At 33.0% G+C, this 62,311-nt stretch overlaps 2 protein-coding genes, 2 long non-coding RNA genes and 2 pseudogenes across 5 annotated transcripts; 3 read left to right on the plus strand and 3 right to left on the minus strand.

Moving 5' to 3' along the window:
- Positions 1–12,447: 12,447 nt before the first annotated feature.
- Positions 12,448–17,387, plus strand: LOC146936901 (putative disease resistance RPP13-like protein 1 pseudogene; annotated as a pseudogene). The gene is made up of 2 exons (XR_015030781.1): positions 12,448–16,436; positions 17,041–17,387. The product of XR_015030781.1 is annotated as a putative disease resistance RPP13-like protein 1 pseudogene (transcript).
- A 117-nt stretch (positions 17,388–17,504) lies between these two features.
- LOC146936902 (uncharacterized) lies at positions 17,505–21,167 on the minus strand. Its single transcript, XR_015030782.1, has 3 exons — positions 19,923–21,167; positions 18,094–18,176; positions 17,505–17,943 (listed from the first exon to the last, which is right to left on the minus strand). It is a non-coding gene; the product is annotated as an uncharacterized LOC146936902 (long non-coding RNA).
- Positions 21,168–36,420: 15,253 nt separating this feature from the next.
- Positions 36,421–37,749, plus strand: LOC146936903 (putative disease resistance RPP13-like protein 1 pseudogene; annotated as a pseudogene).
- A 3,796-nt stretch (positions 37,750–41,545) lies between these two features.
- LOC146936904 (putative disease resistance protein At3g14460) lies at positions 41,546–43,744 on the plus strand. Its single transcript, XM_085751462.1, has 2 exons — positions 41,546–42,980; positions 43,381–43,744. Exon 1 carries the CDS (start codon positions 41,546–41,548, stop codon positions 42,953–42,955), a length of 1,410 nt encoding a protein of 469 aa, XP_085607588.1. The 3' UTR covers positions 42,956–42,980; positions 43,381–43,744.
- A 92-nt stretch (positions 43,745–43,836) lies between these two features.
- On the minus strand, positions 43,837–46,408 carry SIG4 (sigma factor 4). Its single transcript, XM_085751463.1, has 5 exons — positions 46,003–46,408; positions 45,353–45,544; positions 45,138–45,278; positions 44,349–44,549; positions 43,837–44,229 (listed from the first exon to the last, which is right to left on the minus strand). Exons 1-5 carry the CDS (start codon positions 46,375–46,377, stop codon positions 43,951–43,953), a joined length of 1,188 nt encoding a protein of 395 aa, XP_085607589.1. The 5' UTR covers positions 46,378–46,408; the 3' UTR covers positions 43,837–43,950.
- A 5,485-nt stretch (positions 46,409–51,893) lies between these two features.
- Positions 51,894–55,315, minus strand: LOC146936906 (uncharacterized). Its single transcript, XR_015030783.1, has 4 exons — positions 54,085–55,315; positions 53,017–53,312; positions 52,821–52,909; positions 51,894–52,267 (listed from the first exon to the last, which is right to left on the minus strand). It is a non-coding gene; the product is annotated as an uncharacterized LOC146936906 (long non-coding RNA).
- Positions 55,316–62,311: the final 6,996 nt, after the last annotated feature.

Below are 62,311 nucleotides of genomic sequence, written 5' to 3' on the forward strand. Positions count from 1 at the left end.
CTTAGACTTTTACAACCTTTGCTCAAACTAACACTTTAGTACCCTAAAGCTAGATGAGACTTTGATTACAATTTGTATGGAGTTTGAATGTTTGAAAACAAACAAGAGGAAAAAGGAGGAAGAAGTTATCTTTAACAAGATAACAGAAAGAATTGATTTACACTACAAGAAGATATAAAAATCCCAGTGATGATCAATTCAAAAATGCTAAAGCTTCAAACACGTTTCAAATGTTTTCTTGTATGCTTTGCAAGGGTGCAAGTAATGTTGAGCCTTTGATCTCTATTAATAGAGTTTTTCGGCTCATATAGCCGTTGTAGGGTGACCAATGGTGTTATGCCATGTGTCCTGGGCTCCACAAACTTTTACTTGAAAATCTGGGTGAACATTTTGACCATTAGAATGTTGTTGTGTTCTTCATCAGAATGTTGATGTTCATCATGACATTCATCTGGGTTCATCATTTATGAATGAATGATGAGTTTGTGGAGTTATCCAATGTGTGCCTTATGAATTTCTGGGCAATACTCATGAGTTATGACTTTTGCACAAACATCATAAAGTTGCTGGATAAAGTTGTTTCCATATTTGCATTGGATTATGTGCAGGAGAGAGGATAATGGATCTCTAAACTTCAGGCCCATGCTTTTGGGAGATATGCAACATATTGTATTGTATCATATCTCATACTTGTCCATCTTTGATTGATTAGGACAAGATCTTCATTTTGCTTTGCCTTTTAACTTTTCACCTACTGTACTATTCACAATATGAAACATGTGCAGAGCTGAACATTCTGATCATCAGAATGTTCCATTTGTTTTCACTTATGATAATTTGTAAGACTTGTACTTGATGTAATCAATCCTAATAGTGAAAACATAACTGAAGTGTAGTGATTGCAACATCTAGAGTGATATTGTTATTGAAATATTCCTAGTACTTCAATGTTCATAGTCTTAATGAACATTGAATATCCTTTTTGACATTAACCTTGTAAATGCCTTCATTGCTTGATTGATCCATGCAAATGTACTTTTCTGGACATTTATTCATGTCACGTGTGTCTTGCATGCTCTTGATAATGTTCTTGAGACTCCTGGCTTGTGTAAAGACAACCTTCTGAACTCTGCTTGAACATTCTGATTAGCTCACTGAGCAACATTCTGAACTAACTTTCTGACCACAGAGTTAGTTCATAAAACCAAATGTCCTTTGATTTCTTGAATCTTGGTATGATTTAAACCTAGTTCTTGTCTTAGCAAAACACTCAATAACAATCAACATGACCGCTTCTTTCAATTATTTGCAGTTAATATCTTTAAATGATCATAATTGATAATTGAAAAAGTTTAGAACATATGTTTTTCTTTTGACAAAAAGTTTAAAACAATATGTACGAATGGCAACATTTTAGTTGGTATATATGTTTATAATTTTAGTTGTAGTCTTAATTTAAAATTTTGAGTTTTTTTGTTAAAAGAGTTATGTTGTAGATCTGAAATGTTATTAACGTATTTTGAGTTTTTTGCATGTTTATGTTATATTTTTTTAAGTTTTTTAAGGTTTATGTATAATATGCACTCCAAGTGTTTGATGAAATATTTGAATGAGTTTTTTATTGATTGTTTAATTTTTTATGGTGTAGATCTAAAACAATGGACAATTCGTTCAAAGCTCAAGTACCTTTCAATGGTGGAAACTCTCATTTGTTCAAGGTCCGGGTCGCTGTCACGCTAAAGGATCTGAAGGATCAACTGAATGAAATCAACCAACAACTCGACCCCGGAGACACAAGGAGGATGGAGGACCTTTAGCATGCACGTCCCAGTTATTTGCAGACCAAAAAGATAATGTTGTCAAACAATGACTGCGTGAGGGGCATGTTCTCCATATATCGTCAGCACCGCATGTTCCCGAGGATTGAGATGGAAGCTACGTTGCTGAGATCGCCTAAAGATATTCTGAAGAATTTGATTTTGCCACAAGATTATGTTTACATAGCATCGTTATTATGTAGTGTCTTTATTTTGTTGGAATTTAAGTTTAATTCTTGTTAGTTTGCGGAAGATGTTGGTATTGAAGTGTCTTATAGTGAATGTAAAGGTTTGCAAGTCTCTTTGAAAAGTCAAAAGAATGGATAAAACATATGTTGTATTCTACCTAATGATTGTACAAATTCTTTCATTAGATTTCCTCGTATAAGATGAGTGGGACATAAGGGAATGCACCTCTAAGATATTGTTTTGTTCTTGATCATGCTCCTCTGTCAATTGAAACTTTTCAGTTGGAAGGGTTGTAGGATTAAGTTCAACAGAATATATTGGAATGCATTCATTTACGCCACTACTCATCTTATATGAGGGAATTTGATGGGAGGATTTGTACAACTCATGAGGCAAAATGCAACATGTGTTATATCCATTCTTTTGAATTTTCAAAGGGCGCTGCAAATCTTTACACTAAGTCTAAGACACTTCCATCCCAACATTTTCCGCAAATTTTCAACAATAAAAATTGAAACCCAACATCATGATGATACCACATATTTAGGAAGAATGTATTGTAACTTAGATGAAATTAAAACTAAATAAAACTGTATTAATAGTATTTTTCTTGTTTAGTTTTCTGTCCTATTAATAAAAAAAATCTTGTTTGATAATGATGGAATATGTTAAAATTGCTGTTAAAATTAAACAAATATGTTCAAAAATACTAAAAAATGAAAGAAAAAAATTGAATAAAGGACGAAACGGTAGATAACTACCGTTGGCACATCAACGGTAGTTAACTACCATTGTGCCCTTGAGATGGTCAATGGCAGTGGCTTTTCCCCACTTTGAACCTGTTTTTATATATCAATTTCAACATATATTCTTTCAATCAATTTCATCCAACTTCACATTCATTGATTCAATAACATATTTAAAACTTGAAAATAATTTTAACATGATAAATTTAAAACGCAAAAATTTATATAAATACGAATATGTCATAATAATACATCATGGTAGTCAAAATGTGCATAAAAAAGACAACTAAAACTAAACCCTACTGCCTACGATGCATGTGTCCCCTACGCTTGTAACACCCCGTTTTCCCAACATAAAAATTTCATATTAAATCAAAGTATTTAAATCATAAACGGAATGTCACATACTACTTTAAAGTCATAAAATAGATATTAATAAATATCCTTCCAGGTTCAACGTCATAAAAGTCTGGAAATACGCAGCGGAAATAGTTCGACATGAACAAAGTCTTGGCACGCAGGCCTTATCAGAAAATCTCATAATTTGGTTCAATACTTATTCATAAAAAGTTCATAAAAGACACGTGAGGAATAGATATGAAAGTAAGTCCCATCCCGTTACGTATCAGAGCACCTAGACACAAGTGAGGAGTCCACTCACGAACACTTCTAGTCTTTATTACCTGCAAGTTACCCATACGAAGGGCAACATTTTCAAGCAGAAGGGGTGAGATTTCTCAAACAATAATATTAAACATATAAATCATATAAAGTACATTCAACAACTTAAACATCATTAACATATCTTATACTCCATTAACTAGCATCATTAATCTCCTACATTAGTTATACACTTCATCTTATATCATCTTAATTATAGACGTAAACATCATCATATAACATCAATTACTAATTCATAAACATTAGCATACATCATCAAATATTAATTACAAACATCAACACATATATTAATCACAAACATCAACACATATAATGATCATAAGCATCAACTTCTAACACCAAATATAATCATAAGCATCATCATGTATTTCACATAAGTATCATTATCAAAGCATATCATTTATCGAAAACAACTTCATAATTAAGTTCGTAATCAACTTCTTAAACAAACATCATCATTAAATCATCATCAAATATAAGTTATGACGACTCTACAATGCAACAACATCTTCAACAACAACTTAGACAACTTCAACAACAACTTAGACAACTTCAATATGCATGTGGTACCACCAGGGCATTAAGCCCCCTTCGCTAAGGTCATATTTGGACCTGTCGGGCATTAAGCCCCCATCGCTAAGGTCATAAAGAACCTGTCGGGCATTAAGCCCCCATCGCTAAGGTCATAAAGAACCTGTCGGGCATTAAGCCCCCATCACTGACTATGCAATGACACAATCTTCCAACAACTTGGACAACAACGTGAACATCTTATACAATTCCATTAAAATGGACAACTTCTTAAATCATGACAACTTAGACCGACTTATACATCTTCACTAAGATTCAGCAGCAACAAACAGCAACAATTGCAGCATATAACAGTGCTAGAATATCATATCATCAATAAAAAATGAATCATATCAACTTAACATCATAGAACATCATAATATTATGTATCATACAATACTCACATAATGTATTCCAACATATCAACAACAATAACCACATATACATTAATCAATTACATTCATATCAAAGTCCAAAACATTCTTCAAAAGCAAATCAAGTTTGATCAATGAGACATAAGCCAAATACTCATAAAACACCTCAACTAAATCCCTAATACTTAAGTTGAAGTTGGGAAACCAAACATAAGTTTTTGGACTAACTTGGGATTAGTTATGCTAAGTTTTCTTCAAGTTTTCTGAAGACCCACTTGGACTATTTTCATCAAAACTCAAAATCTACACATAATTTTCTAGTCACTCCAAAGCCATTAGAAAGCTAACTCAATTATCTACAACTTTCATGTTTACACCGAGAGCTAATTCAACACGAAAACGGGTGAAAAAGACACAAGAACGCAACAATCGAAGTTCTGACAGCACGCAACGAAAGCACAACAAGCAGACACCCATGAGGGGCTGCCTCGCTGCGCTCAGGCGTGGGAAGGCAGTAGCCCACCTGCGACGCAGCCCTGTGCAGTCCCATTTTTTTGGTATCACCGTTCCGTCCGTAAAAACCTAACCGTTACTCCGAATCCGATTCCGTTTTCGCCTGCGCGTTCTATTCGACAAATCCTATCATGTTTTACTGAAAAATCACATTTTTAAATCTCCAAAACAGCTTATCCTAGAATCACTTATTTCTCAAAAACACTTAAAATCACTTTTTCTCAGAATCTCAACTTTTCATCCATTCTCATGTTTCTAACCATCAAACTACTTCTAATAACATTCCTATAGGATATCTAAGGTTTGTTCATGATTCTCTCATCAATTCTACGGTTCTTCATCATCTAATCATCAAAATCGCTCATAAACCCTAATTCTTAAACTCGTCGACTTCTCATCTAATCATATGTTTTAAACCTCAAAACTATTCCAATAATCATTCTACGGATTATCTAAGGACTGTTCACAGTTTCTACATCAATCTAACAATTTTCATCCATTAATCCTCAATTCTTCACTCAAAACCCTAATCCTCTTAATCTCACAAACTCTCCCCAACTTTGTTAGATGTAATCTAATGATTTACAACTTAATATTAAAGCAAGATAGTCTCACCCTTACCTTAGATTAATTCCTGAATCAGCGGCAGCGTTCTTCTTTCCTAAGGTCTTCTCCTCTTCTCTTGACTTTTCTCTCCTCTTCTCTTCTTTCTTGTTCTCCTCTTTTCCAAAAAGCGGTTTCCGGTAAACTCTTTCTAACCTAAGCTTCTCTATTTATAATACTAAAATATTCTTCCCAAATCTATTTAGGCCCAACAACTTATTCTTCTTTCTATTCTAACCCCCAAATCCACTCACACTAATAATCCTCATATTCTAATAAATAATATTTCTCTACTAAATATATAATAATACACCAAATAACAATATATTTCCACATAAAATAACAAATATATTTCTGCACCAAATAACATATATATTTCTACACAAAATAACAAATATATTTCTACACCAAATAACATATATATTATGCTAGTAAATACCAACATATAACATAACAAAATATCACTCAACAAAATATATTAACTAAATTATAAAAAGACATCTAATCTCAATAAATCATATATCCCTCATATAAATCATATAAATACATAAATATATTCTAAAACTAAGTAAAATAATTAAATAAAAAGGAGGGCGTTACAACTCTCCCCAACTTAAAAGAATTTCGTCCTCGAAATTCAAGCACAATAGAAAATAAATTTAGTCATTACTTCTTCAAACAAAACACAAAAACCACATCAAGTTAGTCAGTTAAACATGATCACATAAAAAACATAACTACTAACTAGAAAACATGACGACACGACACAACTACTCATCTACTTGGCCGAACGGACCGACCTGCTCTGATACCAATTGTAACATCCCGTTTTCCCAACATAAAAATTTCATATTAAATCAGAGTATTTAAATCATAAACGGAATGTCACATACTACTTTAAAGTCATAAAATAGATATTAATAAATATACTTCCAGGTTCAACATCATAAAAGTCTGGAAATACGCAGCGGAAATAGTTCGACATGAATAAAGTCTTGGCACGCAGGCCTTATCAGAATATCTCGTAATTTGGTTCAATACTTATTCATAAAAAGTTCATAAAAGACACGTAAGGAATAGATATGAAAGTAAGTCCCATCCCGTTACGTATCAGAGCACCTAGACACAAGTGAGGAGTCCACTCACGAACACTTCTAGTCTTTATTACCTGCAAGTTACCCATACGAAGGGGAACATTTTCAAGCAGAAGGGGTGATATTTCTCAAACAATAATATTAAACATATAAATCATATAAAGTACATTCAACAACTTAAACATCATTAACATATCTTATACTCCATTAACTAGCATCATTAATCTCCTACATTAGTTATACACTTCATCTTATATCATCTTAATTATAGACGTAAACATCATCATATAACATCAATTACTAATTCATAAACATTAGCATACATTATCAAATATTAATTACAAACATCAACACATATATTAATCACAAACATCAACACATATAATGATCGTAAGCATCAACTTCTAACACCAAATATAATCATAAGCATCATCATGTATTTCACATAAGTATCATTATCAAAGCATATCATTTATCGAAAACAACTTCATAATTAAGTTCGTAATCAACTTCTTAAACAAACATCATCATTAAATCATCATCAAATATAAGTTATGACGACTCTACAATGCAACAACATCTTCAACAACAACTTAGACAACTTCAACAACAACTTAGACAACTTCAATATGCATGTGGTACCACCAGGGCATTAAGCCCCCTTCGCTAAGGTCATATTTGGACCTGTCAGGCATTAAGCCCCCATCGCTAAGGTCATAAAGAACCTGTCGGGCATTAAGCCCTATCACTGACTATGCAAGGACACAATCTTACTACAACTTGGACAACAACATGAACATCTTATACAATTCCATTAAAATGGACAACTTCTTAAATCATGACAACTTAGACCGACTTATACATCTTCACTAAGAATCAGCAGCAACAAACAGCAACAATTGCAGCATATAACAGTGCTAGAATATCATATCATCAATAAGAAATGAATCATATCAACTTAACATCATAGAAAATCATAATATTATGTATCATACAATACTCACATAATGTATTCCAACATATCAACAACAATAACCACATATACATTAATCAATTACATTCATATCAAAGTCCAAAACATTCTTCAAAAGCAAATCAAGTTTTATCAATGAGACATAAGCCAAATACTCATAAAACACCTCAACTAAATCCCTAATACTTAAGTTGAAGTTGGGAAACCAAACATAAGTTTTTGGACTAACTTGGGATTAGTTATGCTAAGTTTTCTTAAAGTTTTCTGAAGACCCACTTGGACTATTTTCATCAAAACTCAAAATCTACACATAATTTTCTAGTCACTCCAAAGCCATTAGAAAGCTAACTCACTTATCTACAACTTTCATGTTTACACCGAGAGCTAATTCAACACGGAAACGGGTGAAAAAGACACAAGAACACAACAATCGAAGTTCTGACAGCACGCAACGAAAGCACAACAAGCAGACACCCATGAGGGGCTGCCTTGCTGCGCTCAGGCGTGGGAAGGCAGTAGCCCACCTGCGACGCAGCCCTGTGCAGTCCCATTTTGTTGGTTTCACCGTTTCGTCCGTAAAAACCTAACCGTTACTCCGAATCCGATTCCGTTTTCGCCTACGCGTTCTATTCGACAAATCCTATCATGTTTTACTGAAGAATCACATTTTTAAATCTCCAAAACAGCTTATCCTAGAATCACTTATTTCTCAAAAACACTTAAAATCACTTTTTCTCAAAATCTCAACTTTTCATCCATTCTCATGTTTCTAACCATCAAACTACTTCTAATAACATTCCTATAGGATATCTAAGGTTTGTTCATGATTCTCTCATCAATTCTACGGTTCTTCATCATCTAATCATCAAAATCGCTCATAAACCCTAATTCTTAAACTCGCCGACTTCTCATCTAATCATATGTTTTAAACCTCAAAACTATTCCAATAATCATTCTACGGATTATCTAAGGACTGTTCACAGTTTCTACATCAATCTAACAATTTTCATCCATTAATCCTCAATTCTTCACTCAAAACCCTAATCCTCTTAATCTCACAAACTCTCCCCAACTTTGTTAGATGTAATCTAATGATTTACAACTTAATATTAAAGCAAGATAGTCTCACCCTTACCTTAGATTAATTCCTGAATCAGCGGCAGCGTTCTTCTTTCCTAAGGTCTTCTCCTCTTCTCTTGACTTTTCTCTCCTCTTCTCTTCTTTCTTGTCCTCCTCTTTTCCAAAAAGCGGTTTCCGGTAAACTCTTTCTAACCTAAGCTTCTCTATTTATAATACTAAAATATTCTTCCCAAATCTATTTAGGCCCAACAACTTATTCTTCTTTCTATTCTAACCCCCAAATCCACTCACACTAATAATCCTCATATTCTAATAAATAATATTTCTCTACTAAATATATAATAATACACCAAATAACAATATATTTCCACATAAAATAACAAATATATTTCTGCACCAAATAACATATATATTTCTTCACAAAATAACAAATATATTTCTACACCAAATAACATATATATTATGCTAGTAAATACCAACATATAACATAACAAAATATCACTCAACAAAATATATTAACTAAATTATAAAAAGACATCTAATATCAATAAATCATATATCCCTCATATAAATCATATAAATACATAAATATATTCTAAAACTAAGTAAAATAATTAAGTAAAAAGGAGGGCGTTACAACGCTGCCCGGCAATCTGATACATAAGGGCGGGGCAACCAGTGCTGCTAATTTGGGACAAGATCTGCACTAACTCCTCTTTAGTCATGTGCTCGCTCAATGCTACCGCTCCATCCTACATCCGAGCGACATTCCTGATGATCGACAATGTGTCAGGAATCTCTCTGGAATGCTCCTCCTCTATAAGCTACTCCCGGTTCGCCGGCCTGGGAGGAGATCCGTCTTCAGGTGGGAGAATCTTCGGGTGAGACACCTTTGCATACCAAGCCATGTAGCCAGGGACATGCTGACATGCTCTCTCAGCCATCGGTCCCCACTGAGCCTCATGAATGCACCAGGAACGATAGTCTCTGAAAACATTTGTCACCATCTCTACAGGAATCTGAGGGACATATGATGGATGTCTGAGGATGTCCTGCTCAAACCCTTATTGCATCTTCACCCGCTCAGGTAAGTGACGGTACACCTTCTCCTTTCCGCAAAGCACTCTTCCAGATTAAGTGCAAATCAATTGAAATGGGTAGAACGCCCTATGATCATCATATGTACACCACCTCACATCATCCACCTCTAAGAGATCCAAGAAAATGCGGTAACGTTGGACATCACTATGCCCCCTGGTAGGAAGCCATCTCCCGACAATTGGCATATTTGGCTTCCAGTTCTTGCTAGGCTTCCTTGGGTAAGGACTTGACAGATGCTCCAAAATCTATCCCTACAAAAAAAAATACACCAAAATAGTCGAATTAAATCCTAAATAAAATTAGACGAACTTAGTAAAAAATAATCTAAAAAAATGATAAATAAAATAGACGAACTTCACAAAAATAGTCGAATTAAATCCTAAATAAATTTAAACGAACTTAGTAAAAAATAATCTAACAAAATGATAAATAAAATAGACGAACTTCAAAAAATAGTCGAATTAAATCCTAAATATAATCAGACGAACTTAGTAAAAAATAATCTAACGAAATGATAAATATAATAGACGAACTTCACAAAAATAGTCGAATTAAACCCTAAATAAAATTTGACGAACTTAGTAAAATTAGACGAAAAAAATTAAATTTAGAGCAAATGGTCACTTTAGTCCCTGACTCTGCACCTTGCTGTCATATAGGTCTCTGACTCAGGATTAAATACAAAAGAAGTCCCTGACTGTGCACTTCCGTTATCACTTTAGTCATTGGCGTTAAATAATTCTGTTAAGTGATGATGTAATTTAAGATTGAATTTGAGTTTGTTTTGTTCAAGTTTCTGTAAACCAGAAATTGAAGTTTTTGTGTTTTTTAATTACAGGTCTCATCGGTAGTTAACTACCGCCGGTTTTGTAAAACAATAGTTAACTACCCCTAGGGACAATTCTAGAATTTTCATGTGGTTTTAGGAACTTATTGAATTCAAAAAAGCAATTTTCTATGGTTAATCACGTTAAAAAATAAGCTAAATTACATCATGGGTCCTTTACGTTATTTTGGTTACACAAGTCTTTTATATTTGAGGTTTGTATTTTCCATACACTTTTGTGGCCAAATTCTACCGTGAAGGTGAAAATCCTTTGAAATTAAGCTACGACGTTGATATCTTCTTTCGAATATAAAAATTTACGGTCGTCATATCATCGGTTCAAAAAAAACAAAGGAAAACAAAGATACATACCTCAAAACTAAACTAATATTTATGTCCTCGTGAGTTTAGCTCAATTGGTATGGACAATGCATAATATATGCAAGATACGGGGTTCGAATCCCGACCACCACAAAAACAAAAACAAAAAAAAAACATTTATTATTGCCCAATCATTGCCAAATCAATCTAGAATCATTGCCAAATCAATCTAGATATTGCCCAATCATTGCCAAATCAATCTAGAATCATTGCCAAATCAATCTAGATCATTTTTTAAAATTATTTGAAACTCTAATATAATATATTATATTTGAGTTTCAAATAATATATTAGAGTTTCAAATAATTTTAAAACAATGGTCCATAAAACATTAATGAGATATGCCAACAAAGTAGCATTATTACTATTGCTTACTCATTCACATGTTACATGTGAGTCTACTTTTACCATACCATTAGAATATGACTATTGAATCCAATTTTGATAAGTCTATTTTTGAAATTGAGAGCAGAGTAGTTGTGAACAGCATTATTGGATCCATACAGAACTCTTCAAAATATGGATCAATCATTTTGAGTGCCAAAGACTATTAAAGTCAATGGTTTTCAACTACATTTTTATACGTTAATCAACCATAATTTTTGTATCAACTACATAAATCAACCATAATTTTCAACATGAATTGAATTAATTATCTATTCAACTGAAGTAACCACATTTTTATACGTGACTAACTAGGTGTCATGACTGTATGACAAAAAATGTCCATGAAATATTTTTGTATCAATTATGAAATCTACCGTGGAGGTGAAAATCCTTTGAAATTATGCTCCGGGGACCATATTCATCTTTCAAATATACACATGCCATAAAGACAAGGAGGACAGTGAGGTTTTATTTCTAAGGAACACGATCATTAGAGTTTCAAATAATTTTAAAATAATGGTCCATAAACCATTAATGAGCTTTGCCAACAAACAAGCATTATTACTATTAACATTCATTCACATGTGAGTTTTCTTGAGTCTTACTTTTACCAACCAAAAACAGTACTGTTGTCGGTTCATTCACATGCTAAGTCCTCTTCAGTCCTAACTTTCTTTGCTCCGTACATTACCAAGTCTTTGTTTTGGGCCCATGCAATAATATCATATTTTCTTAGCAGCAGATCTGTGTTTTGAAATAATATCATATTTTTCAGCAGTGATATACTTATCACCAAATGATTATTACATTTATCTCTTTTGTTGGGTAATACTACATTATATTTAGGTAAGCAATGTTATAAACACATTCTCAATAATACTACATTATTTTTTTATATTCACAAAGGTGATTAGAAAACTGATAATATGATGGTAAAGGAGTAAAAATGTACATAAAGATTCAGTTTGCTTTAATTGAATGTGCAACTTTTCCTTTTTCTTTCCATCAATTATTTTGTGGGATGTGGGTTCATTAATCACTCATGAGCTTTGCTTTCCAGCTTTCAAATTTTGTTTCTTACGCAACAAATAAGTCTTCTTGAGTCTAACATTACTGTATCCATTCACATTTCTTCAAAAAAATTCTCTCAAAATTTCATTTACAACTTTCTTCCTTGCAAATTAACTTTACCAAGCAAACATGGCTGCAGCTTTGGTTGGAGGTGCGTTTCTCTCAGCTACCATTCAAACCATAGCAGAGAAGCTTACCTCATCAGAGTTTCGTGGTTTCATAAAAAACACACAGTTCAATTACTCACAACTGGCAGAGTTGAAAACAACACTGTTTGCTCTTCAAGCTGTTCTGGTTGATGCAGAGCAGAAACAGTTCAATGATCTTCCTGTCAAACAATGGCTTGATGACTTGAAAGACGCAATCTTTGATTCTGAAGATTTGCTCGACTTAATAAGCTACCATGCCCTGAAGTCCAAGATGGAGAGCACACCAGTTGATCAGCTGCAGAATCTACCTTCAACTATAAAGATCAATTCCAAGATGGAGAAGATGTGTAAAAGGCTGCAAACTTTTGTCCAGCTGAAAGATACACTTGGCTTGCAAAGAACTGTAAGTGGTAGAGTTTCTTCTAGAACCCCTTCAAGTTCAGTGCTAAATGAATCTGTCATTGTGGGTAGGAATGATGATAAAGATAGACTAGTCAATATGTTGGTATCAGATATTGGCACAACCAGAAATAATAACTTAGGTGTTGTTGCGATTTTCGGTATGGGAGGCGTCGGTAAAACGACCCTTGCACAACTTGTTTACAATGATGCAAAAGTTGAACAACATTTTGATTTCAAAGCCTGGGTTTGTGTATCAGAGGATTTCGATGTTGTTAAAGTAACCAAGTCTCTCCTTGAATCTGTTGTTAGAAATACAACATCAGCTGGCTCAAAGGTTTGGGAAAGCAATGATCTTGATATCCTTCGAGTTGAATTGAAAAAGAACTTGAGGGAGAGAAGATTTTTGTTTGTGTTAGATGATTTGTGGAATGACGATTACAGTGATTGGCTTGAATTAGTAGGTCCACTCAATGATGGAAAACCCGGGAGTTCGGTGATTATAACAACGCGCCAACAAAAAGTTGCAGAGGTGGCACACACATTTCCTATTCATGAATTAGAACCTCTATCTCATGAAGATTGTTGGTCTTTACTCTCGAAACATGCATTTGGTAGTAAGGTCTGTGATCACGGTATATACCGAAAACTAGAAGAGATTGGCAGGAAGATTGCGAAAAAATGTGGTGGATTGCCAATAGCTGCAAAAACACTTGGAGGACTTATGCGTTCAAAGGTAGTAGAGAAGGAGTGGACTTCAATCCTGAACAGCGACATATGGAACATACGAAATGATAAAATTTTGCCTGCTTTGCATTTGAGTTATCAATATCTTCCTTCTCATTTGAAAAGATGTTTCGCCTATTGTTCTATTTTTCCAAAGGATTACCCACTTGAGAGGAAAAAATTGGTTTTATTGTGGATGGCAGAAGGCTTCCTTGATTATTCTCAAGGCGAATATGCGGCGGAGGACCTTGGTGATGATTGTTTTGCGGAATTGTTATCAAGATCATTAATTCAACAATTAAGCAATGATGCTCATGAAGAAAAGTTTGTCATGCATGACCTTGTCAACGATTTAGCTACATTCGTATCAGCAAAAAGTTGTTGTAGACTTGAATATGGCGACATCCCTAAAAATGTTCGTCACTTCTCATATAACCCCGAAATCTATGACATTTTCATGAAGTTTGAGAAATTATACAATTTCAAATGCTTGCGAAGCTTTCTATCCACTTACTCCAGTTCGTACCATTACAACTACTTATCCTTCAAGGTGGTTGATGATTTTTTACCATCACAAAAAAGGCTGCGTGTGTTATCACTATCGAGGTATACAAACATCACTAAATTACCAGATTCAATTGGCAATTTGGTGCAATTGCGGTATCTAGATATCTCCTTCACTAACATCGAAAGCTTGCCTGATACAACATGTAACCTTTACAATTTGCAGACCTTGATTTTATCAAACTGTAAGGCTCTCACTGAATTACCAATACATATTGGAAATTTAGTCAGTTTACGTCACCTTGATATAAGTGGGACTAACATAAGTGAGTTGCCTGTGGAAATTGGGGGACTAGAAAACCTTCAAACTCTCACACTATTTTTAGTGGGTAAGAGACATGTAGGGTTAAGTATCAAAGAGCTCAGGAAATTCCCAAACCTACAAGGAAAACTTACCATCAAGAACCTGGATAATATTGTTGATGCAACCGAGGCACACGATGCCAACCTGAAAAGCAAGGAGAAAATTGAGGAGTTAGAGCTAATATGGGGAAAACAAAGTGAAGACTCGCAAAAAGTGAATGTTGTGCTTGATATGTTGCAACCACCAATAAATCTGAAGAGCCTGAATATTAACTTGTATGGTGGGACAAGCTTTCCGAGTTGGTTGGGAAATTCTTCGTTTTCAAACATGGTATCCATATGTATAAGTAATTGTGAATATTGTGTGACACTTCCACCCCTAGGGCAGTTACCTTCTCTCAAGGACCTAGAAATATGTGGTATGGAGATGTTGGAGAAAATTGGCCCAGAGTTCTATTATGTCCAGATTAAAGAAGGCTCCAATTCTTCCTTCCAACCATTTCCATCCCTTGAGCGTATAAAATTCAACAACATGCCAAATTGGAATGAATGGATTCCCTTTGAAGGCATAAAATTTGCTTTTCCTCGACTTAGAGCTATGGAGTTACATAATTGTCCTGAACTAAGGGGACATTTGCCTACCAACCTTCCTTCCATAGAAGAAATTGAAATATCAGGTTGTTCTCATCTATTGGAAACATCATCTACTTTGCATTGGTTGTCTTCAATAAAAAAGTTGAATATCAATGGGCTTGGTGAAAGGACACAATTGTCACTGCTTGAGAGTGATTCTGTGTGTATGATGCAAAATGTAGTGATTAGAAATTGTGTTAAGCTATTAGCTGTGCCAAAATTGATTTTGAGGAGCACTTGTCTTACGCACTTGGAACTCCATTCTTTTTCTTCTCTCACTGCATTTCCCTCAAGCGGTCTACCCACTTCGTTGAAATCACTTAATATTCAAAGTTGTGAGAATTTATCCTTCCTTCCTCCTGAAACGTGGAGCAATTACACATCACTTGTCAGTCTTCAGTTAAATAGTAGTTGTGATGCACTTACATCCTTCCCACTTGATGGTTTCCCTGTGCTCCAAACACTTTACATAGAGGATTGTAGGAGTCTGGATTCCATTTATATTTCAGAAAGGTCTTCGCCTCGGTCGTCGAGCCTCCAATCACTTTATATCAGTTCCCATTATTCAATTGAATTATTTGAAGTCAAGCTTAAGATGGACACGCTCACCTCTCTTGAAGAGTTGCGTCTATATTGTCAAGAGTTGTCATTTTGTGAAGGAGTTAGTCTACCTCCCAAATTACAATCAATTGATATTTCGTCTCAAAGAACAACACCGCCGGTTACGGAATGGGGTCTCCAAGATCTAACCACTCTTTCATTATTGATAATTGAAAAGGGTGATGATATATTTAACACCTTGATGAAGGAGTCGTTGCTACCCATCTCCCTTGTGTCTCTAGATATCTATGATCTCAATGAAATGAAGTCCTTTGATGGAAATGGGCTTCGACACCTCTCCTCTCTCCAATATCTCAGTTTTTGGTTTTGTCATCAACTTGAGTCATTGCCAGAAAACTGCCTCCCTTCCTCGCTGAAATCACTTCAATTTAATCTATGTGAAAAGCTCAAGTCATTACCAGAAAACTGCCTCCCTTCCTCGCTGAAATCACTTAAGGTTTGGGAATGTCAACAACTTAAGTCATTACCAGAAGACAGCCTCCCTGACTCTCTTAAGCAACTGACCATTTATGATTGCCCACTGTTAGAAGAAAGGTATAAAAGGAAGGAACATTGGTCCAAAATTGCTCACATCCCTGTCATACATATAAATGGTCACGTCACAATATGATAGACAAGTTGTGTTCCTGTTTCAGGTACGTTTTCAAATCATCTCAAGTGGTAAGAAAAGCTTTGGCCCACTGCTTTCTTATTTTGCTCAGAATGAAACATCAATAAATTAATGGAACAAAATGGAAGTAGATTGATTAATAACGAATCCTGTCTTTTTGTATTTATCGGCAAAGAACGATAAAATGGTAAGATATAATTAAGTGAAGGGTAAAATTGGTAGAAAAAATACACAGTAGTTTTTATCTGAGGTCAAAATAAGATTTTTTATAATGTCCAATATTTTTTTTATTTCTGTGGATTGTTCATGATCCTATTTTAATGAGATTTAACCAATCTTTTAATCGATAATTTAAATAATATTAACCAATCTTTTTATAATATTTCTGTGGTGCACAAAGTATATTGTTATAGACATGTATTCTCTGTATGAGATTTGATGGTCTCTCAATGTTAACTGGATTCTAAATGGAATTTGATCATTGTTTTCTTGTACCAAATTTCTTGAAATATATAGTTAAAGAAATTTCACTTCCTGAATCATTCCATTGAAACTGTTAGTGTTAGCCTGTTAGCATTTTATTGATTGAGCTGTTACTCAATATTTTATATTTTGTGCTTTCTTTTCAGAATAAGCCTGATAAATGGATGAAAATCAGCTCACTTGATGAAATGAAGACAAAAGTGGGAAAAGATTTTGAATTCATGATTCTTCTTGTAAGCTTGTTTTAGAGGAGCCAAATGCATCATGATTGGATTTACTTAGCTAGTATTACTTATATATTTTCTTATCATTTGACTTCATCTTTGTATATTCTTCAATACTATGCACAACAGGATTTGTAATTTTCTTAACACATAACTGATATGATTCCAAAAGTTTATACAGTTGGAATCTTCTGCTTCAATGCTTTGCTTGTTAGTATGTTTCAACATGAAGCATTCATAAATGTTGAAGCGCTTAGAATTTCTTAGAATCCATGTTGTTTTTGGTTCTTAATATTAGCAACTTGTTTGAGTAACATAATAAAGATTGATGTTCCTGATGCATATTCAATAAACATATTGTACTTATCAGCTAGTTTTTTCTACAACTATTAATTAGTTTGGGACTTTTCTGTAATACTTTTCAAGTCATATCAGATTACTTGTTTCTTCGTATCTCAATGATAGATACGAGTTTCACAATTGTGTCATGGAATTTAAAATACGTCCTCTAAATGTTACAAAGTCAAACTTGTATATCATGGATATATCGTCTATTTCATTTTATGTTCCTATTCATAAATCTTAATCAGAAAAAAAATATTCTATACAACATAAAACTTTAGACTATCTACAAGTGAATTTGTTTGCAATTTTGACAATGCAATGCCATGAATCTGTCAGATTCTCTCCATTGAGTCCAAAGTATAATATTACAATCTCTTCTTCTCTCTTGTTAAGTGTGTTAAGAAGCTTCACAACCCCTTGCTTCACCAGCTGCCTCTCAACCATCTTCTCCGGAATCATTTCAGATCCTGGTATAATCTCCTGCATTATATCATAGTAAAGATGAAACACCCCTACTAGAATTCCCCTAGGATATCTAGCATGTGTGTTAAAATTGGCGTCGGATACACTAAAATTATAAAATAAATAAATATCCTCTGAATACAAATCATATAATTTCTTGCCTATTACCTCCATTGACGTGTACTTTACATGGTCCAGCTATGTCTGCTTTTTCATCACGAGCCATCCTTATTGTATGGTAACTTGTACATCTGAAATAAATAAAAGGGATTGGGGTGAGACAAGATGTCTCAGTGAGTTCCATCTATCCTAGGTTGTAGGCAACCTCGGTAAACCTAGGATCGCCATCTGTTTCTAACCTCAACCCATTTTGAGTTTATACAATTTCATTATGCATAACTGAGCGATCAGGGGATAACTAAAATCGCTGCCTGAAATACTATTTTGATCATATAATAAATATAGTCATACTCATAACTTTAATCATAAACATAACAATAATCATAAACATATATCCAATCTATCGTATTCTGATATAACTTATACTTTGACATACTTATTTGAGTATGTCTCTGATTCTTTTCTGATAACAACTAGTTTCGGCTAACTAAGCCGGAGTTCCATAACTAAAATTCCTCATTTCCAACGATTAGTAGAATGCCCATAAAATATTGCTTCGTAGCTAATTCATTCCAAACATAATTTTCATATCAATACACTTCTCTAAAGAACAAAGCTACTGAAATTTAACACATTCTCGTATACTTTATCATCTCATCTCATGATGTGAATTTACTATCAATAAAGTATATAAATTATTTTCTCATTTATACAACTCAATATAAATTATCTCCTCAATATAAAATATTTTCTCATTTGTACCATTCAATATAAACTATTTCATCATTTATCTCTTTTCATTATTTGTACATAAACCACATTATCTCTTCGTTGTGGCGAACGGAAATATACCACATTATCTCTTCGTTGTGGCGAACGGAAATATACCACATTATCTCTTCGTTGTGGCGAACGGAAATATACCACATTATCTCTTCGTTGTGGCGAACGGGAATATACCACATTATCTCTTCGTTGTGGCGAACGGAAATATACCACATCGAACGGGAATATACCACATTATCTCTTCGTTGTGGCGAACGGAAATATACCACATTATCTCTTCGTTGTGGCGAACGGAAATATACCACATTATCTCTTCGTTGTGGCGAACGGAAATATACCACATTATCTCTTCGTTGTGGCGAACGGAGTTTTTTTCTTAATACTCTCATTTTTTTTCTTTCTTTCTTTCTTTCTTTCTTTTTCTATGAGCATGTTACTCATTTCAATTTTTCTCCTCATTCCATTTTTTTTTTGTGATTTTCTATAATTCAATGTGAGCATATTGCTCATAGGGTGCATTTCAAATTTTCTTTCAAATCATTTCATATGCAATTAGGACATCAATAACTTTCTAGGTTTAACTTACCTAGCATTTATTCATCAGACCACTTCAAGAATTCAGTAAACCACATCAATCACAGTTAGTTTCGGTACAACAAATTTAATTTACTTTCTAGCACATACTAATATCAACCATTAACATACCAATAAATTAATAACTTTAATTCTCTAACAATCAAAACATCAAACATATAATATGCATATGACTGCACTATTTCCTCAGCTATAAAGACTCATGTGTGAGTTCTTTAAATTCACTATTAATTTGCCCAACATCTTAATTCATCAATTTCAATCTCTAATTCAAATGTTCATACTCATCATCAAAATACCCCAAACCTAATTCAGAAATAATCATTCTACTATCTCATTTTTATTATGTTTCAAATGTACCAATCATATGGCATGATAGTCATGCTTGCACAATCGGCCAATAATCATAAAAATGGTCTAATTATTCATATTATCTCAATAATCTAACATAATCATAATTGATCCCCAAAGGTGGGTTCTAAACTAAAGGAACTCACCTTGGCATTAGTCCTGAAATTGCAAGCAGCTTATCCACAATTTGCAGCTTTTGCTAGCTCCAAATCTCCATAATCCATTTTCCAAAATAGCTTATGTCTTGGCTTATAGGTCTTGCTCTTTCCAAAACAACTCAACTCATTTGTGACGTACTCTTACTTCATGAACCAGCATACACGAAAATTTCAATTTCAGTCCTTGCACCAGAACTACGTCGTTTGGCTATTTAAGCACTTACTAACAGCTTAATTAGCAGCTTATGGCTTCTATCAAATTAATTTCGACCCATCCTTTAACAAAGATGTTCCAACATACATACTCAGCCCCATGAACCACTTATACAGCCGGTTAATCCACAACTTAGTCATTTAAGGCAAAATTCCCAAAACAGCTTACTGACAGCTTATGACCTCTAGACAATTCAATTTCAACTCAAATTTTCCAGAATCAAAGAAAATATGTATACACAGCTCCTACACCAGTCATAAAGAAATTCTAACATATTTAACTCAATGATCAATTATGGAAGCTTTTGGAACAACTTATGGCTTTTAACTTCTAACTTTTCATTCCAAACAGCAGCAGCAACAAAATTTATACTACTAACAGCCCAAAAACAGAGTCATCACAGCATCCCAAAGGTAGTAACAACTTTTACTTCTAATCAATCAACATAACTTGAATTTCTTCTCAAAATAATCACTTTTACCTCAATTTAAGCTATTAGTCACTTATACTTACATTCAGCCCTTGCCTCAATCTTCTTACCAAGCCAAACCCTAGCTTCAATGTTCTTGTTTCTTGCCCAAGCTTGCCTCTAATGCTCAAAACACAACACAAAAATCATTTTTCTACAACATGAAATGTCATTTCTAGCTTGATTTTGCTACAAAAGTGAAATAGGTAATGGTGGGAGTGAAAGAATGAAACACGTGAGGGATGAGGAAGAGAAGAGGGAGGTGCTGATTTTTTTTTTGGTGAGAGAAGAGTGTAGAAGAATGAAGAAAGTGAGGGATTTTTCATTTAAATAATCTTAGGTGGAAATATTACCAAAATGCCCTTCAAGTGAAAAAGACATAATTATCCTCCGTTAATTCGTAACCATTTAATTTCTCATGTCCGTTGGAATAGTAATACGAGAAACTTACCAGATATCGTCGATTTCTCAATAAGTAATTAATCCTTTGAAAATTATTTCCGTTCTTACATGTAACTGATACGACAATTTATTACAAATTCAGCGGGATATTACAAAAGATTATGACTAATAGCTAAGAATTTGTAGTTTTTCATATATAATAAGAATAAGAATGTGTAGTTCTTCGTATAAAATACAAATGAAATTATCGAACCTTCAGTATTAAGTTGCTTTGATCAGCGATAGCTCTGTCCAATGAAATTGGTTGTCTACTTCTTTCAGAAACAAGTTTTACAGTTGAAACATTCACATTGAGAACCTCAGCAATTTCATTATATGTCGGCTTCCGCCTCAGTCTTCGTCTTAAGACATTGTTAGCCTCTGCGATTTTTGCAACCATTCCATACTTTTCTCCCTATATATAAGAAACTAACCAAACATTCATAATAAAGAGTCTACTTCTTAAATCTTGTAGTAGACTACCATAGAAGTATTGCATAGTAAGACAGTTTATTGATCAAAACACTTTAAATAACAATAATTCCTTAACAGGTGAAACTATTGTATGATGTTTAGATTCGATGGAAATTGCTCCGGTAGTCATTTTGAAAAGCATTGCTATGGACAAAGTTGATCTTTTTTATAGTTGTCAGTGGTTAATTTACTTAGTCACCATTTTTAATAATATTTTAATGGGAGAACCATATTTATTTTAAATGTTTTTCTTGCCTCGACAATTATGTTTAGTTTTCTACGCTGAATATATAATTATTGTGAGTTAGTATTGGTTTGAAATTGCGAAATATTTGAAATAAATTGCAATTATAACTGTGACTGATTTTTTCATTTGGTGTTTTCATTGATATTGTTAGTGTTATGATGGAAAATTGTTCTCAGCAACGAAGAGATAATGTAACATGTGAGTTAAGTACTCATAGTAATTTAAGATCATTACAGTTTGCTTCAACGAAGAAATAATGCAGCCTATGAGTTTAGTGCTCGTTGTAACTTGAGATGGTATCATCCGCCAACGAAGAGAATATGATATATGTGCACATTGTGGAATGAGATAAACGACTAATGAGATTTATTTCTATTACTTTCAATTGTAGATGTGTTTGTAGAACCTTGTGTACGACTTTATTCAAAAAAAAAAAAAAGAACCTTTTGTACGACTTATGATTGGATCATGCTAAATATTTTATTGAAAAGTGTTATCCTTAAGGGAAATAATTATGAATGAGTTTTCAAAGGATGATACATTTTAGCTTAAAATTTTTACTTTTGCTTCCGGTCCACTTTGTTTATCATACTCTCACTCGGTCCTTGTGATTCACATGTTTCTTTTATTTTATATTTTTTAAGATAAACAAAGTGAAGAGTAAGGCTCTCTTGGAATTCACATATATGCAAACTATCATCCTTAGTGATTCACAGTGAAGAGAAAGGCTCTCCTGATCTATGCAGAATTTCATCCTTGTGGTAGTTTATTTATCTTTAACAGTGTTCATTATTTTATTATTTCAGTATGATGCAATTATATGAATAGGAGTTATTCTTCTCTTTTGAGTTGTACAATTGATGACATTTCAAATGTTATGAAAATGGATGACAAGCTACTAAATTTTAATAGTTATGCATTTTATAAAGGTGTATGTGTAATGTATTAATCTTGCTTTGGGTAAATGTATGAATGGTTAGGGTTAGCCTATGCGTCGGTCATACCTAAAATTGGATTGTGACAATATGTTTTCCTTTTCATAGTTTACACACATCCAATCTACAATCTACATCTACAATATAAATAATTTGAACCTCTTCTATTCTGAAGTAGACATGGAAATCTTATGGCCTAATATACAATTAATGATTTTCTATATTGTTATATACATGAAGCAAATCAAAACTGTTGGATCATTGGATGCATAGCCTCAATAAAATACTCCCTCCGTTTCAAAATACATGTCCAATTTTTGCAATGTGCACTATTCACTTGACTTACTTTGACCATACTTTTTTACTAATGTATAAATACAAATATTAGCAAGTAAGATGTTGTTTGATTTGTCTCGACAAATATTTTCAAAATATTAAATTTTTATAATTTTTTACTTTAGATAATTAAAGATATTAACAGTCAAAATTGTACATTGGCATATGTGAAGTGGTTGACTTGGACATGTATTTTGAAACGGAGGGAGTATCAAATTTGTTTAAATGCACTGCCTTAGCAATCATTCAGTTTTAATGCAAAATCACCTGAAATTAAGCAAGGTCAAACGTAACATCAAATTAATCTGATATCAAATCAAATAAATTCGAAATAAAGCCATTCATTTTCAACTCTGACATTTAAAACAAATTAAAAACAATTATTATACATTATCAAATTCAAATTGTTCATTTCCCCCAATCCCTAATATCAAATATCAATCCAAATTTTACTATATAATCACTACTAAAAAAGCAAAAATTAGTGAGGGAAATTTTGAGAGGGAAAACATGAAATCCCTCACTAATTCCGTCACTAAATTTTGCGACCAAAGAATTTGTGAGGAATTTTATTTTTTCCGTCACTAATTTCCCTCTCTAATTTTGCTTTTTCTAGTAGTGAATGTAGTTAATGTTAAATTGATCAATATTTTGTAGCGGCCTCCCAAACTCTTATACTTTCTTTTAGTAATCTCTTTCATTAACCCAGTTAACTAAGGTCTGACTTTTTTTGTTTGCATTGTTTGTATAAGTTTCTTTTCATGTCGTGTATCACGATAATCACCCATTTTCATTGGACTTTTTTTTTTATCCATGGATTCCAGTTTTCTATTATTTGTTGATTTTTAATTATGAAAAGGTAGTGAATACCATTTGTTTGTGATAGTTTTTTTATTGTTGTTTTCATTATTGTTTAGGTACAAGATCCATGTGATTGATTCAATTGATTCTGCTATAACATGTATCTTTAGTTTGTGCTTGATTCAACTGATTCTGTCAAAATTTAATATTGAATCAAAATTTGACTAATTCCTTTTACGAGAAAAAAATCAAAATATCTTTGTTTTGAAGAAAAATTTAATTTTTATATGAATGATTTACTAAGTCATCCGTCAATCAAATTTTTTTCATGACATTCGTTGTGGTTACTTACCTTTGCCATCGTAAAAAAAATGCATAACAGTTATTTCACAATTTTTTACAAATTTGATTTGCAGCCCGTCAATAGCAAATACCATATACTCGTTGATACAAACAATCAGCCCCTTCATAAGAATTAATTAAATACTTTCCTTTTATAAATTTCCACTTATTTTAAATATAAAAAATGCTAGATGATGGGCGATAGAGAAAAAGAGAGTGGTTAAATGGTCTTGAACGATTATCGCCTTGGTAGGGATATTGCATATTATATGCATGGGGTCGGGTTTCGAACCCCGGACACCTCACTTCTCCACATTTAATTGTGTGTGTTCTAGCCACTAGGCTCCTTGACAAAAAAAAAATGGTGTTGAATGATTTGTTGGATGTCTAGATATCACAACTGATTTGAATAATTCTCTTTTGTTTTCTCAATACATTTTCTTCCATTTATCTCTAACTAGACTTTTGACCCGTGCGTCGCACGGATCATTGATATGGTAGAAAATATTTTCTTCAACATAAAAAAAGGCAAGAGGATAGGAATAAAATTGGTGTGCAATGCATTTTTTTAGATGGAATTTGTTAGGTTAAATAATTGCAAATCTAATAAAGCAAATGAGCGGGAAAAAATTAGGTTAAGTTGCTGCAGATGTAACAAAATTAATAAATAAGGATAAGGATGTCAAAAACAAAAGGCATGAAATTAAAAAAAAAATCCAAAAAAAAAGTAGGTTAGTCAGTCAAACATGATCACATAATAAAACATAACTATTAATTAGAAAACAAAACGACAGTATTCAACCGTCACACGACACGACGACTCATCTACTTGGCCGGACGGGCCAACCTGCTCTGATACCAATTGTAACACCCCGTTTTCCCAACATAAAAATTTCTTAATAAAAATCAGAGTTTCTCAACTTAAACGGAATGTCACATTTCTTAAAAATTATAAATGGAATAAAAGAATATTTATCCTTCAAAATTCGATAACAAATCACTTAATATCTTGCAGCGGAATTAAATCATCATCTTAAAAATAGTCTTTGGCACAAGGACCTCATCATAAAAGTCTCATAAAAAGTCTAAACATCTCATTAGTTCAAATCCAAACAACTTAAACATAAATCTCTTAAAGCAATACGTAAGGAACAGAAAACAATGATAAAATTCCCATCCCGTTACGTATCAGAGCACCTAAAGACACACACTTGTGAGGAGTCCACTCACGACCGCAACTAATCTTGGTTACCTGCAAGTTAACCATACGAAGAGCAACATTTTCAAGCAGAAGGGGTGAGATTTCACAAACAATAATATTAAGCATATAATTCAACAATTATATCTAACATCTTAACTTCATTAACTAACATCATTAATCTTCCTACATTAGTCATAAACACCATCATATATCATCATAATACTATCATAAACATCATCATATAACATCAAATATTATTCATGAAAACATCATCACATTTCATCAAACATTATTTATAAGCATCATCATATATCATCAACATATATTAATCATAAACATCGTATATCATCTTGTCATAACATCATATATCTTCTTAATCATAATCATAAACATCATCAAATGTTAATCATATACATCGTCGTGTATCATCATAATAATTCATCATTAGATACTTCTTTAAACTTTATAACTTAACGACTCGACTCGACTATGCAACTCTTCGTCCTAAATCATCTTGACTCGACTATGCAACTCTTATCGTCTTAAATCATCTTGAATCATCATGAAAATGAAAATGCATGTGGTACCAATATAGGGCATAAGCCCTCGTCACTTATGAGCATAAATATACTCATAGGGCATAAGCCCTCGTCGCTATTGAGAAAAAGCTCCTAGGGCATGAGCCCTCATCTCTGGTTGAGCAAAAGCTCCAGGGCATGAGCCCTCGTCTCTGGTTGAGCAAAAGCTCCAGGGCATGAGCCCTCGTCTCTAGTTGAGCAAAAGCTCCAGGGCATGAGCCCTCATCTTTAAATGAGTATGCATGGACTCAACATCTTACGTCTTAGAAACTTCATGAACATCTATGACATCTTAACATCTTAACATCTTGACAACATAACATCTTAACAACTTGACGACTTCATAACGACTCGACGACTTAACAACTTCATATCATCTTAACGTCTTAACATCTTAGCATCTTAAAACATCATATATAATTCACATTAATACTCATATGACAATATCACATTGATAATATTAACAGCAACATGACAGCACACAATTAATTCATCATATATCATCGTATTCAAGTATCAACAATTCATCATGCATCTTTGTAAGAACATAAATAATCATGCACAACATATTTTCATGTCAAACAAAGGCTACTGGAAAGATATCACAATTATCAACAACTTTCATGTTTACAACAAAGATCAATTCAAAACAGAAACATATGAACAAAACGCAAAAACATGAAACAGAGAATGCTGTCACTGTGCAATTTCGCTAAGACCTCCTTGTAGTATTTTCATCATAACTCAAAGATCAAACTTCATTTTCACGTCAAACCAAAGCCACTGGAAAGATAACAAAATTATCTAAAACTTTCATGTTTACGCCTAAGACCAATTCTATACCGATCAATACCAGTTTTCATTTTAAATTTGGAAAAGTTGTGCTGAAAGTCCATAAAAATTCACTGTGACCTACGTGCAGTAATTTGACCATAACTCAAGTTCTATAAATCCTTTTCAAATCAAACCAACGGAATTAGAAAGCTAACATCGATACCTACAACTTTCGTGTTTACACCTTAAGCCAATTCAAAACTGAAATGTGTGAAAAAGATGCAAAAACATGAAACAGAGAATGCTGTCAGATATAGCTCTCGGGAAAACTCTATTTTTCATCCCAAAATCCCAATTTTTAATCCCCTAAGCCCAAATTTGGTCCCAAAGTTTGTTTAAACGTTTCTAAACATGAAAAGACACCCAAATCTATATAAAACTTGAACTAAAACACCCTTTCAACAAAAATCACCATTTGACCCATTTTTCATGAAAACCTTCAAGAACAACATAAATTCACTTCAAACTCTATGATTATGATTACCCATGGATTATCTAAGGTTTGTACACAATTTCTACATCAATCTAACAACTTTTCATCATCTAATCATCAATTCTCTCTCAGAACCCTAATTCGCAAATTCTCACAAACTAATCCTAGAACATGTTAATTGCAAATTCAGAATTACAGACTTAATATTATCGAATGATAGTCTCACCCTTACCTTAGAATTATCAATTGGCAGCCCATCTCTTGGTTCTTCTCTCCTCTTGTTCTCTTCTCTCTAAACCTTGTTTTCTCCAAATCCTTGTTTTTGCATATGTTAGTCTTTCAACCTAATATCTCCTCTATTTATAATACTAACTTCTCTTCTTAAATCTAATTAGGCCCAATAACTCTCTTCTTTCTATTTCAGCCCCCAAATCTACTTATTCTAATAATTATATTTTCCACTAAATATATTCTTCCACTATATATATTCTCCCACTAAATATATACAATAGGGGCTACTAATAAATATATTTCTACACCAGATAACATATATATTTCCACACAAAATAACAAATATATTTCTACACCAAATAACATATATATTTCCACACAAAATAACAAATATATTTCTACACCAAATAACATATATATTATACTAGTAAATACCAACATATAACATAACAAAATATCACTCATTAAAATAAATCGACTAAATTATAAAAAGACATCTAATCTCAATAAAATAATAAATAATAAAAGTTGGGCGTTACACAAAGGGCTGGTTCAGTAGGATTCTCAGGTGGTTCTAATTCTAAGGGAATACCTAGGTAGGTGCTAATGGTGTCTCGGTCGAACCGAATAGTGGTACCCCTAACCATGGTGGTATAGGTGAACCTAGCATCCATCTCCCGGCTCTCACAGTTGGGCATGGCATTCGCATAAAACTCTCTGACAATGTCAGGTTCTATGCGGGTCTCAGGTGTCAATAACTTATCCTATTTTCTGGATGTGATCATGTCAAGGATATGGGCATAACTGCCAGCTGGGTTTATGGTAAAAGTTTTCTCGTGCCAGGTACCCTTGTTTAACTCATTGTACCTCAACAGATGTTTCCCGGAAGAGTAACGGGTACGGTCAAAGAACCTAGGTACAGGTACGGAACGCTCAGTGGTTCCAGAGGTGGAGCCTCGAGGTCGTTTATTACCAGTTTTGGATTTTGATGCCATCTGCAAAACAACCAGCAAAAATCCATATACAAAGTATGACAAATAATCAGAACTGGTATGGAATTAAAATTGTTAAAACAGATTGGAAAAGCACAGAAAAATGCAGGTCTGGGGTGTGCATGCTTGGGGCACGCTTAAGCGTGCTCGTTAGCGAGCATTCAAAGGCTTTCTGCCATTTGCACGATGCTCGTACGCTTAAGCGTGCTGCAAATTTGTGGCAAGCGTGCAACTTCTTTCTTGCAATGTTTCAACTAAAATCCTAAACTACCAAAACAATCCAGCATATTTTCCAATAAGATTCATCTCTAAACTTCCACAAACACAATCATACACAAAAATTGAACCAGAATCATAACATTTGCCTTAAAATCATTCAAACCCCAATTTTTTTTTTCTTTTCAATTGTTTTAAAATGGGCTAAAACTCAAAAGTGAATGTTTATGGCAAATGTTGTTGTTGTTTTTGACTCACTTGCTCTGTTATCAACCTATGGAAGCAGTCTCCAAACACATCAAAGTTTCTAACCCTAACCTAGCCATTTCTACTCATGTTAAGAACATGAATTTTTTCAAAATAAAAGCAAGAAATTGGTATAGATTCAAACATGTTCAGTTGTGCAAATGCAAGGTGCATGATGATATACAGTGAAGCTTGAATTGATTTGACTAAAAGAAAATAGGTTTGTGATTTTAGGGTGTGAGAATTGTGAGAGTGGTTGAGAGAAAATAAGAGTTTTGTGTTGTGTTGTGTTTGAAACGAAAAAGAGAGAGAAGTGGGTGAGTGGGTGTGGTTAAGAGGATTTATACCCTCGAGAACCGTTATTTTTTTTTATGCCAAAGCTTTGCACGCTTAAGCATGCTACGGTCGCTTAAGCGTGCAACCCACAGTTTGCTCAACAAGTTGCTTTTTCAATTTTGCTTTCAATTTTTATCACATTTGATGTAATAAAACTATTTACACACAGTTGATGTAAGATTTTTACATGTCATAAAACTATTTACACGTGAGTATAATATAGGATCGTTTCCACAGAGAGTTGTTTAAATCATAAGCATTTTCGCAATATTTATCACATTAAGGGTTTAAGTATAAGTTGTTTATTTGTGTAAACTATTTTCCTAATCGACATAAAAGTAAAACGAGAGGAGATAGGGCTATTTCGCTTGCGGTTAGAGATATCAACCAAGCGTAACAACATCAATCTCTCGATCGATTAACGGATTCTAGCTTTTTAACCAATATTATCACAATCACTCGACAATACCATTCATGTCCAAATGATATCGTTAGTTCTAAGGGATCGTTTAAACATTGATTTCCCAAACATTTAAACGATCACAAAGTCGTTCAGAAGATCTAATCGACGATTTCCCAACCGATTAGTTTATCCAAAAGAATTATGTTCTAGATTACAAGTGATTATCAAATATTAACATCCATGTCTAGAGTATTAACTTAAGATAGATTGTTATTCTATGTCTAGATTCAAAAGTTCGTGTCCAAATCATTTTGAATCTCAATAAACATTTAAAGCAAGAATAACAACAATATTGAATCAATAAGCTAGAACCATATATTAAAAGATCAAGAAATTACATAATAGCTTGTGTGATTACCTCAAAACTACAAGAGTAGATGATAGCTACATATGTCTATGAAAGCTATGCAAAGGATGAAAAAGAGATGAAGATTCATTGACAAGATCCACGATGTCTCAACAAATCTTGGCTTGAATCTACTCCTAACACACTTGCTTTGTGTTTCTCTCTTAAGAAATAGCTCTAACCTCTCTCTAGAATGCAGAAAATATCAGCAAAACAGTAAGTGAATGACAAGAGAGAGGTGAAAATTCTATTTAAAGGGGCTGAATTCGTGCTTGCACGCTTAAGCGTGCTGAGGACGCTTAAGCGTGCTGCATAAAATATCTTCCTTTGGTCAATTGGGTGCTGCCACGTAAGCTGTGAAAATATCTTCCTTCTGAAACAGATGACTACGCTTAAGCGTGTGAGAAGCGTGCAGGAGGCGTGCAATTAGGGTTTGCCTCTGGAACTTGCACGCTTAAGCGTGTCGAGGACGCTTAAGCATGCTACTTGAACTTTGGAGAGCGTACCAAAAACGTCCTGATGGCGTGAAGAATGGTTACTCTCTGGAACTTGCACGCTTAAGCGAGCTGAGGTCGCTTAAGCGTGCTATCTAAATATGGGAAGCGTGCCAACAACGTCCAAAGAGTTGCTCTCAGCCTTTTGTACGCTTAATCGTGCTGAAGACGCTTAAGCGTGCTGACTTTGGTTCAACAGCTTCTTTCTTGTTTCTTGCTTGTCATTTCCTGCATAAATTGAGTAGAATCAGGCATGTAAAGCATAAATGGAATAAATACAACAATTGATAGCTTTTCCTTAGATAACTTGCAAAACAAGTCACTAAAAATGCCTAGATTAACACATGAAATATGTCACTTTCGAGCACTTATCACAACACTAGTTTTTTAGTCATATTTGTGTCCTTTATGTAATGTTTTGAGAGACAAATGCTTGTATACATGGTTAAATAAGCTCAAGATTCATAAAAGAGAAGTTTTGAACAAATTGGAGAAGAATGCAAGAAATAGGAGAAGAAATCGTGCCACGATGGACCTGAATCGTGGCACGTTTGAAGCGTGAAATTTACCTGAAGATACTGGAAAAATCGTGGCACGATGGATATGTAACATGCCACGATGGTTTAGTAAATTTGCTGCCAAGTCAGATAAATGAAGGAATCGTGCCACGATGGTCGGGAAACGTGGCACGATGGTGGACTTTTCTGAAACCCTAATTCTTTGCCTATAAAATCCAGATGCGACTAGAAGCGTGGGGTGCGATTTTGGCGACCTAAACAGAGCATAGACGGCACCAGGAAGCTGAAGAACATGCCGTGGATCTCACCCAACACATAGTTGGTTCTAATTTATGTATGTTCACTATTTTCTATGTATTTGATTGTTTAGTTATGAGTAGCTAAACTCTTAGATTGAATAAGCCATGAGATGAATCTTTGTGATCTGTGAACATGTAATTTGTTAAGAACTTTTTTTAACATCAATGAAAACCTAGTCTTTATTCATAATTATTTGTGCTTAATGCTTTTCTTATGATTGTTTGTATGACTACTAACCCTAGCTTCTTTCAACCATATAAATTGATCTTAGGAATTGAATGACAACTAGCCCTAGCTTTTAATCCTGAAATAGTAATTCTGTTTAACTCAACACTAGGAACCTAGAGATAGAAAATTGAGGGTTATGACATATAAATTAATGTTCCGACATCGCTTCCGCAGTTATTCAATCTGTTTAAGAGATTAATAGGGTTATAACTTAGGAAAGGGTTTTGAGTCAAGAGATTGATCAAAACCACTTAGTTAATTTGTCGTAAAGATTGAATAGTAATTGAGAATAAAGGGAGGTAGACTACTCATATAGAGCAATAGCGGATTCACCGGCTTAATCATTCATCTCAAAGTAATTTTCTCTCGCATTTTATTTGAGAGAGAAGAAAGCCAAATTACTCACAGTGAGCAATAGAGGTTTCGAAAGGCTTGATCATCTGTTTTAATCAAATTATCAAACCATTTTATTTACTTTGTTTAAGTTTTATGCAACCGAATCCAACTGCCTAAGGCAACCCATAAATTTAATACATCCTTTATCTTAACGCTTTTGCCGAGTAGAAATTAAAACAGTCCTTTTGGATACGAACTTATAAATTTTATTACTTCGATTCATTTTTAGTACACTTGCTAAAAGTCTATCAAGTATTTGGCGCCGTTGTCGGGGACTGTTGAATCATTTCAACTTGGCAATTTTGTTTTTATTTAGGATTTCTGTCATTTATATTTTTGTTTATATATTGAAAAGAAGAAGAAAAATTGAATTTTTTTTTTTATGATTTACGCCCTTGATTTCTATTTCTTTGTGCTTTGCTACTGAAAGGTTTCTTTGAGTTTTGTAGCAATGTGGGGTTGTCGATTACTGGTTGATTCTGAAGAGATCGATATTCTTCGTTATGAAAAATATATGCTATCTTTGAAGATAAAATATTTGGACAATAAAATCTCGAGATTAAATGAGAGATGTGATCTTTACAAGGCAAATCATCAGGTTAGTGATTTTGAAGGGAATAAAGAGGCGATCAACATCGATTACAGTACTCAACTTCAAAATATTTTAGATGATTTTTTGGTGTCAAATCAAGTTTCATTTGAGAAGTTTGATGTTCAGTGTGGTGATCTTGTTGAGAAAGCACACGGGTCTCAAAGGAAGTTGGTTAATATTGAGACTGAGTGTCACGAGGTTTTGTTGGAAGAAAATCCAAAAGTGAGGAGTGTTGATATTTTCCCGAAGTCTGAACCAACGGGGGTTAAAGAAATCACTCATGTGCAAATGGATAGATGTCATTCTTTAAGGTGGGAGAACTCAAATGACAAAGATTTAGCGGCTGGAGCATGTGCCAAATTCATGAAAATTCTACCAAACAAGAGGAAGAAGAAGGATGACATATTCTTTCTATAATTTTTTCCACCCTAACAGTGGTTGAAGCGTCAAGCTCAATGACGTAAAAGAAAGCGCTTGGTGGGAGGCAACCCATCCTTTTTATTATGTTTTTATTTTCAGTATTTTATTTCTATTGTGGAGTTAGACAATTGTCAGTGTGTTTGAATAACTCAGTTGTACCCCCTGTTATGTATTGAATTTGCACTTGTTTATTATTGATGAATTTGTTTGTCAATTGATCTTTTACAGTTTAGTAACAAATGCTTGTTCAAGTGGTATTCCAAAAGTTCATAAGGAGGAGTGACTTGTGATTCAAAGGCGAAGTGTACGACAGTTAAAGATAGGTAGTCAAAACTCCCAGAAATCTAAAACTGTAAGGTTCATGGCCAAATTTTCTTTTTCAATTTACTTATATAGTGTTCCATGCATCTACATTTCTAGAACTTGCATTGTTTCTTTACTATTGATTGATCTTTGTCATATACACACTGAGGCAAAAGTGCTTGGTCTTGTGAGCCTTTTGAAGCCTACCCTAATTTTAATTGAATTTTATCCATTTTGAAAGCCAATTTGAGCCGGTAGGTTTAGATCTTTTTGTTCGGTGACAAACTATAGCCTAGCGATTTTTAGAATTTTACCCAAAATGTTATATTTGAGTTAAGCAATGTAGAATGTTACTAAACAATAAGTTTGGGGTTGCTATTGGAATTTGCAACCAACTAAGTTTGGGGTGGAGGTACTAGAGAACAAAGAACATTATCATGAGAAATACACTCAAAAATGGTGTATATACACTCAAAAATGGTGTATCAAAAAAAAATGAAAAAGGGACAAACAATGAAAAATCTGAGTAACTTTAAACTCGATTGTCCCAACAAGTTAAAAATATTCTCTAGTATCTTTACAAATTGTTGTTTCAAGGGGTGAATGAGGGTTGAATCCATGCATTAATTTCCATAGGAGTGCCTAACTCAAATTTTGTGTAGCCTACTTATCCAATTATTATCCCACCTTTACCTAAGCACCATTATAACCCTGAAAGACCTCAAAGTGTGTAATGACATTGATTTTGATTGACGTTTAGAAACTTTTCAAGCGTATGGTAATATGTAGACCTGCATGTCGACTGTGTGTGAACCCTATTCATTTTGTTACGTGGAGTTGTGAATTGGAGGATACGAACAAGTCAAACTAGCTCATCTTTAGCTAGTCGGGAGTTGAACTTTTGGGCACTATCGCTTCATCAGGTAATTGTTATTTTACTGTCGATTGTCAATGATGCAAATAAATTCCTTGAGGACAAGGAATGGTTCAAGTTTGGGGTTGTGATGACAATACGTCAACATTAGTTTTTTAGTCATATTTGTGTCCTTTTTGTAATGTTTTGAGAGTCAAATGCTTGTATACATGGTTAAATAAGCTCAAGATTCATAAAAGAGAAGTTTTGCACAAATTGGAGAAGAATGCAAGAAATTGGAGAAGAAATCGTGCCACGATGGACCTGAATCGTGGCACGTTTGAAGCGTGGAATTTACCTGAAGATACTGGAAAAATCGTGGCACGATGGATATGTAACGTGCCACGATGGTTTAGTAAATTTCCTGCCATGTCAGATTAATGAAGGAATCGTGCCACGATGGTCGAAAAACGTGGCACGATGGTGGGCTTTTCTGAAACCCTAATTCTTTGCCTATAAAAGCCAGATGCGACCAGAAGCTTGGGGTGTGATTTTGGAGACCTAAACTGAGCATAGATGGCACCAGGAAGCGGAAGAACAGGCCGTGGATCTCACCCAACACATAGTTGGTTCTGATTTATGTATGTTCACTATTTTCTATGTAATTTGATTGTTTAGTTATGAGTAGCTAAACTCTTAGATTGATTAAGCCATGAGATGAATCTTTGTGATCTGTGAGCATGTAATTTGTTAAGAACTCTCTTTAACATCAATGAAAACCTAGTCTTTATTCAGAATTATTTGTGCTTAATGCTTTTCTTATGATTGTTTGTATGACTACTAACCCTAGCTTCTTTCAACCATATAAATTGATCTTAGGAATTGAATGACTACTAACCCTAGCTTTTAATCCTGAAATAGTAATACTGGTTAATTCAACATAGGAACCTAGAGATAGGAAATTGAGAGTTATGACTTATGGATTAAGGTTCTCACCATGCTTCCGCAGTTATTCAATCGGTTTAAGAGATTAAAAGGTTATAACTTAGGAAAGGGTTTTGAGTCAAGAGATTGATCAAAACCACTTAGTTTATCCGTCGTAAAGCTAGGTTAATTTCTTTCAGAGAGAAGAAAGCCAAATTACTCACAGTGAGCAATAGAGGATTCGAAAGGCTTGATCATATGTTTTAATCCCATTATCAAACCATTTTATTTACTTTGTTTAAGTTTTATGCAACCGAATCCAACTGCCTAGGGCAACCCGTAAATATAATACATCCTTTATTTTAACGTTTTTGCCGAGTAGAAATTGAAACAGTCCCTGTGGATACGAACTTATAAATTTTATTACTTTGATTCATTTTTAGTACACTTTCTAAAAGTCTATCAAGTTAGATTATAAGTTATTGAGACTCATTAAATTAACTCTGCCTTAACACCTTTAAACACATATATAATAAAAAATTGTGAAGTCGTAACATAGATATAGTAAAAATGCATACCAAATACCACGTAAAATTTTACATAAATTTAAAATCATTTGATATGTTACTGAGACTCTCGTCATGATTAACAATGTTCAATCAAAACATTTGATATCTATTGAGACTCATACCACAAATGAGTTTATTTGTTGAAAACTAGTAAAAAAAAAAACTGTTAATAGAAATTTACTTGTTTCATAGATTTATTCCACCTTATTTTCACACTTCTGATCTCTTAAATAACTACAAAAGGGGTTTTATTAACAATAAAAATTATCAAAGCAACACTTAATATATTTTTTTTTATATTTGGCCACCTCGTACTTTTGTCGCTGTGAGCGGGTATAGTCACAGTTATCTCACTAGATGTGATCAAATGCATTGCAATTATTTGGTATTCATACACGTCTTGGTAATTATATATTTCTTAAATTTATTTATTTAGTTATTAGGAAACATTGGCATATAAAAATAAAAGGTTTAATACAAAATATGAAATATCATATTTTACATTGCCGGCCTAAATCCACATAAAATATGACATGCATGAAGAGACATGTTTGATTTAAAAGTATTAAGTTGGCTTGATCCATTGAACTAAATACAGACCAATTATGTATCTTTCTTCCCAAATTTTTAATTGGAAAGTGTTTACTCTTTTCGATACGTAAAAGGCTCCTAAATTGCAATTACTACTATCCTTGAATCTTCATAGCTCTTACCTTTCTTTGTTCCTTACTTGCAATCTCATTTCCATCTTTACCAATCAGATATGGCTGCAGCTTTGGTCGGAGATGCGTTTCTCTCAGCTACCATTCAAACCATAGCAGAGAAGCTTACCTCATCAGAGTTTCGTGGTTTCGTAAAAAACACAAAGTTCAATTACTCACAACTGGCTGAATTGAAAACAACACTGTTTGCTCTGTAAGCTGTGCTGGTTGATGCAGAGCAGAAACAGTTCAATGAACTTCCTAAACAATGGCTTGATGACTTGAAAGACGCAATCTTTGATGCTGAAGATTTGCTCGACTTAATAAGCTACCATGCCCTGAAGTCCAAGATGGAGAGCACACCAGTTGATCAGCTGCAGAATCTACCTTCAACTGTAAAGATCAATTCCAAGATGGAGAAGATGTGTAAAAGGCTGCAAACTTTTGTCCAACAAAAAGATACACTTGGCTTGCAAAGAACTGTAAGTGGTAGAGTTTCTTGTAGAATTTCTTGTAGAACCCCTTCAAGTTCAGTGCTAAATGAATCTGTCATTGTGGGTAGGAATGATGATAAAGATAGACTCGTCAATATGTTGGTGTCAGATATTGGTACAAGCAGAAATAATAACTTAGGTGTTGTTGCAATTTTGGGTATGGGAGGTGTCGGTAAAACGACCCTTGCACAACTTGTTTACAACGATGTAAATGTTGAACAACATTTTGATTTCAAAGTCTGGGTTTGTGTATCGGAGGATTTCGATGTTGTGAGAGTAACCAAGTTTCTCCTTGAATCAGTTGTTAGAAATACAACATCGTCTTCTTCAAATGTTTGGGAAAGTGATAATCTTGATGTCCTTCGAGTTGAATTGAAAAAGAAAACGAGGGAGAAAAGGTTTTTATTTGTGTTGGATGATTTGTGGAATGATGATTACAATGATTGGCTTGAGCTAGTAAGTCCACTCAATGATGGAAAACCCGGAAGTTCGGTGATTATAACAACACGCCAACAAAAAGTTGCAGAGGTGGCACACACATTTCCTATTCATGAATTAGAACCTCTATCTCATGAAGATTGTTGGTCTTTACTCTCTAAACATGCATTTGGTAGTAAGGTATGTGATCACGGTATATACCGAAAACTAGAAGAGATTGGCAGGAAGATTGCGAAAAAATGTGGTGGATTGCCAATAGCTGCCAAAACACTAGGAGGACTTATGCGTTCAAAGGTAGTTGAGAAGGAGTGGACTTCAATTCTGAACAGCGACATATGGAACATACGAAATGATTAAATTTTGCCTGCTTTGCATTTGAGTTATCAATATCTTCCTTCTCATACGATAAGATGTTTCGCCTATTGTTCTATTTTTCCAAAGATGTCATAGTGTTCTATTTGGAATACTATGACCTTGTCAAAGGTTATATGAGAAATTGTTGTAGACTTGAATGTGGTGACATCCTTGAAAATGTTCGTCATTTCTCATATAACCAAGAATACTATGACATTTTCATGAAGTTTGAGAAATTACACAATTTCAAATGCTTGCGAAGCTTTCTATCCACTTACTCCAGGGCGTACAATTACAACTACTTATCCTTCAAGGTGGTTGATAATTTACTCGCATCACAAAAAAGGTTGCGTGTGTTATCACTATCAAGGTATGGAAACATCACCAAGCTACCAGTTCAATTGGCAATTTGGTGCAATTGCGGTACCTAGATATCTCCTTCACTAACATCGAAAGCTTGCCTGATACAACATGTAACCTTTACAATTTGCAGAACTTGATTTTATCAAATTGCACGACTCTCGCTGAATTGCCTGTACATATTGGAAATTTAGTTAGTTTACGTCACCTTGATATAAGTGGGACTAACATAAGTGAGTTGCCTGTGGAAATTGGGGGACTAGAAAACCTTCAAACTCTCACCCTTTTTTTTAGTGGGTAAGAGACATGTAGGGTTAAGTATCAAAGAACTCGGGAAATTCCCAAACCTACAGGGAAAACTTACCATCAAGAACCTGGATAATGTTGTTGATGCTAGAGAGGCACACGAAGCCAACCTGAAAAGCAAAGAGAAAATTGAGGAGTTAGAGCTGATATGGGGAAAACAAAGTGAAGACTCGCAAAAAGTGAAAGTTGTGCTCGATATGTTGCAACCACCAATAAATTTGAAGAGCCTGAATATTTGCTTGTATGGTGTGGGACAAGCTTTCCGAGTTGGTTGGGAAATAATTCGTTTTCTAACATGGTATCCCTCTGTATCAGTAATTGTGAATATTGTGTGACACTTCCACCCTTAGGGCAGTTACCTTCTCTTAAGGAACTAAATGTTGGCGTGAGTTATGCCACTGATATATCATGAGCAATCATAGGGATATGATTTGTAATCAGAAATAATTACCATTATGTCAGTCTAGTAAAAATAGGTTTTTACTTATATATATAGAATACCTATACACTCTTGTAATGTAGATTTGGAAAATGAAATAAAATGACACCTACTGTATCAGTTTAACATGGTATCAGAGGGCTGGGACTGTGATGTTATCACCCTCTCTTTTACTATCTAATACGCTGCTTGTTCCATCTCTCTCTCATAAGTTGCTATCCGTGAGTCAAGTTACAAAAGACTTGAATTGTATTGTGCTGATATATCCCTCTTTCTGTTTCCTTCAGGATATTCTCACCAAGGAGACCATTGGGCTGATGCTGTTACTACAGCAGTTTATCTCATTAATAGGATGCCATCGAAGGTTCTTGATTTTAAGACTCCGCTGCAAACTTTGTCAACATTTGTGTCACTACCCACCATACAAATGCTCCCACCTCGAGTCTCTGGTTGTGTTGCATTCGTTCACCTACATAAAAATCAGCGAACAAAACTTGATCCTTGTGCCATTCGCTGCCTTTTTTTGGGGTATGGTGTACACCAGAAACGGTACCGTTGCTTTGACCCTATCACTCGGCATACATATGTAACTATGGATGTGACTTTCCTCAAATTCGACACTTTCTACCCCCTCCCTCATCCAATTCTTCTCTTCAGGGGGAGACACGAGAAGAAGAATCGAATTGGTTGATGTTTGACTGGTTCAATGATATCGATACATCATCTCATGAGGTTTCTGATGAGGCTCCTCAAACTGAAGTTGAAGCAACAGAACCCCCCTCTCTCCAGTATCCAATGACTCTTCTTTAGAGAATATCGGTGAGGTTAGCTCTCCTGTTACTCTTGATAATAATGTTGATATCAATGTTGGCTATGAGCTTCCTTACAGGCATAATCGGGGGAAACCACCAAAAAGGTACTCTCCTGAGGTGGAAGACCAAAGATCGAGGTATCCAATTACTAATTATGTCTCTACAGAGGAGTTGTCTGAACCTCTTAAGAAGTTTGCAAATGAGCTCTCATCACATAGTGTTCCTACCAATGTTGAAGAGGCTCTTGAAGACCCGAGATGGATTCAAGCTATGAATGAAGAAATGGAGGCATTAAATAAGAATACAACATGGACTCTTGTACCTCTACCAAAGGGGAAGAAACCTTTAGGTTGTAAATGGGTTTTCTCGATCAAGAATAAAGCTGATGGATCTATCGAAAGATACAAGGCAAGACTAGTGGCCAAAGGGTTTACACAAACATATGGTGTAGACTATCAAGAAACCTTTTCACCTGTAGCTAAGTTGAGCACAGTAAGAGTCCTTCTATCTCTCGCTGTAAATCTTGATTGGCCATTACATCAATTAGATGTAAAAAATGCTTTTCTCCATGGATATCTTGATGAAGAAATATATATGGATATTCCTCCAGGATATATGACAAGTTCTAATACCGAAGTGGTGTGCAAGTTACAACGTTCTTTGTATGGTTTGAAGCAATCCCCTAGAGCATGGTTTGGGCGATTAAGCTTGGCAATGAGAAAATATGGCTTTCAACAAAGCAATGCAGATCATACTTTATTCTTAAAACATCACGAAGGTAAAGTTACAGCTTTGATCGTCTATGTAGACGATATGATCATTACAGGAGATGACTCTAAGGAAATAGAAAGGCTTCAAAAGCAATTGGCGACAGAATTTGAAATGAAAAATCTAGGAGGGCTCAAATATTTTCTAGGGATTGAGGTTGCTAGGTCGAAGCAAGGCATCTTTCTATCTCAACGGAAGTATATTCTAGATCTCTTATCAGAGGTTGGATTACTAGATTGTAAGCCTGTAGATACTCCAATTATTCAAAATCACCAGCTTGGAGAATATCCAGATCAAGTGCCAACAGATAAAGGAAGGTACCAAAGGTTAGTTGGCAAAACTTATTTATCTATCTCATACACGACCTGACATAGCCTACGCTGTAAGTGTAATGAGTCGGTTCATGCACAATCCAAGTGAAGATCATATGAATGCAGTAATTCGGATTCTCCGGTACTTGAAATCCTCGCCTGGAAAAGGATTAATGTTCACAAAAAATAATCATCTTCAGGTTGAAGGATATACAGACGCCGACTGGGCGGGAGATATCACAAGTAGGAAATCCACTTTAGGCTATTTTACCTTTGTTGGAGGGAATTTGGTTTCATGGAAAAGTAAAAAACAAAAGGTTGTAGCATTATCAAGTGCTGAAGCTGAATTTCGGGGGATGGCTAAGGGTCTTTGTGAGCTCCTTTGGCTGCGAAGGCTGTTGACTGAAATTGGATTTGCTCTAAGTTTTGAAATGAAACTATTTTGTGACAACAAGGCTGCTATAGACATTTCTCACAATCCGGTTCAACATGATCGAACCAAACATGTGGAAGTAGATCGGCACTTTATTAAACAAAATCTGGAGACCAAAATAATTCAATTTCCATTTGTTAAATCTGAGGACCAATTAGCAGATATACTCACAAAAGCCGTATGCAGCAGAAACTTTTTCAACTCACTTGACAAGTTGGGCATTCAGAATCTCTATGCACCAACTTGAGGGGGAGTGTTGGCGTGAGTTATGCCACTGATATATCATGAGCAATCATAGGGATATGATTTGTAATCAGAAATAATTACCATTATGTCAGTCTAGTAAAAATAGGTTTTTACTTGTATATATAAAATACCTATACACTCTTGTAATGTAGATTTGGAAAAGAAATAAAATGACACCTACTGCATCAGTTTAACACTAAAAATTTGTGGTATGAAGATGTTGGAGACAATTGGCCCGGAGTTATATTATATTCAGATTAAAGAAGGTTCCAGTCCTTCCTTCCAACCATTTTCATCTCTTGAGCGTATAAAATTCAACAACATGTCAACTTGGAATCAATGGCTTCCCTTTGAAGGCATAAATTTTGCTTTTCCTCGACTTAGAACTATGAAGTTACAAAATTGTCCAGAACTGAGGGGAAATTTTCCTAGCCATCTTCCTTGCATAGAAGAAATTGAAATAAAAGGTTGTGCTCATCTATTGGAAACAGAGCCCACTTTACATTGGTTGTCGTCAATAAAAAAAATTAAAATTGATGGAAGGACCCAATTGACATTTCTTGGGAGCGATTCTCCCAAGATTGAAAAGTGTGTTATGCTGTCATCTGTGCCAAAATTGTTTTTGAGAAGCACTTCTCTTACACACTTGGAACTCGATTCTCTTTCTTCTCTCACTGCATTTCCCTCAAGTGGTCTGCCCACTTCATTGCAATCACTTCATATTCGTAGTTGTGAGAATTTATCCTTCCTTCCTCCTGAAACCTGGAGCAATTACACATCACTTGTGATTCTTCGTTTATTGAGTTGTTGTAACACACTCACATCCTTTCCACTTAATGGTTTCCCTGCGCTCCGAACACTTACCATACGTGAATATAGGAGTCTGGATTCCATTTATATTTTAGAAAGGTCTTCACCTCGGTGGTCGAGCCTCAAATCACTTAGAATTGAATCCCATGATTCAATTGAATTATTTGAAGTCAAGCTTAAGATGGACATGTTCGCCGATCTTGAAAAGTTGGAAATGAAATGTCAAAAGTTGTCATTTTGCGAAGGAGTTTGTCTACCTCCCAAATTACAATCAATTGAGATTTATACCCAAAAAATAACACCGCCGGTTACGGAATGGGGTCTCCAATATTTGACAGCTCTCTCAACATTGAAGTTTGGAAAGGGTGATGATATACTTAATACCTTGATGAAGGAGTCGTTGCTACCCATCTCCCTTGTGTTTCTAGATATCAGTGATCTCTATGAAATGAAGTCCTTTGATGGAAATGGGCTTCAACACCTCTCCTCTCTTCAATATCTCAGTTTTTGGTTTTGTCATCAACTTGAGTCATTGCCAGAAAACTGCCTCCCTTCCTCGCTGAAATCACTTTCATTTCATCATTGTGAGAAGCTTGAGTCATTACCAGAAAACTGCCTCCCTTCCTCGCTGAAATCACTTCGATTTGTGAATTGTCAACAGCTTAAGTCATTACCAGAAGACAGCCTCCCTGACTCTCTTAAGATGCTGGAGATTGATAGATGTCCATTGTCAGAAGAAATGTATAAAAGGAAGGAACATTGGTCCAAAATTGCTCACATCCCTGTCATCAAAATAAATGACCAAGTCACAATATGATAGACAAATTGTGTTCCCGTTTCAGGTATGTTCCTACTAGAAAGCCAATAATCAATCCTCTGTATGAGATTTAATGATATCTCAGAATTCAACATTTTGTATAGCGTGGACACTCCAACTTTGGTAAGCTTAGATGTATTATTCATAAGCTTGTCAATGTAGTTTATGAAACAACAGTTTATGAAGATATAACTTTTGTTAGAGAAAACTTATAAATTATCGTAAAAGCTTGTTTATTTGCATAAGATATTTTTCATAAACTTATAAATAAATCAATCCAAAGGGGCCCCTATTCACTTGCTATTATATTATTTGCCAAGAAATTCACTTCCTGAATCATTCTGTTGAAACTGTTAATGTTAGCCTGTTACCATTTTATAATTTTGCTGTTACTCAACATTTTATATTTTGTGCCTTCTGTTCAGGAGAGGCCTAATAAATGGATGAAAATTTGCTCACTTGATGAAATGAAGACAAGATTAGGGCAAGATTTTGTGTTCATGATTCTTCTTGTAAGCTTGTTTTAGAGGAGCCAAATGCATGGTTGCCATTGATTTCATCAGGATTGGATTTACTTAGTTAGTATCAGTTATGTATTTTCTTATCATTTGACTTCATCTTTGTATATTCTTCAATACTATGCACAACAGGGTTTGTAATTTTCTTAACACATGAATGATATGATTCCAAAAGTTATACAGTTGGGAATCTTCTGTTTCAATGCTTTGCTCGTTAGTATGTGGCAACATGAAGCATACAAAAATGGAACAAGTTGAAGCACTGAGAAAATCTTAGAATCCATGTTGTTTTTGGTTCATAATATTGATGTTCCTGATGCATATTCAATAAACATATTTTACTTTTCTATAATACTTTTCAAGTCATATCAGATTACTTGTTTCTATTTCAAGTCATATCAAACTCGTATCTCAAGGATAGATCGTCTATTTCATTTTATGTTCCTATTCATAAATCTTAATCAGGAAAAGAAAATTCTATACAACATAAAACTTTAGACTATCTACAAGTGAATTTTGTTGCAATTTTGACAATGCAATGCCATGAATCTGTCTGATCCTCTCCCTTGATAGTTTCAACAGCTTTCCTATCTCCTCAAAAGACAAAGGGGTCTCTCCATTGAGTCCAAAGTATAATATTACAATCTCTTCTTCTCTCTTGTTAAGTGTGTTAAGAAGCTTCACAACCCCTTCCTTCATTACCTGTCTCTCAAACATTTTCTCCGGAATCATTTCAACTGGTCCCGGTATAATCTCCTGCATTATATCATAGTAAACATTATGACTAATAGCTCAGAGTTTGTAGCTTTTCATATATAATAATAAGAATAAGAATGTGTAGTTAATCGCCTAAAATACGAATGAAATTGTAGAACCTTCAGTATTAAGTTGCTCTGATCAGTTATAGCTCTGTCCAATGAAATTGGTTGTCTGCTCCTTTCAGAAACAAGTTTTACAGTTGAAACATTCACATTGAGAACCTCAGCAATTTCATTATATGTCGGCTTCTGCCTCAGTCTTCGTCTTAAGACATTGTTAGCCTCTGCGATTTTTGCAACCATTCCATACTTTTCTCCCTATAAATAACAAACTAACCAAACATTCATAATAAACAGTTTATTGATAGTAAGATAGTTTATTGATCAAAACACTTTCAATAATAGTAAATCCAAAGAGACTATGAAAATAGTGATAAGTAACCAATTTTATTTTTCCGGTTTATAACGGTATATCACTATTTTACTATAGTTTTTTAAACTATCTTACTTATCACTTTTACTAACGTATGTTTCGGTTTTTTAAAAACTAGAATCACTAGTAACCTCCGCATGCACCATACCTAACTAACTTCGTCTAATCAAAAGTCAAAAATTAGTCGTGAATTGTGAAAACTTAACGGTTAAAGAACTTACACCAAATTTAGCATATGATTGGTTCAAAGCTAACTAAAAACAACCATGTTGCTCAAGGTTAAAATCATTTTTAGCATTATTAGTAAACAATTGAATAAGCGTCTCATTTGTAAGAGCTTCACCTTGTAACCTCAAGAGACGCGGTTCAAATATCCTTAGAATAGTTGTAAAATAGTCACTAATATCACTTTAACTAAAGATAATTTTCATCCCCTCGCCCCCAAAAAATGTTATAAAAACAATTTGTCTCACCGGTAATCTGACTAATCTGGACTTCTTCGCCAAAGCTTTAATCATGCCTTGTTTAATCCACCAGTAAACATATGTAGACAGCTTACATCCTCTATCCGGATCAAATTTCTCTGCTCCATGAAGAAGTCCAATGGTTCCTTCCTGGTTAAATGAATTAAAATGCCTAATGAGAAACTTTAACAAATATCAAAATACTGAAATGTGTTAGTATGCACCTGGATGAGATCTTGAATGCTTAAACCTTTGCCTTGATATCGTGTTGCGATTGATGCAACTAAACCGCGATAATCACGAGCTAATCTTTCTTTTGATTGTCTTGTATTAATCAACACTTTATCTAGACTTGTATTCTCCAAAGTAAACCTTGAAATAGCATAATTCCCTTCATTTTCTATCTTTGCCCCCTCCTGTTGTTATTCAACACACAAATGCATAATCCTGTTAGTGATGGAATATGAATTTAAATCATATCCAGCAAGAAAATTTGCATTATACAAAATGGATGATATATAAACAGATCATTGTTTAGTGGATAAATTTGGAAAGAGAAAATATACGTTAATTATGCTCAATGAATGGTTAATGAATATAACATGGCGTCATAATTTACTTATCAACCACATAACACAATTAACCACGATTTTAAACATCGTTAACCACACTTTTCATATTATTTTTAAGAGTAACTAATTCAGTTCTTAAGATTACAATTCTAGGACACTCTTAATTCAGTCTCTGGAATTATTAGTATTTCAAAATACTTATTTTGAATCAGTCAAATTAGTTTCTGAAATTGTCCGACTGATGCCTGCAACTTTAGGGACTAAAATTCCCTTTTATAATATAACTTATAAACAACATATACCTTGAGACATAAACAAAGCTCAGCCTCTTCTGTTGAACTCAAAAACCCTGATGTCACAGACCCTACAACCTCTTTCTGCCTTAAGAAACTGTTCTCAACATTATTTTCTTCCACCATACATCCCAAATTTTTCCTTCGTTTTCTCCTTCTCTTCCTCCTCATATCATCAATTGCTATTCCAGCAGCTGCAGCATTTCTAGCTGCATCCACAGCATCATTGGCTAATGCAACTGCTTCTGTTGCTGCCACAATGACTAATGCATCACCATAAACCAAATTTGTACCAAACTTTGAGGGTGTAATAGTAGGTGAATTTTGTTGAAGTGAATGGTGTGTCTTTAGAGATGGAAAAGTTGGAAGTGATGTTAGAGACATGGTAGGGAATGTTGATGTCTAGTTTGTGGATGGATTAGATTCATGTTATTCTAGCTAAATATATCTAGCTATGGCTTTAAAATAAAAGAATAACTGGTTAATTTAGTGCTTATATTTTGGCCCCAAATTTTTTTGGATATGTAGATATTATTTGTCCTTATTGAAAGAGTGGGAAATATCTTTTAGTGACACATTTACTCAAAAAAAATAAAAAAATCTTTTAGTGACACATGTATTTAGACAGAATAAAGATGAGTCACTTACATGTGTGGATGTCAATGACACAATGAAATTTGATCTTTTGATGTAAAGGTTGTAACTCTTTTTTTCTGAGGGAAAAGGTTTAACTGTATTTATGTATTTATGGTTTATCATTATTTTCTCAAAGATGTGCTAGATGTATGAAATATGTATAAACTATGGATTCATGACCTATAGTTGTTTTATATTTTTTATGATCTAATTAATTGTTAGATTATTTTTTTTATATCAAAAATCACTTGGTTCAAGTGATAAATAATTTGTGCTCTTTAAGCATGTGATCAAGTTCGATTTTTAACTCGTGTATAGAAAAGTCTGATTGAAAGGTGAGAACTCACTTTGTGTGCCCCACAAGTTTCCTTAGTTAACCTCGGTTAAACTAATAATCTTTATAATTTTGTGAATTTAATGATTAGTTACAACTAAATTACCTTTAATTATAATTAAACTAGTGTATTTACCCGGCGTTGCCCGGGTTAGACATATTCAAGAAGAGAAAAAAATTCTATGTATGATATCTGCAAATAAAATTTATCACAGATTGGTATAGGATGAATATCTTAATAAATACACACAAATATAATAAAATATACCATGTTATAAATACTCGTAAATTTATAGATGCACATACAGATAAAATTAACTGGATTTAGTAAAAATATTAACACATATAGAATAAAATTACATTTTTTTTTAAGTTTTCAGACTCGCATAAATCCATATTCGTTATTAAATTAATAAAATTATACAATTGTTGTGTTACATGAAATAATATATAACTGGATCTCCTAATTAATGATTTTTGTTTGATTAGTAATTTGTGAATACCTGATTTGGAGTATAGATGAAGGGTATCGTATGTAATTTGTTGAGATAGTTCTGTTACATAAAATATTAGGAATTCAATAAAAAAGTTATGTAAAATATTTAATAGATAAGATCAAAAGTTTGTTTAGATATTTATGCCAAATTAAATATTGGTTTTAAAAAATAGAAAAATAATAAAAATATTGAATAAACGTGGAAGTGACACGTGGCATAAAAAACCTTACTTTATATATATATTATTGATTGATTGATTGATTGATTGATGATTTATAGTTGAAGGGTATCGTATGTAAATTGTTGAGATATTTCTGTTACATAAAATATTAGGAATTCAATAAAAAAGTTATGTGAAATATTTAATAGATAAGATCAAAAGTTTGTTGAGATATTTATGCCAAATTAAATATTGGTTTTAAAAAATAGAAAAATAATAAAAATAATGAATAAACGTGGAAGTGACACGTAACATAAAAAACCTTACTTTATATATATACTATTGATAATTGATATTATTGATTGATTGATTATTGATTGATTGATTGATGTGTAGTTTGTTGAGATATTTCTGCTACATAAAATATTAGAAAATCAATAAAAATTAAAAAAAAAACTGAGTGCATAAGATCAAAAGTTTGTTGAGATATTTATGTTAAATAAAATATTGGTTTTTAAAAATAGAAAAAATAATAAAAATATTGAGAATGAATGTGGAAGTGGCACGTGACATAAAAAACCTTTACTTTATATATATACTATTGATTGATTGATTGATGTGTAGTTTGTTGAGATATTTCTTCTACATAAAATATTAGAAATTCAATAAAAATTTAAAGAAAATACTGAGTGCATAAGATCAAAAGTTTGTTGAGATATTTATGTTAAATAAAATATTGGTTTTTAATAATAGAAAAAATAATTAAAATATTGAGAATGAATGTGGAAGTGACACGTGGCATAAAAAACCTTACTTTATATATATACTATTGATTGATTGATTGATTGATGTGTAGTTTGTTGAGATATTTCTGCTACATAAAATATTAGAAATTCAATAAAAATAAAAATAAATACCGAGTGCATAAGATCAAAAGTTTGTTGAGATATTCATGTTAAATAAAATATTGGTTTTTTTTTTGACAAAAAATAAAATATTTGTTTTTAAAAATAGAAAAAATAATAAAAATATTGAGAATGAATGTGGAAGTGACACGTGGCATAACAAACCTTACTTTATATATATACTATTGATTGATTTAGAAATAAGGACCTGAAATGATATCATAGGTGTTATCATAAAATGATAGTATAAGTGATTAATAATATTAAAACACTACTGGTGAAATAATAATATTTTAGGACCTGAAATATTATTCTTAAAATCAAAACGCTACTGATTAATAATATTGAAACGAAAAGGACCTGAAAAAATAGTATATGTGATAATAGTATAGGTGAATAATAATATTAAAAGGCTACTGTTGAATCGAAAAGAGAAAAAAAAAATAGTATAGGTCTTAATTCAAGGACGTGAAACAGAAACAATAGTATAGGTGTTAGTTCAAGCACCTGAAACTCGTAGGTGTTTGTAATGGATGCCAACAACAATAGTTCAAGGACCTGAAATAAAAAACAATCAGTAAATTCACTCGTAGGTGTTAGTTCCCTCTTATATTATATATAAAAATAAAAATCTAAGCATAAGTAAAAGTAAAAGAAACAATAGTATAGGTGTTTGTTAAACCTGAAGAAAGAAAAAGCTTAGATCAAAAGAAGGTTTGAGTTTCAGTTTTTGCTCAAAATATGTGATTACGTGATTAAAAAATTCTCCTTTATTCATAGTTAAAAAAAAACAAACCGAAGCCTTTTTTTTCCTCAATGTTAAAAAACTAATAATTGAATAATATGGTGCTAAAAGAGATAGTAACTAATTGAAACTTCTTTTCCTAAAAAAAAGAAATATTTAATGGATAGTATTGAAAGTATTATATATAGTTTGTTAAGGCATTTTGGCTACATAAAATATTAGAAATTAAATATAAAATTAAATAAAAATATTTCAGGTCCTGAAATATTATTATTAAAATCAAAACGCTACTGATTAATAATATTAAAATGAAAAGGACCTGAAAAAATAGTATAGGTGATTAATAATATTAAAACGCTGTTGTTGAAACGAAAAGGAAAAAAAATAGTATAGGTGTTAGTTCAAGGACTTGAAACAGAAACAATAGTATAGGTGTTGGTTTAAGGACCTGAAACTCGTAGGTGTTTGTAATGGATGCCAGCAACAATAGTTCAAGGACCTGAAAGAAAAAAAAAACAATCGGTAAACTCACTCGTAGATGTTAGTTCCCTCTCATATTATATATAAAAATAAAAATCTAAAAATCTAAGCATAAGTAAAAGAAACAATAGTATAGGTGTTTGTCAAACCTGAAGAAAGAAAAAGCTTAGATCAAAAGAAGGTTTGAGTTTCAGTTTCTGCTCAAAATATGTGTTTACGTGATTAAAAAATTCTCCTTTATTTATAGTTAAAAAAACAAATCGAAGCCTTTTTTTCCTTAATGAAAAAAACTAATAGAAACTTCTTTTCCTAAAAAAAATAAAAAATAAATAAAGGAAGATTTAATGGATAGTATTGAAAGTATTATATATAGTTTGTTGAGATATTTTGGCCACACAAAACATTAGGAATTAAATATTAAATTAAATAAAATATTTAGTGGATAAGATCAAAAGTTTGCTGAGATTTTTATGTCAAATAAGATGTCAAATGTCAAATAAAATATAGAAAAAAATATAAATATATTGAGAATAAATGTGGAAGCGACACGTGGCATAAAAAACCTTAGTTATATATATATATATATATATATATATATATATATATATATATATATATATATATATATATATATATATATCTGTGTGTGTGTGTGTGTGTAGTTTGTTGAGATATTTCTTCTACATAAAATATTAGAAATTCAATAAAAATTAAAAAAAAAATACAGAGTGCATAAGATCAAAAGTTTGTTGAGATATTTATGTTAAATAAAATATTGGTTTTTAAAAATAGAAAAAATAATAAAAATATTGAGAATGAATGTGGGAGTGGCACGTGGCATAAAAAACCTTACTTTATATATATACTATTGATACTATTGATTGATGTGTAGTTTGTTGAGATATTTCTACTACATAAAATATTAGAAATTCAATAAAAATAAATATAAAAATAAAAAATACAGAGTGCATAAGATCAAAAGTTTGTTGAGATATTTATGTTAAATAAAATATTGGTTTTTAAAAATAGAAAAAATAATAAAAATATTGAGAATGAATGTGGAAGTGACATGTCGCATAAAAAACCTTACTTTATATATATACTATGATTGATTACCGTTCAACTAATAATCTTTATAATTTTTTGTAAAGTCCTTTGACGTGTGCCAAAAAAAAGAGGAATTATTGCTTAAAAATCGTTAACAATTTTTGTTTTTTTTTTTTGACAAAAGTTTTTGTTTTTATTTTTAAAATTTAAAAGAAAAAAATGAATCTAACCATTAAAAATCATTAATAGAATTTGTATTTTTAAATTTAAGAGAAAAATTAAAAAAAAAAAAAATACAATCACACATCCTCGTAAATAAAATCTGTTTTGGGAAACTAATCTGTTAAAATTGATAACAATTTCTCTGTTTTTTAAAATCTACAAAAATAAACAATATGTTACTAGTACAACAAAAATTTTGCCAACCATATCCTTGGAAAAAATTAATGGTCTACATATTTTTTTTGCTTATTATACGGTTTTTTTTTCCGACAGAAATTATATGGTTTTCTATTAAACGGTGTTTTTACATATAAAATAAACAAATATTCGGTAGAAATACTATATTAATTTTGGTATTTTGAAAATACTCACGAATTCTCAAAATTTTACTATGTCAAATTTATACTAGAAAAATTGAGAATAGCGACGGGCGAAATCTGTCTCTAAAACAAGAAAAATTTGTCTCTAAATAAGTCTGAGACGGAATCAGAGACGGAACTAGGCCTGTCTCTATTTTTGTGGTCGCTAAAGTCTTTAGAGACGGAATTATAGTTTCCGTCTCTGCTAGAGACGGAATAAATCTGTCTCTAATTTTTTAATTCCGTCGCTAAGTGTTCAATAAATTTTGAGGTATTTCTGTCGCAAATAGAGACGGAAATCACCGTCTCGAATAGGCAAAATTCCGTCTCTAAATTCTGGCGCAAAATTAATGAATTCCGTCTCTGTTCAAATAAAATTCCGTCTCTACAGAGACGGATAAAAAGTCCGTCTCTAAAAATGATTTTTTTTTTTATAAATTCAGCCTCAATATTTCCAATGTTTAGTGCTAAAATAATGTTTAAGATATTCATTATGTCTATCTAACTATCAAGAATGTCACAATTATATTTTGATAAACATCAAATTTGCAAAAGTGACATGAAAGTACACTCATACAACAAAACATCACCACATGATATTATGTCATCAATTCATCATGTAATTTTACCAATATAAAATTATCTAAAATGTAAAATGATCATGATATATGTTTGATCTAACAAAAAATATATAAACAAAAGTAACCAAACTAAAGTTCATCCATCTCGCTGTTACCCTTATCACCCTCTCCTTCCTGTTGAATTGCAGAGTTTATAATTGGCATGAAATTCCCAAACATTTGCTCCTAGCGCTCCATAATAGCAATTTTCAACGCCAAAGACCATCTACTATTATATCTCTTTTTAATAATAGCTCCATCAATTTAGCCTACAAACAAAAAAAATCATGAAGTTGTGTATTTTGAAAAGAACAATCAACTTTCAACCTAAGTAACAATGAAGCTTGATGTTTCATATCATATAAAGAAAATAATGTATCCCCTAAATAACTATATCTCCCTATTTATGTAACTGCCACTATTTGTAACAATTGTTTCAACCATTTGCCATTTCAACTTTTCAACCTGAGTAACAACAATATTGAAGGTTCATATTTCATATCATATAAAGAAAATAGGTTCAGAGAGAAACAATTGCAACTGGACCATATTTTACATGTAAATAACTATATTTTGCCATAGAAGGTAGGCGGTCAAAAACAACAAACTGGCCGCAACACAACAAACAACCATTAAACAAAGTCAAAAACACAGTTCATAGAGATAAAACTGTCTAGCAACACAACTAAATCAACACTGCTGACTGCAAACAATAAAACCAACCAAAACTGAAACAAAAAGTGCTGCCATGCCCTTTAAACAACCGCACGAAACCTATGCTACCAGATAATAAATTTTAAGCACCTTATATCATAAAAATACCTTGAAATCCTTTGGGTTTGTTTGAGAAGATGTGATATGTTGATGAGTTGTAATTATTCTTTTACCTCTTCCGCTGCCTCTACCTCTACCTAACATTCGTGAACAATACAAAGTAAAAAAATCAAGTTGAGTTTAATTAAAATATAAATAACATAAGTCATCCAAGAATAAGAGGGTAGAAAATTCAATAAATTACCTAGTCAGAATATGTTTCATCATCATCATCATCATCTTCTTCGGCACTGTCTTCTACTTCTACTTCAATATCTTTATCCCATTCAAAGGTAACCTCATCCAAGAAAGGACCGTACGCTTCCTCAACTTCTCCAACTAAATCAACAAGACTTCCTTCAAGATTGTCATTTGCAATTGTCACGTGTGATTGTGTGATTGATTCATCTTGGTATGGAACTTCTTTCTCCGGCTTACTATCTTCTAAAATTTGACCTTGGTCTTGATCACAGCCAACCAATCTTTTTTTCCTTCAGGATACTGTGTGAAGTATACTTGTTTTTGGATCTTACAAAAATCATTAACCAAACTTTGCAGCACCATTAATGTAAAAATCCAGGGTTGGTATAAAATAAAACTTTATTCAATACGATATTAATAATAAAATCATTTACCCCAGAATCGTCAACCCTGCCAAGAAGCCTCGGTCCTAACTGCCTGATATGTATTCTCTAATCACATGTATATCTGATACATTCTGCTTAAAGTTTTCGTATGCTTTATAACATATTTATTTAGGTTCTGATCAAATACTAATCCCATACATGTCAGTTAGTGTAATACCCAAACATTAATAATTTGTAACATATCTATACACTCTTGCAATGCAATAGATATTAATCATATTTCTATCCTTGATTCACCCTTAAAAGGACTCATATGGTATTGGAGATAATAAGTTTGGGGAAGGGGTTTTTTTTTTTTTTTAACAATTCAAGAAACTAGATTAGTGATTTGCCATGCAAAATTTAAGTTTTTTGAATGCTGGTAATTAATTACCATGTGTGCAGATTCAGTTTTCAGCATGGCATAATCACTTATTTCTCTACGAAAATCACAAAAATGCTTAATCCAATACCAAAGAGTCAAAAGTCATTATTTTTAAGCATGTAAATCAAGCAAAAACACAATTAATATCATGCATCACGTGGGATTTTAGCTAAACATACATATAATCAAAATCATAATGTTCTTCTCACAATCACACACAAAAGAACCCCAAGGTGGGAAAAACTATCTATTAGGAACTCACCAATACATCTCTGGCCACTTCAATCAGCTCAAGCATCAACAAAGCTCATGCCATGCTCCATAAGCACTTTTTTTTTTCAAAAACATCTTATCCATAGCTTATTGCTTCTGCTTTCGGCTTTTTAACTCAAACATCAACTTATCCACAATCTCATCACTTCTGCCTTTGCTACAATTTCACAGAATCACTTTCCTGACAGTTTTCCCAAAACGGCTTATTTGCAACTTATGACTTACGAACGTTCCGATTTCGACTCAAGCTTCAACCCAAACTCTTACTAAGTCTATCAAGCAATTTATATTCAGTTCTGGAGCGATTCCACCAACTTAAATTCGCAATTCAACTTATTCCGCAAAATTATGCCAAAACCCGTAAGTGACTTTCAGCAGGATTTCCAAAGTTCAAACGTGTTTTCTGAGTTCATTTTTAATCCGAATCATATGAACCGTATATCCAAACTGAAGGGAATTGAATGTAAAATCCAGAAATCCAACAATTACCCAAGTCTGAGAAACACAGCAACAACTACGACAAAAAAATCCACTTATATGCCATACGAATTTTTACTTAAAAATCACGGAGTTCAAGCATAATCACTTCTTAACAACAACAGCTCAACCATAAACAGCTTCACCCTATCACACAAACCCAGCACCAATAATAGACAACATTAACTTAAACATCCAACTCTTAAAACAACTTATAGCTTCTACAAGTTTCAACATCATTCCAAGGTCTACCCCACTTATCCACACATGTAAAAGCAGTTATTAATCCACTCATATAGTCCCTCAAGCATATAATTCCTGATATAACCATCACAAGAACATACATAACAACTTACTCACATACGGCCTTCAAATCCTTTACCCAAAGTTAAGTTTCTAATTCATCTTTCAATCCCCACATCTGTATAACAAACCCAAATGTGCATAACATCTAAACATACCTGAAGGCCATCGATAGTCATCTGCAAGCTAAGACATTCATGGTGAAAGAAATTGATGTTGTGGGAGGAAGGCTAGGGTTCGGCCCAAAGGGAAAGAAAAGGGAAGAATTTTTGCTTGCAATAGAGTTAGATTGTATCAAGGTTTACAATGGAATAATTGTATGTTAAATCAAGGCTTGGAATTGATGGATTGAGTGAAGTAGGGAGAGTAACGTGAGAGATGGAGAGGGAACAGAGAATTGGTTCTCTGTATGTGAGAGAAAGGGGAGAAGAAAAATGAAAGAAGAAATGAGATTTGCCCCTTTTGTCTCATATAAAAATATCCATAAGTGGAAAGGACATTTTTGCCCCTTTTTTTTCTACACTCTTCCTCAAACCAAAATACAGTAGAAACTCTTTGAATTAATACTCGGTAAATTAATAAACTCTCTAAAATAATAAATTTGTCCGGTCCCGACTTGGGCCAATGTAAAAAATTGAAAAACTCGATAAAATAATAAGATAATAATTTTTCGGGAGATCCCTTTATAATTTTCGGTCCCAAGAAAATCATAAATTAGTAATTCATAGAAACTGAAAATAAATATATTAAGAATACATTGAACACATTTGTTCCTCTTGTTTACATTTACACTTCAAAAGTCATTATTGATTTCCAATGCATATGAACACAGTAGTTACTAATTTACTTTGAGTCTCAAGGTTCGTTGCAACGTAATTCTAAGAGGCATAGACTAATTTTCCTTTTTGTTTGGTATGTACAATATAATTACTTTAAAACTCTTTAAATTAATAATTATTAATTTATCGATAAATTAATAACTCTCTAAATTAATAAATTTCTCCGGTCCTGACATTATTAATTTATAGAGTTTTAATTGTATCTGATAAAAATGCCGTAATAGTTTTAAGCGGCAAATTTCATTTCTCGTAGTCCATTGAAATAATATAATTTGGTCCTGTAAAGTCCTATGCACAATTACCATTTTGTCCTTCTCTTAAAATTTCCAATGATAGAATAACTAATACTGAATTTTTATATGCGGGGTATTACAATATCCACCACTTAATAAAATAGATCTTAAAACTCATAACTTCAACAAGAATACAAATACAAACTTAATTTCTAGCTCTCATTATAAACCAGTTTATACCAAGGCTCTAATTAAGTCAATACTCATCCTTTTCATAACAAAATAACATGCCTAAACAAGCTCTCTACTTCCAATCCAAATTTCACACATTATTGTCGAACATAAACTTAATCAACATTTCTTCACACCGATTCAATACTTATTTTCAAAATAGTTTAGTTCCAACCTTACATCAACATAAACTATGATTTTTAAGCATATAATAGGATAAAATAAAGCTCAAACAACAACTAAGTCTCATATATCCATTGAAGCCTTACTAGGAAGCGTAAAATCATCAATTTAACAAAAACAACATGCTGAATTTATGGCTTTCTTCAAAAATCCGAAAATATATGGAAAAATTCCAAAAATATAACTTTGAGAAGAGGTAGAAGATAGAACTCACCAAGAGGAAGGAAATGAAATGAAATGGTCAAAGATTTCATTTTCCAGCGCCGCGGACACAATTTCCGACGCGGTTGCAACGGTTTCCGGCGCGGTGGTCGCCGGCGAAAGTTCTCCGATCATGAAATAAATTGAGGGGTTTGGTAGAGGTCATCATGGGGAAAAAGATGGTCAGTTTAGTTTTGTCAAAGGTGACTCACGGTGGCCGGAAATCGAGAGAGAAGGTGGTGATTGAGATTTTTGAAATTTCACCGATAAAGAAATAATAAAGTGGGTTTTGAAGAGGAATGAAAGAGGAGTTCAATGGTGGTGGTAGTGTGGTCACAGGACGTCGGACGGTGGAGTAATGGTGGCTGGAAGTTTTTGGTGGTGGTGGTTGGGAAGAGAAGAAGAAGTGTACGTGTTTCTGCTTCTGTGTTGTTGTGGTGTTGTTTCAGGAAGAGAGAAAGGAAAGATGAATGAATGGTCCTCCTTTTACTTCTAATAACAATAATAATAATAATAATAATAATAATAATAATAATAATAATAACAATAATAACAATAATAATAATAATAATAATAATAATAATAATAATAATAATAATAATAATAATAATAATAATAATAATAATAATAATAAGGTAACAACAACAACAAAATAAAATAGTTGCTTCATTATTCCTTTTAAAAAAAATAAAAAAAATAGTTGCTTCATTAGGTGGGTACTCTGAATTAATAGTTGATATCCATTTAAAAATAAAATCAAACAAAATATTTTTGGATCAAAATGATTAAATTATTTAGAACTAAAAATGCTAAAAGTATTTGTTGAGATCCTGTGACCACACTAAACACTAAAGAAGAAGAAGAAGCGGTGGATTAAATCTTGTTGTATGTTTGGATTAAATTAAAGGCACAACCATCCAAACATACAACAAGATATTGAATCCAATTAAAATAAATTAGATTTAGATATCAAAAGAAAAATATTGAATCCAATTAAATTCTGGGCGCGGGCTCCTTTATGAAAAGTGGGCGGGCAATGAAATAATTTGGCGGAAAAATGAAAACTTTCAATTTCAGAGACGGAATTTAGAGACGGAAATAGTCAGAGACGGAAACTTTCCGTCTCTACCAGAAGTTTGACTATTTCAATAACTACTTGACCATTTAGAGACGGGCACAGAGACGGAATACCTTAGATACGGAAATAAATCGTCTCTAATTTCCGTCTCTGAATTACCTTTTATAGCACAAATCATAAATCTAGCTATGTCGAGACGGATTTAGAGACGGAAATATTTTGAGACGGAAATTTCCGTCTCTAAATCCGTCACAAAAACATTAAATATAATTTCCGTCTCTAAATGATTTTTTCCGTCTCCAGTTCCGTGTCCATTAGAGACAAAAATAATTCCGTCTCTAAATTCCGTCGGTATTTCAGCTTTTTTTAGTAGTGTTATCGTATTGGGACATAAATATTTATTTTCGTAGATATAAACACAAAACATTTCCATATAAAATAAACAAATATATATTTATTTTTTTTAAAGAAAAATAAACATATATTTATAAAAGCACTATATTAGTGTTGATATTATTAAAATACTTATGTGTTTTCAAAATTTTATCATATCAACTTTCTCACATAAAGATATAAAAATTTGTTTAAGATGATATAAACACATAAAATCTATAATTGAAACTTTTATAGAGGGGTTTCGTATAATTTGAAACCTCCTGAAAATCCATAGCTGATATAAATTGATTTCAAAGGTCTTTGTTGGCCATCATACAATCCTCGCAAAAACAACTATGCAATTTCAGGGATCGTATAAATGGTCAGCAATGATCATGATATCATAACTCATCCCCATAATTAAATTTCAGAAAGAAATTTGTCGAAGGTGAAAAGAGAAGAATGCATGAAAATGTTGATGGGTGTAAGAGTATTTATAGCCATAAAACATTCTTAGACTCTAATTATAGTCAAAGGAAATATTTAGAATGTCTAAACCGACCAAAAAATGCATTATACACACAACAACCATCCAAACATTACTTGTAACGTCACAGTCCACATTCTGGGATGGTTCATATTATATAATCTGAAATCTACTAAGCTAAGAAAAATTTGTGTTATATAATCTGAGCCATACCTAGGCTATGTTAAAACTAGAGGTGTGAAGGGTTTGACAAGATTCAGAACACAGGAAATTCAATTTCAACAACATACATTAAAAATAAAAATTACAACATGAAATTTAAACAACATATTACAACAACTTAAAACAACATAATAAAACACACACAAAAAGTTGTGGATCAGCCAAACTTAAATCTTCATTTGATATATTCACGAGAGCCCTGATTTCTTCGTAAGTCTTGGGACGGATCAATTTTTTTTGAATATCTTTGAAAGATTTGACCAACGAAGCATCCAACTCGACCGGTTATTTAGTATTGTACTGGAAAATATCGAGAACATGGTTCTTACGTCATTGTTGTTCATAAGCTTCACCTAGGTGAATTGGATGCTTCCATCTGAGTCGATCGATGGACGACGATACTCAACATTGTTCATCATCCTCGTGTCTTTATGATTGAGTCACGATTAATTTGATCATGCTGACCCTGAACAAATTGGGTTTCCCCGTGTTATAGTAAATTGAGACTAGCTTGATATTTAGATCTACCGAATAAGTTCTCGTGATTATTTGATGTTATTTACGATAAATGAACCAAACACACCAATTTATACAAGTTATCACAGATCACATAAATTGTCGGTGCAATGTGGACCACAAAAAAAAAATCATGTGCTTCACAGGTTCAAATTATAAAATCTGAAATATCTCTCACCCTATAAAGTACAAGTTTTAACACAATCTTGGACCGGTTCAGATTATATAATCCGAACATTTCTGCGATGGTTTCAGATCATGTGATCTAAACTAATGCATGGTGTGAATGGTGGCTTGCTCATCAAGATTGAATCATAATACACTTTTTTTTTGTTCAGTAACACTTGAACGGTGTTGAAGGTGAGAAAAACACAAGAAGTGGGGTTGAATTGTGTTGGCTTTTTCAAAACTTTTCTAAGTGTTTCTCAAAAAGGTTCAGAGTTTGATCAGAAGAAAAGTTCTTATTAGAATCTGAAATAGAGTTATGCAGCGAGTTGTAACACCCCGTTTTCCCAACGTAAAAATTTCTTAATAAAATCAGAGTTTTTCTTCACAAAACGGAATGTCACATTTCTTAAAAATCATAAATGGAATAAATAAATATTTATCCTTCAAAAATTCATCAACAAAACATTTAAAAACTTCGCAGCGGATTTAGTTTAACAATAGAAATAGTCTTGGCACGCAGGCCTCATCATAAAAGTCTCATAAATCTTAGTTCAATAATAATTCTTAAACTTCAAAAAGCAATACGTAAAGGAACAGAAAATAGTATCAAAATCCCCATCTCGTTACGTATCAGAGCACCTAAGGACACAGTGAGAGATAGACACCCACGACCGCAGCTAATCTTGGTTACCTGCAAGTTACCCATACGAAGAGCAACATTTTCAAGCAGAAGGGGTGAGATTTCTCAAACAATAATATTAAGCTCATAAATCATAAATTACATTTAACAACATAAACATCTTATAATTTAACAACTGTAATTAAATACATAAACATCATCATTTATCTTAGCAAAATATCATCATATAGCAGTCACAGTCATCGTCACATATCATCATACTAAAAGACATCACAAAGTAATTCGTTAAAACATCACAACTTAACAACTTGACTTGACAATGCATCTAAACTCGACTATGCAACTCTTAACGTCTTAAACCATCTTTGATCATCATGAAAATGCAAATGCATGTGGTACCAATCTAGGGCATAAGCCCTCGTCGCTATTGAGCATAAATATACTCCTAGGGCATAAGCCCTCGTCGCTATTGAGCAAAAGCTCCTAGGGCATGAGCCCTCGTCTCTGGTTGAGCAAAAGCTCCATCGTCGTGGTTGAGCAAAAGCTCCAGGGCATGAGCCCTCATCTTTAAATGAGTATGCATGGACTCAACATCTTACGTCTTAGAAACTTCATGAACATCTATGACATCTTAACATTTGACAACATAACATCTTAACAACTTGATGACTTCATAACGACTCGACGACTTAACAAACTCTTTGACTTAGACCGACATTTACATCTTAAATAAGATCAACAACAACATATGCAACACTTATAAAGTCACATCATATCAGCATCATAACTTAACAGTATCAAATGATAAACATCAACATCTTAAACATCGCATCAACATAAGCATCATAAATAACACATATTTAAATCACACATCTTCCAAATAGCACTTCATTATATAACACATCTTTAAATAGCATCATTATCAAATACACATCATTAAATAGCACTTCAGTTATACATCATCAATTAACACATCAATTTCACATCATCAAATAATTCACAAATTACACTTAGTCAAATAATACATCAACTATATTTCTTAAATATCACATATTTACACATCATTAAATAATAGATCTCATAATAGCACATAATTATTTATTCCAATTAAAATAACTAACTAAACTAGTCACCCTCGGCCAATTAAATTAAGATGTGTGGCCTTACGAACATGTTTCAAAGAAAATAATTTATGATATGATTATTTTGGATCTTCAAAAGTAGTACGTATCTATAATTTATTTAGAAAAAATCATGTTCCCCTATTTCTTTTTTTCTATTTCAAAACTAGTGGCTAATATCATGCTTCAAGAATCCTTAATTTTCATTAACAAATCAAGCAATAGAAGGTACTCCAAATATTAACGCATGAGTGACGATTGTCATGATACACTATTACGGCTGAAAAAAAGCTAAATTCATTAGTCAACAATTGACATATTTCCAAACGAAATTGAAATCAAACAAAATTTGATGCATACTCGATTCAAGGGAACTAACCATGTAAACAATTATGACATATACTCTTAATTGTAAATTTGATTTTTGATTCAATCCGCAAACAGTATGACAATGATAAATTGTAGACATGGCATATATGCAAAATAACAAATACCAATCACAACATAGCCACAATTGAATCATAAATTTAGTGCATCAACATCGATTTCAAAATTAATCACATCCTAAGGATCACAACGAAAAATTAGAGCACACGCAAGAATTTATTAAATGTTCAAGAAAACAAAGAAGAAAAACACAAACCCTTCACTACCCATATGTTTATACAACCCTAATTTCTCATAATCTCACAAACTCATCCTAAAGCATGTTAGATGCGATCTAATGATTCACAGACCTAATATTAGTGAAAGATAGTCTCACCCTTACCTTAGATAGTTTTTCTGAAATCAAAAGCAGCGTTCTTCGTTCCTAGGGTTCTCTCTCTCTGAGTTCTCCTCTTTCTCCTCTTTCTTCAAAAAGCGGTTTAACGTAAAAACTCTTTCTAACATAAGCTTCCTTATTTATAATACTACTCACTCTTCCTAAATCTATTTAGGCCCAATAACTTATTCTTCTTTCTATTCTAACCTCCAATTCTACTTACACTAATAATTCTCATATTCTAATAAATAATAGAATAATGTCACTTAATAAAATACTAACACCTCACATATTTAAAATAAATCACATAAATAGATTCTAACTTAATAAAAATAATTAAATAAAAGGAGGGCGTTACACGAGTAAATTTAAACACAAA

The sequence above is a fragment of the Medicago sativa genome, chromosome 3 (assembly GCF_051527215.1).
Source record: "Medicago sativa cultivar Bolivia chromosome 3, Bolivia_mono, whole genome shotgun sequence".
In the NCBI taxonomy this organism is placed as follows: domain Eukaryota; kingdom Viridiplantae; phylum Streptophyta; class Magnoliopsida; order Fabales; family Fabaceae; genus Medicago; species Medicago sativa.

Bases quoted from the DNA above. Each gene is read 5' to 3' on its own strand.
- SIG4 (XM_085751463.1), bottom strand. From the start codon at position 46,377: ATGTCTCTAACATCACTTCCAACTTTTCCATCTCTAAAGACACACCAT. The intron at 45,545-46,002 runs GTATATGTTGTT...GAATAACAACAG, and splicing joins AGCTTTGTTTATGTCTCAAG to GAGGGGGCAAAGATAGAAAA. The intron at 45,279-45,352 runs GTGCATACTAAC...TCATTTAACCAG, and splicing joins GCATTCAAGATCTCATCCAG to GAAGGAACCATTGGACTTCT.
- LOC146936904 (XM_085751462.1), top strand. From the start codon at position 41,546: ATGTTGGAGACAATTGGCCCGGAGTTATATTATATTCAGATTAAAGAA.